General features: G+C 42.0%; 1 protein-coding gene across 1 annotated transcript; it reads left to right on the top strand.

Annotated features, from left to right (window-relative positions):
- Positions 1-22,739: 22,739 nt before the first annotated feature.
- Positions 22,740-56,446, top strand: BOD1L1 (biorientation of chromosomes in cell division 1 like 1). The gene is made up of 25 exons (XM_054172427.1): positions 22,740-23,258; positions 23,754-23,878; positions 25,178-25,368; positions 26,590-27,204; positions 27,682-27,831; positions 29,010-29,179; positions 30,257-30,380; positions 30,744-30,888; positions 31,539-31,614; positions 31,943-38,000; positions 38,652-38,719; positions 40,167-40,236; positions 42,929-42,972; positions 43,866-43,953; positions 44,844-44,923; positions 45,566-45,650; positions 46,594-46,667; positions 47,930-48,005; positions 48,089-48,123; positions 50,020-50,062; positions 52,061-52,095; positions 52,211-52,295; positions 52,888-53,041; positions 54,736-54,879; positions 56,061-56,446. The coding sequence occupies exons 1-25, from the start codon at positions 23,055-23,057 to the stop codon at positions 56,167-56,169; spliced, it is 9,048 nt and encodes a 3,015-aa protein (XP_054028402.1). The 5' UTR covers positions 22,740-23,054; the 3' UTR covers positions 56,170-56,446.
- Positions 56,447-72,089: the final 15,643 nt, after the last annotated feature.

The following is a 72,089-nucleotide window of genomic DNA, read 5'->3' as shown; positions in this document are numbered from 1 at the left end:
AAAGGAAACAGTCTGGGCTCCCACTGCTGCAGGATTTTGTCCAGAATAGCTGAGGACACTGTGTCTTTATCTTGACACCTTTTCAAGCATTAGCAGAATAGTAGAGGGAAGCAGAGTACCAGAAGTCCTGACACATCACATGTATGGTGATAGGATTTTTTAAATGCCTTTAGCCAGCAGGACTGCAACTGAGGGCATTTCTAATGTGCTTTATCAGATCATTCCCTTTAAACAGTAGCAGTTTTAGACGCTGGTGTGTTTCTTCAGATCCTTCAGCAACTGGCCTCTCCTGTGATAAAACATGGTATTTTCTGTCTTGTAACTGCTCTCCACCATAAAAGGTTTTTGCATTGGCCATGCTGAATAACATTTGTCCAGAGAAACAGGGATTGATATTTAAAAGTCTTAAGATACTAGCAACATGGCAAGCATCTAATTGCTGTATTTGGTCTAAAACCAGAAAGAATATCCAGTCTGAGCTGAATTAAAAGCCAGACAATGACAAAACCAAAAGCCTATGTGTGTGTGACAGTGCACTTGATTTATTGCCTCAGATTGCAAGCAGTAAAAGGTAGTGTCAGTACTCATTTTCAGGTGACAAAAGACATAAAGAGGTTATTATAAGGACTCCAACAGGTTTCTACAGGTCTGATCTGGGAGAAGATAGTAATGTTAGGTGTTACATAGGGATGGAACAGAGACACAAGAAACTAACTGGCCATGGAGGAACTTCCCAGAAAGCAGCTGAGGTCCTCAACCCTTGAGAGCTGTTACACTCAAAACACAGATTTTTTTTCAAAGCCTTTATCTAGTTCTGAGGCATTTCAGTGGCTAACAAATAGTTAAGTTCCCAAGGCATGTAATATTTTGCTTCTAGGGAGAAAAGCTATGCTCAGAAATGAAGAGCTCAGCACTGAGCTCATGCCTTATGTCCAGCAGGACTGGCACAGTAAGGTCCCTTGTCTCCACTCCCGGTTCAGCCCCACAAGGTCACACATCCTGGCAAGCTGTACGGCAAGCAGAGCAGACAGTGTACCCTTCAGGAGGGCTGTCAAGGGAAGCACACTCAAATCTCTGACACTGGCACAACTCATTTCTCCGAGCAGAACCCCAGCATGCAGCTCCAGAATACTCAGTGCTGAGGCACTGGCGATAAAAATCAATGGCAAAATCTCAGCAGTCACATTTTTTACACTTGTCTCTTTAATGCTTTCAGTGGGCCCCTGAAAAACACAGTTAGTCAGTTAGGGTGGGTTTCACCTTGTCTAATTTCAATTGTCTGAGAGTTAATCACCTGTTCGAGGTGCTTAAGTGCAGTGTTACTGTCTTCAACACAGCAGCAGATGTAAAACCTCTCTTATTTGCAATAATCATTGTGTGCATGCTACATGGCACATACACACACAGCCTTGCCTGTGAGAAAAAGAGAAATCCGCCTTCTGAGCTGAGATCCTTAGGAAATACTGACTATGAAACAACCAAGTAGGAAGGGAACTGATTCTAGGGCTTAAGGAAAGAAGCATATACTTTTTAGGGTGTCAGGTAATTATGGGACCAGGGGGAATGGGGAAAAAAATAGAAATGGGTAGATTCAGATTGGATCTTAGGAAGAAGTTCTTCACCATGAGGGTGGTGAGACACTGGCACAGGTTGCCCAGGGAGGTGGTAGAAGCTTCATCCCTGGAGGTTTTTAAGACTGGGCTGGATGTGGCTCTGAGCAACCTGATGTAGTGTGAGGGGTCCCTGCCCATGGCAGGGGGGTCGGAACTAGCTGATCCTTGAGGTCCCTTCCAACCCTAACAATTCTATGATTCTATAGGTGCATGTGCTGCCACTGCAGCTTTAAGAGAACATTTTCTCCTCTGGGGATGCAAACGGGACAGAGCCCTGCAGCCCGCAGCTGGACTGACCCCACAACCAGTTCATCTCTTTGCACCTTCGTCTGTTGGATGTTGTGTGAAACAAACCAGGTTTGTACCATCTCCCTAGAGCGTGTTCTAGGCTCACTAGAGCAGTTCTGATTTACTGTGTCTGGTCAGTGAATGGTGCACTGAGCCGGGCAAGTCTTTGCAGCCAGGCAAGAAGCAGGACAGACAGGAACCTGGTGAGGCAGATCATTCTCAACAATAGTCTCTAATGCAGAATGAAGTGGCAGAAACAGTACATTATGGATATTATGGTCATTATCTCTTGCTACCTCTAATAGGTTTTTATATCATTTTGCTCATTTTTATAGCTTGCTGGCTCAGAACTGACATTCTTCGTAATTCAGTGGAAGAAATGCTTGATTTCAGCTCCCCTTGTTCTAACCATCCACAGAATGGATGGAATAAGGATGTGACCACTGGGGTAGAACGACCCTTTCTTGCATGATTCAGACTAAGACATTTCTAAAGAATGGCTTTTTTTTTTTTTAACACACAAAGGGATAAAGGAAGCTTCCTTTTACATCTCTTTGGGGCTTTTTAAAGGGTTTTTTGTCATTTCTTTCTGCTGATGAAAAAAAATACAGAAAGGTGCAAAGTGGGCAAAGTATGATCCTCCTGAAGCTGCAAGGAGGGGCTCAGCAGTGGAAAAAAACAATGCAGAAGACTATACCAAATAGCTGCAGAGCCCCCTGAACCAATGGGTTTTCCCAGAAGCTACTGTCCTAGCTGCCTCAGGAGGTGGAACAGAATGATACTGCATTATGGAAATATAAATTATTCCAGCACCTTTTTGTCATGTGAAAAAGAAACCCCTTGTGTGAGAAAGCTAACAACAGGTTAGCAATCTGTGTTATGATAGGAACATAAATACAAAATAATTTCAAATCACCACTGTCCTGCCAGGATGTGCCAAGAGCTCGCAGCGGGGCACTGTGGGGAGCATGTGTGCTACATCCTACCTCTTCCTTCAGCAGTTTATTGTTCTTCTCATCTATTTGCTGATGTAAACAATGCCCTGAGCTTCTGTGTGCTCTGTAGGGACACGAACCCCGAGGAGGGGGCACAAGGAAAGCAGGGAAGTTCCAGTTTGGGGACATGAAGGGAAAAAGCACCAAGAAGCTATTGTAGAGCATGGGTAGGGGAAAGCAGAAGCCCTGGGGCTGCAGAGTGGGAACTGGATTGGGAGGAACATGAGAGCAGAGAGGACATGAGTGTGGAGTCCTGGGGGAGGAAAGTCAATCCTGGAAACATAGTGCAAACACAGGAGTTCAGTGGGAAAATGGGAATGTGCATTAAGTGCCTGAAGGGAATGAGGTCTGAGAACAGAGAGTATTTGCCACGGATACAGGAGAAAGCTGGGATACAGCCACCAGCAGCACACTGCAGTGCTAATGGACAGACAACTGCAGCCTGGGGATTAGCTGCTCGAAAAATTTTTACAAAATTTAGCTACCAAGTGTCATTACTGAAAGAGGCAGTTTCAGGTGTCACATCCACTGCTGTTTCACACTGCTAAGCCTTCATTAGCCTGCCCACACATGTGCCTTGTATACCCCACTCATGCTGTTATTCCTGAGTTTCTGCTGGCCCTGCACTTATTACATTCAATCAGTATGTTTCAAAATGGTGGGTGTTTGGTCTGCTGTGGGAAAGGAACCAAGAGCTCACCAGGGAGTGCAGGCACTGTATTCTTTTCCAGACCCCCTAATACCTTTTCTTATTTTTTCTTAAGGTAAGCACACTCAATTCCTTAGAGTCTCACTTCTTTAGAGATTTCTCTTATGCTGTTTATTACTGACAATGTTCTTTGCTAACTACTTCTAGCCCTACTTCCAGCTGGGCTGGGCCAGTATTGCTCCAGATGTTCTAGATGTGGTCCAACCAGAAGCATCCAGGGTGATGTGACATGACAGATGGCAGTCACACATGCCCTGACTGTACACACATACTGTGCACATACCCATGTATATGTGTTCAGTGTCCAGTTTTGGCAGGAGTTTATGTATCATCTCTAAATGTTATATGTCACTTACACAAACACAAAGACTTGCACTTGAGGAAGAAGAAAGTAGGTTTGGGATTATCCTTGTTTCTTGTGGGTGTTTGGTCTAATCTTAGACAGGCTGTCAAGAAACCTCTATTCCCAACACAGCCAAGTGTAACCTTTATCTGTAGAAGTCCTGTTGTGTCAGAGACATAGGAACCTTGAGCACAGTCTTTATCACAAAGCTTTAGCTAAGACTATATGTAAAATGAACCCCATCCATTGGAGGTCTGAAGCATGAGGTTCATAGCCTTGAATTTCCTTTTGGGCTCCACAGGTTGGTTTAGGGGAGAGAACAGATACAGGTTGTGTGGGCTCAAGTTGTTTTCTGCAGCTTGCTGGGATGGCCAGAGTGACAAGCCTTTCCATGCAGGTTTAGGGGACTGCCACTGCCTGGAGGCAGGTGGAGTCACAGAGAATGGGGTGATGTTTGTGAGATGGAGCAAGAGTCCCCAGGATAGCTGGAAACAGTAGAACATTCCCTACTTGTCCACTCATATGCAAGAGCTTGTTTGAAATCTATGTATATGGCTGGCACTTGGGTGCCTATTGTCTAACTTCTTGTTAATTAATTTAAATAAGGCAGAGGGGGACAAATATTTTATTTTTTTAAATCTCTAGAATACCTATGAAAATACTGATGAATCCTGTTAGTAAATCAGTCAGCTATAATTTTGAGCCTCAACAGTGGTACAGCATGATAGAGACAATATGTTGCCAGTCCAGTTTCTTGATCACAGTCGACTGCCTTGGACAAGGCTGTAAGAAAACAAAGCCTTCCTGTCTCACAATAAATGCCATGGTACTTTAATGCCAGTGAAGACTGTTGCTGAGAATCCTCCTTCTGAAACTGACTTCATACAGCTCCATCCTAGGATACGTTTTTCAAGTTATAATTATCTAATCATGCATTCATTCAACTTGAACTTTGTCTTCACATAAGAAGATACAATATTACACGGTTTAGAATAAAACGTGGAACTGTAACCATGTATTTTAGTTGTGCTCCCAATGCTAGAATACACACAGTCATGCTAGCTTGGGAGAGGAAGCACAGATTAAAAAAGCATGTTATGAAATGCATTTCATGTGAATAATTGTCAAAGTGGCACGGTTTCACCTCTTGACTAAGCTAAAGAATTAATTGAATACATTAAAATGAAGCTATGTAGATTACAGAGGGGAAAACATTAGCAGAGTATCAAATTCAGATTATTATTGCCTGCCAGCCTACAGAGACTCTCTAAAAATGAAGGCTTCCTTTTTCTTGTTTTTCTACTTCAACCCACCAGCCATCCTGCTCACTTGTAGAAATCATATAGTTTGAGAAAGCTCTACTGGGTGGTAGATAGAGCCTGCACTTGCCTATGGGTGAGCTAGTAATGCAGAGTTGTTAAATCAAGAGAGCAGATCTTAGGAGCTACACTGCGCATTACAACCTCTGCATCACACAGCCCAGCGCCGTGACTGCAGGGATACTGCAGGGTGAGAGAACACCAGAGGTACAGCCCTGTTCACAAGCCCTTCACAGTACTTCACTAATAAAAATTATGGTTAGATAGGGAAAAAAAAAATAGAGATTACCCTGTGCCATGTTAACAGAATTTCCTACAGCAGGGATAAGCAGAATCTAAAATCTGCTGTGCTTTTTAAAGACAAGGAGAAAGAGCTAAGGCATCTGCACACATACAGCAAGCAACTAATTTGGGAGTCTTTTCCCTGTCTGCATCTGGGAAAGACAAAAGTGTCCACAACAGTAGCCCCATTTTGGAAGCTTCTATCAGCAGAAAGATGTCCCAACACTATCTCATGGACACTAAAGGCACATATAAGATGTGAAGAAGCTAGATAAAATAGTTTGATTAATAGGAGGGAGAGCAGACCAAGTTTAGACATTCCCTTCATGATCCTGAATCCCATTCAATCCATTAGGCAAGGGCACAAATAGATAAATAATAGCACTTACTTAAGCCTCAGGTGCTCAGTTTGCTCAGGGGTGATACAGAAGAAACTATCTAGCCAACAGCCAATTTATGCCTTCCTCCTGATCTACATACTGAAATGCATTTCCCACTGATGTAGGCATTTAGGGATGATTTTCTGTGCACCTGCTTTGGGGATTTGCACAGCTCTGTAACCAGTTCATCCAGACAAGGGAAAGGCTATATGGAACTTGGGTTTCATTGTTTAAGTTTTTAAAGCATTCATTAAGGTTAGGTGAGATCAGATCTCATCTTAAGAGAGAGTAAGACCAAGCGATCATTGCTAAAAGCTACAAGTATTTTGGGGGGGGAGGGAGGAAGAGGCTTCTTCTTATAAAGAGCAAACAACAGAGACAGAAATTGTTTTCTGCTGGGGTAACAAAAAAATGTACCACATATGCAAAACTGGAAGATGCCTAGGGGAAAAGACAAAGTTGGTATCAGTGTGAGTGGCATCTTGGGGAAAACCCCAGCTGACAGAAGGAGGTTGCATAGAGGGAAGAGTGCTGGGAACTACTAGACGACTGACTGGCACATATGTGGTTTCTGGTGATTAAAATAAGCCATTTAAAAACAGACCTGCTTGAAAAGCAAAAAAACTAAATGACATTATACTGGATGGAACAGCTACCAGATGGTCCAGTTACCAGCAGCTACTAGATTTTGGGTTTGTTTTTTTAACTCCACACATGCACTTGCACGAGCAAACGCTCATGGGCCAAACTGGACTGTAAAAGCCATCTGGCACTGTCTGTGTAAGTTTACTACACTGCAAAACCTCATTCTGCCTGACATTATTTGTAGTTAGAGGACTAATTCCAGTTTCAGCCAGGCAACTAGGCTGCAATCTGGAGCACGAGAATCAGAGGGCACAGGAACAAAGCAGAGAGCCATAGGGTGGATTCTCAGCTGTGAAGAGACAACTTCCAAAAGGAAAATGTGCTCCACTTTTTCTGTTCTTGGGTAATGAGATGGTAAAAGGAAAATTCCCCTCATTCTTTGCTCTAAATCAAGACCTGTAAAAACCTCCCCTCACCCTTTACACACAGCAGAGCTCCAATAAGGATTTATATTTTTACAGTCATCCTCTGCTTTCTTCTGTCTTCTCCAACTCCTATCCATTATTAGAGCATTACAGTATGTGATGACTTCCTATTCTCTGTTCACTCATCTACTCCCAGTTCAGTTCCACTTCCCCGCTCTGGCACATTAAGGTGGTTGTGCCCAGGCAGGTGCTTGAGGCCCCTTTCCTGGAGATATCCAGGTGCCACCATGCAGAAATGATGTTTGATGTCAGCACAAAGCATTTCTAAAATATGCTTAGAGAGCTCATCATATTCATATCTCCTGTACATCTTTTTCTTAAATGTAAGGAAGATGTGTTTTCCTAAAGGATCTCATTCTGGTAGTATCTGGGCATTATTTTAATGAAATAATCAAAGCATTTAAAAAATAAATAAATTTTTAAAAAGTTGAATCCCTGTCTATCATTGTACTAGAATATAGGAAGTTTCATCTAAACATGAGGAGGAACTTCTTTACATTGAGGGTGGTAGAGCACTGGAACAGACTGCCCAGAGAAGCGGTGGAGTTTCCATCTCTGGAGTCATTCAGAACCCTTCTGGGTGCCATCCTGTGCAACCTGCTCTGGGCCAGCGTGCTCTGGGAGGGGGATTGGACTTGATGATCTCCAAGGGATCTCCAGAGGTCCCTTCCAACCCCTATCATTCTGTGATTCCGTGATTCTGTGATAGGTGAGGCTCTTCCTAAGGAGGACATAATCAGATGTGCCACAGCACTGTAGGCTCTGTTCCTGTGCTCCTAGGACCCGGGCTTACTTGATATGTCACCTCCTACTTAAAACTAAGTGCTTCCACTAAAACAAAATACATTCATGGTGACCCCTCACCATTCTGCAGGCATCTGCCTTGCCTTTTCTGCTTGCAGTAGCAGGGCATTTTCTGGAGGGAGAAAAAAGGGTTAAAAGAAAAACAGTCTAATCTCCACTCACACATTTGTCACCTTCCCCAAAATAGCTACAGAATTTGAGCCATTTTCCTCATTGACAGGTTAATCCCTTTATTATTCATCCATTTAATGAAAATACTGTGTCTCCATGCTAAGAACAAAACCAAACCTCCCCTTTAAATCATTTTCACAATATTGCACAATTTCATTTGTCTTTGAACCCAGCTTTATTTTTAACCATGAGTTGGAAGCAGGAAACCTATTTCTTCAGATTTCACATTGTTGCCTCTAGCCACATTTATGGAACGCTTTCTGGGTTTTGCAAAATTATCAGCATTTCATTACTGGCCTCTGCAACAGCCATGTACCTACTGTGAAAAGGTCACTCAGAAGTTAATGAACCTCATGCTTAGCCAAACTGCTCTTCTCCTGTGGGACAGAAATTTTCATGAAACTCTGCAAGGCTCATCTTGCAAACTTTCCTGAATGTACTCCAAAAAAAGAAGAGTTAGTAAGTCATGGAGCAAATATGTCCCCTTTTCACTGGCTCTCTTAACCTTTCTGCAAAAACATGGGGCTTGACTTCTCAATGGCATGTTTTCTAAAGGAAAACCACAGCAGTGTTTTGAACCAGTCACAGAAGTTACTACATCCATGTAGCTCTACAGAACAATCATATTCCCTTCCAGGCTTTAATTCTTCTAGAAGATTCCATATAGCCACTGGCAGCACCTCTTTTGATGCACCACATACAGGTTTTTTCACAGATTCATCACATTAGAAGACTGGATTCATGATCCATTCAAGTACTATGCCTAGATCTTTCTCCTCAGGCATTTCCTCAGGGTAACTATCTTGAATACAGAAGAATCATATAATATTGCATTTTGAACTACTGAATTTCAAGCCACTCCTCTTACTCCAGTCATCATTTCCATCTTATATTCCAGCCTTTTTCTCCATGAACAGTGCCTCCTAACTCCTGCCAGCATGCTCCCCTGAGTTTCAAAGATGATATTAATCAGAGAATGTTAGGGGTTGGAAGGGACCTTGAAAGATCATGTAGTCCAACCCCACTGCCAGAGCAGGATCATACAGAGTAGGTCACACAAGAATGTATGGAAAAGGAACAGGACTGTGAACAATGTGTGACTGTTTCTTCCTTGCGCAGCACTGAAAACAGTCATCATGTTCTCTGCCTTCCAGCTCCCTTATGTAGCCTCTACTCAGCAGCTTCCACGCTCTGGGACCATACCAAATATTTGCTTCTCTCAAGAAGTGACATCACAATAGTCCAGCAGAATGTTTTCTTCTCAGCCTGTTCTATTATACCCCAATTCACCTTTCTTAGGTTCAGGTATCAGAGAAGAATCTGTGGCCATTCAGTGCACTTTTAGCTGGAGGTCACAACATTCTTGAAACACCTTCGTGGAACCTGATGCTGTCTTGAAACGCCCGTTAGATTTTGAATCTGATCTACTGCTCAAACAGAGTAACTTCATGAACAAATTGCTGGAAAAAAGATGAGTAGATGGTTTATTTTTTTTATTTATTTATTTATTTCCTTTTTTGAGGGAATGTTTTTGCACCAAGGAGTACATCCAACATTAAAATATAATGGGCATTTGGTTTGGGGTTGTTCTGCTCTGCATTACAGGCAAATCACCCCAACAAGAAAAAAGATGCATTGCCTTTTACTCTTAGATGAAATTATTGCAGTATTAAATGCCTATAGGTGAACTAGAAACAGAGCAAAACCTGGGTATAACTGGACAAGAAATCGGGGTGGAAAACAGTTCCATCTCCAGCTGCATTACCAAAACCTGATCTCTCTCCTTGTGCAGACCTCCCTGGGGTTTCATCTAGGGTCATGCTCGTCATGGTTTACCCAATGCTAACATGAGATAACAGCTCACAGAACTACTGAAGGTTAACTGTTGTCTGCAGCACACCTTGGAAATGAATAGTATGTGCAGAGGTGCAACTCTTAGGGCCACAACTTGTAGATGCACAATGGGGCTTGACCATGTTCAAGCCTTGAGGCATTGCAGCAGTTCATCTGCATGACCACAACCACTCAAGATGGGAGTGACCTCCAGAGAACTCTGGTCCAACCTTCATAGCAAAGCTGGGTCACTTGCGAGATCACACCAGGTTGCTCAGGGCTTTATCTAGTTGAGTCATGAAAACCTCTGAGGATGGAGACTGCAGAACCTATCTAGCCAAAACATCTATTTTAAAACATCTGTTGTTCAAGTGCTGCCTCAGAACAGCAGTTTCTCCAGGCCTGAATATCCCACTGGTTTTAAGTCAGCAACCGTTCCTACTTATCTGTCTTGACAGAAGTCGTCACCATGGTATCCAAGCACCTGGAACGATCACCTAAGGGACAATATGGAAATTGCAAAGCAGCTCCCAGCACAGCTAAAAGGACTCAAGGGCAACACAATACCCAGTGCATCTGCAGGCTGCCAGAGGCTAACAGCGTGCTCTTGTTTCACCTAAACCTGGTGACGCTGCTCCAGCACAAAGCCTTCAGCTGCCCGCCTGTGGTGAAAGCATCAGGTGCTTCCCAGGCAGCCAGTGGACGCTCAGGTGTCATCACAAGCACCACACAGAGACACCCAGGCATAGGCAGAGAGAGACAAGGCAGGTCATAAATGAAGTAGATGAGGTTCTTAAAAATAGCAACTCTCTTTAAGAGGTTAGGCTTGAAAATGTAATGACCTGCACTTTTTTTCTTTATCTATTACTTGAACTAGACAAACTCCAGAGACCCATCACTGTGCTTCTTTAACTGAACAGAAATAAAGTTTCATACTCTGCTTTCAACCAGCAGACATCAGGAATCTGTGCAGGTTCATTTGTCCTGGTGGACTGCATGCCCTCAGCATAATTGTTTAATTTATCTGTAACTGCACTTAGTTTCCTAATAAGCCTCATCAAATTTCTTCAAGCTGTCAGAATACAGACTATACTTAAATAGCAGATTCTAGGCATTAACAGTCCAGGGTAAATAGCAGTTAGGCAATTAAAAACTATCATTTATATTTTTTCTTGCTAATGCCAACAGACAAGCAACCAGCAAGGCATTTTAGCTGGCTTGTGTCTCTCATAACAGCAAGGGTTAAATCAAAATACCTGCTGTGGAAAGACCTTCATATGTCTGTCAGTTTCACAGAGAAATCCAAATTACCCAAAAAGGTTAGGAAAAGGAAAAAAAAAAATATTCACTCATTTTCCTATGAAACTATGCACTGCTGCACATTTTGGTATGCAAAAGAGGTCTCAGAATGGGGCAGGGAGAGGGGATGCCAAGGCTGAAATAGCCTTAGAGCTGCTGTGCAAGACCTGGCATTTGCACAGCAGAGAGCTCAATGACTTGCTGACCTTGGGTGTGCTACTGGACAGTTGTTCCACAAGGAAAGGACATTAGATCGTTTGGACCTAATAAGCAAAGCAAAGACTTACCAACAGGCATGGAAATACCTGTATTTTGTATCTCATTCCATCATCTGCTCACAAGAGTCATTTGAAATATTAGTAAGTGACATTAAGTCCGGATGCTAAAAGATGCAAGTTTACGAGGTCTAAGAACTGGCACGGTGATTAATGCCTGTGGTGATCAGTCAAAGACTCGATACACACAACTCAGTTTCTGCAGATCCTTTTGGAGTTGTGGGAGTTCCTGTCTGCAACTGAGAGCCAGAGATGGGAACAACTCTGACTTGTAAAGCAATAGGATTTCCAAGCTCTGCTTTTAAAAATACTTTGATGACTAAGTAAGCGTTTAAATGTTAAGAGAGATTTGGAATGAGATCTCGCCCAGCTCCGAGGCAGAACACTAGATGAAAGCAGAAACAGCTAGTTGAACAGAGAATGTGTTGTGCACACACAACTTCCCCGAAGTTCAGACGAAAAGTAGAGATTGCCACCTGCTGCCCAAACGAAGAGTAGCGACTGGGACGGCAGGAAACCCGAGCTCTGCCAAAATTAACGGGGATTTCACCATTGACTTCAGCACAGCCTGGATCCCACCCTTGCTCTTAACATGCCTCGCCAGCCACACCAAGACGTGTGCTCATAACACCTCAAAGCTGTCTATCTGCAGAAGACAACAGCTGACAGAACACGACACATCCTCAGTTTCCTGGTTCTGTCATATTCAGCTGATCAGCTCATTTTTTCAGTCATAGAATCTTGTAGTGGTTTGGGTCAGAAGGGATCTTAAAGCTCACCTAGTCCCAACCCCTATACTATAGACAAGAACATCTTTCATTAGACCAGGTTAGTTTCATCCAACCAAACTTGGAACACTTCCAGGAAGAGAGCATCCACAGCTTCTCTGGACAACCTGCTCCAGTGCCTCACCACCCTCATCATAAAGAAAGTCTTCCTTAAATCCAATCTAAACCTACCCTCTTGCAGTTTAAAATCATTGGCCCTTGTGTCTTCCTCCCTCCCTTCCTTCCTTCCTTCCTTCCTTCCTTCCTTCCTTCCCTCCTTCCTTCCCTCCTTCCCTCCTTCCTTCCCTCCTTCTTCCTTCCTTCCCTCCTTCTTCCTTCCTTCCCTCCTTCTTCCTTCCTTCCCTCCTTCTTCCTTCCTTCCCTCCTTCTTCCTTCCTCCCTCCCTCCTTCCAAATTCCTTCCAAATTCCTTCCTTTCTCCCTCCCTCCCTTTCTCCTCCCCTCCTTTGCATTAGCACAGAAGCAAGCTAGGGAAATGTAAACAGTGCACTAAATGATCAGGGATTTTGGATAAATGAAAAATATTAATTTTATGCTATTTTGGATCCCTTTGCTCATGGGCAGACAAAGGAAGCTTACATTATGGCTACTAAAATTATTCCATATACTCATGTAGGTTTATTCTTCCATTCTTCAAACCAGCTCCCCACAGACACATTTATATAAACAGAAGCAAGCTAATTAAAATTGCCAGGGAGACAGCATCTATTTAAAGTCTCCAAGCACAATTTTACTTCTAGACTTCATATTGTGGTAGTGTAAAAGAGCAAAGTTTCTCTTCAAGGTTTAAATATAATGAAGTCTAAATTTTTGCTAAGTATGTGCTGTTTGGCTGCATGCTGCTCTTATCTCCTCTAACATGCACCTGATTTCCTTTTCTATCTTGCCTTTGTTCGTTGTTAAATCTCCAGCGGTCTTTCATGGGTTTTAAAGGACTGCAAAACTCATTAAAACTTTGCAATTGTTTATTCCCTTCTGCTTTCTCATTTAACCCTCCTTTCACAGTTCCCTGGGTGTGACATGAAGTTGCAAACTTTAAACAGTTTAGCTATGCCACTGTCTATGCTGACAGTATTTACAGGTCTATTTCTTGCTATTTTACTTCTTCTGCCAACAGATATGCATGCATTCAATTATTGTTTTTCCAATCTAGTATCTTAACTTTCCACACAAGGACCAGGTAATTACACATATTCTGGTCTGTAATAGTGGTCAGCACTCTTTTTTTTCCCCCCAGGATGACAGTTCCATTGCAGTTTTTCTTCTTATGTCTTCTCCAAGATGCTGTGCCTAAGTCCCACTTTGGGGACATTTGTGTAATTCAATAGCTAAGAATATTTGAACCTAATTTCTTGGGTCATCAGAGGAAGAAACTTAGCCATGCCAGGTGTGTTTGCAGCCCTCTTTCTGGAGAGACAAAGCAGCAACATGCCTCTGACTGTGATCCAGTGCTGTCTCTCTCCACCAGCCCCCTGGTATGGGGCTCTCATGGCAATATGGGATCCCAGTAATCAGATGTTTCCCCTCAATCAGTTGGTAGATTAAAATTTGAGCAGAAGCCATCAAGAAGCACTTGTGGCCCAAAAAGCCAACCATACCCAGAGCTTCATGAGAAGAAGCATGGCCAGCAGGTCAAGGGAATTTGGTTTTCCTCTCTACTTCACTCTCATGAAACCCCACCTGGAGGACTGCATCCAGCTCTAGGGTCCCCAGTAAAAGAAAGACATGGACCTGTTAGAAAAGTCCAGAGGACAGCCATGAAAATGGTCAGAGAGCTGGAACACCTCTTCTATGAAGAAAGGCTGACAGAGATGAAGATGAAGGGGAAGGGGAAGGGAAAGGGGAAGGGGAAGGGGAAGGGGAAGGGGAAGGGGAAGGGGAAGGGGAAGGGGAAGGGGAAGGGAATAGGGAAAGGGAAAGGGGAGGGGGAGGGGAGGGGGAAGGAGAGGGGAGGATATCCTTAGTCAAAAGATTCTCTTTTTGGTATTTTGATCAAAAGAGTCTGAGGAGATTTTGAGAATATGTAGAGAATTTGAGAAGAGAGGAAAAAGGTGTGGGACCCCACCCCTTCCCATGTAGTCTGACATCCCGGGAGAATCTAGAAATACTTTCACCTGCCCCAGAGATTTGAATTACTTGTCTAATAAATTATTTTAATCCATTCCTCAGGCAAAGTGAGAAAGTTGGCATATGGCAACTTTGCCCTTCCCTCCTCTGTGCTATATAAGGTAAGATCCCACTGTAATTCACACGCAATATTCTGCCACTACAATTAATGGAACTGCAGCAGGAAAAGTCAAGGCATAATCTAGTGCTATAGATGGTTTTCAGGAAGGGTAGATTTCATAAACTTCCACTATTACTTGCCTTTATTGAGTTCTGAAAGTTCGTGTACCTCTCTCCTGACTCTCTTCTGCTCTTGAGATATTTTATTGCAGGCTTGTAAAGAAAGTTCTGTTATTCTGTAGAGGATTTTTGTTTATGGGGATTGGGTGTACGTCGTATTTGCGATAACCTTGTCTCTTCAGACTCTTTCAAAGAAGCAGTAACTCACAAATTTGGCTGAAACAAGCAAGTACAGAAGGATATTTGAAGTGAAAACTTTAAAATCCCCCCAAACTTGCCAGGGAGACCTTTGGTTTGCTTTTCAAATAGGGCTGATTGTGACAATCACTTAGTAGTCAGAGCTGAAGAAAATACCTCCAACCTCATGCCAGGAGAGACACAGACCAGGTTACAGAGAGTTCCTCTGTTTGTATGGATAGACAGACAGTGGGACAATCTGACAGACGGGTTTGGAAGAAGGACTTTGTAGCACCACTCCTGAGAAGCTCCTTTCCCCTTTAAAATTCCAACAGCTACACAGCTTCATGGATTCCCTCCTTGTTACTTCAGAAAGCAAGAAAAAAGAGACTAAAGTATCTTTGTCCAGTGTGGGCAATTATTCATTCTGTCTCAACAGAGGGAGAGTTGGAAGCTGATGCTTTTCTCATTAATGGACAGAAGTAGATGCAATCAAAACTCTGGAAAATTTCAGGCTCTGTTTTCTCACAAGAGAAATCAAACAGTCCTGGGAAAGGACTTCAGACTTATGGAGAGCTAAAGAAATAAGTTCCCATCCACGCTCAACAGTCAGACTGAAAACTGTAACCACTCTAGATCATTTCCTTCGATGTCAGCAGCTTTGGCAGGACTGGAATACTTTGCTATCAGTGACAAACACTGCATGTGTCACTTGAGGGCAGCAGTCTGAGGGCCAAGGAGAGTTTTCATTGTTTCTCAAGCTAGATGCCCCAGCTACCAGCCTCTGAACCTGACTCACGTTTTCAGCGTGACAAAAAACATCCTGACACTTGCCACATGCAGAAGCACTTCCTTCCCTCTACATAAACATCAAGTGGACTAGCTGGAAACATAGATCTTACTGTAATGGTTACAGAGAGATGGTGAGTGGGATGTTGCTTAGAAGTCCTTAGAACAGAGCAAGTAGAGCTTAGGCTGTGGAGGAGAGCAGAAGGTTATTGGCATATAGTTTGTATTTCAGTTCTCTAAGCCTTTCATTGTTTTTCTAAGCCTGCTTTCTTGAAGTCTGAACTGCTAAGACATTTTGGAGAACCTGAGCAAGCAAGTACTTTAGATAATCAGGTTTCCTTTGGTTGATCCACCATCACACAATAGCATACAGGAGACAGGGGCATTGCCCACAATTTTGCCAGCACTTCACTGATAAAAGTGAGGAATATGGCTTTTAAGTCAGTGCATAAGGAGAAAGAAAGTAGCCCTGCCTTTATGTAAAGTGAATCATACAGCTGGTTAAGAGAGCCAGCAGCAAACAGAGAGAACTTTTAAGATGTTTCTAACCACAAAAATAAATCCACTGAAGTGGGATGCTGCTTTCTTAAGAATTGCTTTTAAAAAACAAGCTGTATGGCATTAAGAAAGCCAGTCAGGGGATGAGCATTAACACACAGCAACCAAGACCATGAGGCAGGTTTGTGATACCTGAGGCAGAGTCTGCAGAAGAGGCAGTAGGCAAAGCAGTTCTGCCCTCTGTGCTTTGAAGGCACTGCAGACAAGCTGGCTGGATCCAGCAGCTTTTTGACAGTGGTGCTGAGCTTCAGCTGCCTGACCTCCTTCCAGCCAGCATACTCTTAAAACAGGACAAAAAGTCTCTTGCAAAGTGGGTTTGTTGGTGGGGTTTTTGTTTGCTTTTTTTTTTTTTTCTCCAGCTCTGTTTTTTCTGAGCATAAGAAAATTTTCAGTATTTTCTTACTAATCCTATTGCTGGAGCAAATATCATACTTGTCCATTTCAGGAAGGTTTCAAACCTTGCTAGGAGCAAGTAACAGCTACAAGACCCAGCAGATTCAGGTTTCTTACTCTCATATGCATTCATGAGAATTAATTTTTAAAAAGCTCTCTTCCTACTGCAAGATCAAACTCAGGATGCTCCAATGTTCAGCGTGAGCATTGGTAATATTGTTCGCACTTTTCCCTGGCTTTCCATTTTCCCCTGGTTAAACAAATGAAATAGAAAACCTTGCATTTCTCACACTCCCCAGCACGAGTGAGCTAGCACACTCATCTGGGATTGTTTCCCCTTGTCTGACTCCTACATCAGTTCCTATTCAGAAGGCAGCTGGTCTCTGAATATATTTAGAGCTGGTTATCTCCATATACAATATATCCTAGCAGAACTAGGCTTCTACTCTTTTTTCTTCTTTTTTTTTCCCCAGGAAACAATTATTTTGCTATTTATCAGTCTTTCTTCAACCCCTGTCCCATAACTTTTGAAATGGTTGGCCAATTTTAATGAAATCTGGCAGAAAAGCAAGGCTCTTAAAGACATTAAATTTCTATCATCTTTGTGCAAATCAATAGGTGAGGAGGAAAGATTTGGAGCTAGCATTATTATTTCTGCTGTTTCACTGAAGGTTTTTTTTCCCCTCTCATGTTCTATCTTCTTTAAAATGAGTCTCAAGGGCTGCCCTTGGCCTTGAAGTGCAATAGTCTGGGGTCCTCCTCTGGGTAGATAGGAAATCTCCAGGGTCCAGTTCAGGCATACCACCTGAATTTACAGTGGGAGCAGCCTCAGGTAGGCAACAGTTTCCTACTCTCTCTCCACTCAATGGACAGCCAGGAAAAGATGCTAGGCATGCTGCTGGAGTATCCAGTGGGATCTGCTGCAGGCTAGGAATGGGGGAACTGCACCCAAACCACAGCCTTGGTTCGAAGCCAGACCCAGCATGTGGTGTGTTTTACCTGTGCCTCCTTCACACCAGCCCTTGCTCTGCACGCTCCTGCCTTACCAATGACTTCAGAAAGAGCTCTCTTAATTGCCCTCTGTACAGGGAACCAAGCATGGAAAGTAGGTCAACAGCAACAAAATGACCCACCTCAGTCCCACCCTCCACCCTACCTCTCCCGAAAGAATGCTGTTGAAAGGTGACTCATCATTCCACTTCCTCTGAAGGTGTGGCACTCCCAACACAAAAGAAGAAGTCAAAAGTTCAAATAATTTCTTCTCTTTTTTTATTATTTTCCTAAACATTTTCAAATTTTCCCCAGAAAATACTTTTTTTTTTTTGCTAGATAAAATAACTCTGATTTTGACTTGAGGATTACAACCAAGGTTGCAAAAAAATGACAGCATGAGCAATTTTGAGCACCCTCTTATTTAGTGGCAAAGTCCTGCTTTGATCCATCTCCCTGCTGACTTCAATGGAACTACACAAGGTATAAATTAAAGCAGAATTCAGTCCATCAGCTCTACTTTAGGCTTCCTGCGTCCCATTTAAGCAATGCCTCCACCTTGATTTCACCTTGCTGCACTCAGCAAAGAATGCTGATATATAAGGTGTCATGCTCTTGTGTATCCACTCGTTCTGCTTTCATGTTTAAGCTGTACCATTTTACCTTACCATTAAAATCACATTTAGGCAAAAGTGAGAGAGGGTAGGAAGTGTATAGTCTCTTGTGCTCTCTCCAGAGAACAAGCCTCCATTAAGTTTTTCTCTGTCTCCCTGTACACGAATAGCAGAAACATGCATTTCCCAGTCAAAAACAAACATCAAAGTAAAAAGTCTATTAAAGAGAGCACAGTCACTCACTCTAGCATTTTTCAACTGAATGGAGAAATAAAATGGTATTCCTCCAGCAGACAGGAACCTACCTTTCAAGAAAAACCAACAAAAGTTATGGTGAGATCATCAATCACGTCAGCAGAAATTAGATGTCCAGTCCCTTAGATGCCAATAACAATCTCAGCCATATTGCATCAATTAGCCATTGATTGCTTGTGATGAGGTAAAAAAGCTTCTGTGCTTCGCTCCCTTCTTTCATTAGCATGGAAGAGTGCAGCACCAAGTACTGTACCGGGAGTTGTGCAGTCATAGCCACATGGGTGGCCTTTCTTCTCACTGGCATGTCAAGGCTCCATCTGCCATTGAAGATTTCCTCCTGGTTACAGAAAAAAAAACAACAACTGAAAAATAAGTAAGTCTGTGGATTAAAGTTATTTGTGGTCATAATCTTTGTTGTTGTTGTTCTCAAGTGTCATCCTCTAAGCAGGCTCTACTCATCTTCTTGCAAAACTCGAGGGTCCAGGAACTTATTCCTTGGCTTTCAGAGACATAGAATGAGGAAAAGAGAAAAGAGGTGTAGCTATGCCTTCAAAATAATGTATTTTAAAAGCATCATGTGTAAACTGGAAAAAGTAACCTTTCAGCTAAAGGTACACTCAGAAGCATAACTTTACATCGATTTTACACGTTAAAGCTAGGAACATAAAGATGGGTTCATTTCCCTGCACATCAATGAAAAAGCACTTAGAAGATTTTACAAGGTTATTTTTCAATCCTTAACCAATCTTCCCAGCAAACACAACCAGTAGAATTAGCTACTGAACATGAAAACCTCAGCATTTTTAAACAGCACCCTAGTCTGTCTATTTGATCAGACACTTTGAGCAGCCACCACATGCTGTCTCCATTGAAGACAAGTGTCAGAGACAACAATCGCCCTGCTCAGATCCAGTGGGAGAACCAGGATCTTACACTCACTTTCTTTTTGCTCAAGGAATCTCTTAAGAAGTGACCAAAAAGTTCTAGAGGTGTCAGCACAAGGTCTTGACTGGCCAGTTTAAATAAAAGCTTTCCTTTCATCATTTTAAAATGTGTTGTCCAGTCACTGTTTTCATTTCTGCCAAGTCTTTTCCTTGCCGAAGACTTGCCCATGGAAAACACTCAGGACAGGCAGCCTCCTACTGAAAGGGAACATATTTGCAATCCCACTGGATAATACCCTTAAGCCATCAAGCATGACCTTTTATACAGGGCCTATTTGCCACTCCCAGATAAAAAACCTGTGTGCTTCAACAAATACAGCTGGAAAAAAACATGGTTATAAAGACAGAGAGAGCACTTCATGCAGGCTTCATTAAACAGCAAATAGTTTGTTCACCAAAGGGAAAAAGAAATGACAAAATCATATCCTTCAGTCTTGGAGATCCAAGAGCTTTTCACCCACCATGGCCATTACCATGTAAGGATACAGACATCACTCTGATCACATCACAGCTGAAAGTATATTCTATGCCTTGGCTACATTTTAGCCTTGCAACTAGAGCATTTCATGCCACAGCTCAGCCGAAGCCACATCTGTTGTTATCGACAAAGCATAAAACCTCAGCAATGTTGGCACCATTTCTCTGCTGTTTCAAAACAGCGTGGACTAGATTGTGATTACTGATGATGCTCCCAGGAATAATAATTTTGCCTTTTTTGGAAAACTCATATCAGCAAGCATCAGAAAATTTGAGAATTTCTTTAACTAGAGACAATCATAAAGTATACTGTTCGTGCACATGGGGAAGCAAATGTGAAGCATGCATCAGGAAGCGCACACTTACACAACAGATCATCCCATCAATAATGGTTCTGAGTTTTATGGTGCAACAATAAACAACACATAAGCTGCACACCAGAAGAAAATAAGCCTCAGAGAATGCAGCAACAGTGGTAACAGATGGTGCATGGCACAGACGTGTTACCACATATGCAGAGGAAGAAGTGAGCAATGCACCCAGGACAGATCTCTAGCTGGTGCTGGGCAGCTTCAGATGTTTTACTATCCATGAATCTGCTCAGGCATTTCATTGAAACCACAGAACCATAAAGGTTGGAAAAGACCTCTAAGATCATCAAGTCCAACCATCAGCCCACCACTACCATGACCACTAAACCATTTCCTGAAGTGTCACATCTACACACTTTCTGAACACCTCCAGCAATGGTACTTCATTTCAGTCATCCCTGGTGAAAAGCCATTCTTTTTCCTAGACAACTTGAATTGCTTCTGAACAATTTTCTATGTACTTTTTATGAACTTTTCTATGTACTCTCATTAGAAAAGGTCCACAGAGATTGCATAGGAACATTATCCTAGTGAGCTATTCAGCCCTCTTAACACTGACAGCAACATTTTATCTTTAGAGACCACAGAACTCCAGAAGAGTGATGCAGACAGAACTCCAGAAGACCACAGAACTCCAGAAGAGTGCAAATTCAAGCAATAACAGAAATACAGGTTAGGAAAATCAACTGGGACTATGAAAGTAAACAAAACTCATCACAGAACAACAAAATACTGGGGGAAAAATTAAAATATTTTGTATTCACTCCAAATTGCTTCTGTTAATTACCATTTTTTCCCAAACTTCCCTCACAAATAAAACCATTTTACTAGCACAGGATATCAGGCATTACTGACTACATCAAATGACAGTAATAACTACAGTACACTACAAAGGTAAATACTGAGTACACAGTAAAAAAGGACTGAATAGTCCTGGAACAATTGAAATGATCGCACTTAAATATGTACACTCATTTGTGAACTCACTGCAAACAGCAAGATGGCTAAACACTGAGTTGCACATTCATGATTCTTTGCATGGCTGTAGTATAGTGCAACCAACAAATCACATGTCCTCTCATTGGCATACAAGACTTCATGTATTGTATCTCAACTGGTGTAAGACTGCAAGTCATCTTTACATCAGATTAAAAAAGGGCTGATTTCATATTGATTCAAATTCATGCTTTATTTTCATAAGGACTCCAGTTTCCCTTAGAGCATCTCCCTGTAGGATAACCTACAGTTAGACCCAGACAACAAAAATGCCATCTTCAGACAACCTGTAGGGTAAAGATATTTGATAAATAACGTGTCTGGTGATCCTGCAACACTGAGTTGCATGACATATGGGATGGTAGATAATTTAGAACACAGAACAATCTTCTACATTCAGCTGTTGAACCAGAGTATGGAGTGCTTGTTGCAGTAGTTTCAGTTCGCTGGGCGTAACTGACTCCTGGTAGCCCTTAAATTTCCAAATCTCATTAAAGGATTCCCACTCCCTGCTATGCGTCCTTGACACTGCATTCATTCAAGGCCACAGATGTTCTAGGTCGTTCCTGACATCTTATATGGGTATTAATCTGTAAGGCCATGCCGTTGAAAGTATTATTTTTAATCCTTTTCTTCACAACCCTTGATCTGGGGACACGTCCCAAACTAACATTTTGAAATCCAAAACCCAGTTACTTGCAGTGCCTTTTACTAACACAAAATTCTGAAAATATTAACTTCCTAGTAAAATCTGGGGGGTTTGGTTACCACAGTAAGTCACACACTATTTCTAGAATTAGTAGATGCATTTATTAATGTGACAACCTTCAATTATGCCCTCTCTTGCTTACTGACACACGATCTTTAATTTGCAGTGAAGAAACTTCCAACAGTCAGCTTGGACACCTTTGGATGTACCAGCAGGGGCTGTACCAGGCTACGAGCAGCACGTCCCCGGCTCTTCTTACACTTAACACATCTGGGTCCTGCTGAGGGCCATGGCTTAGCACCAGACTCGGCAGAGTTAAGTAATGGTTGGAATGTATTATCTTAAAGGTCTCTTCCGATCAAAATGATTCTACGGGATTCCACACAAAAGCCTAAGCCTGCACTTGGGCTCACGGCAGCAGCGACCACTGAAGCTGACAAGGGAAGACCAAGCGGGAAAGAGGTGTGCGTGCAGTGTTCGTTAGCAGCAAGTAACAATTCCTGGGCACCCCGAGGGGTCCGCGCGGCCCGTCAAAGCCCTCCTGCCACGCACCCACCAGCACCGGCCGCGGCGCATCAACAGGCCTCGACCCTGCCGCCAGGCGGCCCCGCCCGCCGCCGCGGCCCCGCCCCGCGCCTCAGGGAGGAAGCGCGCGGCGCTGCCCCCATCGTGATGGCGGCCAGCGCAGGAAGGGGCGGGCCGCGGGGCGGAGCTGCGGGGGCACCGCCGGGGAGTGCGGCAGCGGCGCCGCGCCGCGCCGGGCGGCCGGGGCGGCCGCGAGCCTCTGGGAGCCTCCGGCGCTGCCCGCAGCGCCCAGCTGGGGCCGCGCCGCGCGGAGGAAAGGAGGGGGGGGCGGGCTGCCGGTGAGGCGGGTAGGGGCCAAGGGGTCGCGGCGGTTGCCCCTTGCCGCGCCGCGCTCCCCCACCCCCCCTCCCTTTCCATTACCTTTCCCTCCCCCCCCTTCGCCGCCGCCGGGTCGGGGCCCCACTGAAGCGGGCCGCGAGCGGCTCCACCCCCTCCGTGTCCTTAAAGGGCCCGCGGCTGCTGCGCGCGGCTCCGCCAGTGCCCGCCTGGCGCCGATGGCGCCGCTCTCGGCGGCGGCGTCCCTGCTTCCCTTCTGGCCGCCCGCCGCTTCCTCCCTCCGTTCCCTTTCGCTTCCGGGGTCAGTGCTGCCGCCGCTGCTGCTCGGTAACAAGCCCTGTCCCGGGGTCCGGCCGGGAGAGCCGGCAGCCGCGCGCAGCGCAGGCTGCGCCGTCCCGCTGCCCCCATGGCCAGCAACCCCCAGCAGCAACCACCGCCGCCGCCCCCGCCGCCGCCCCCTCAGCAGCCTCCGCCGCTGCCGGGTGCTGGGGCCGCCGTGGGGGGCGGTGCGGCCGAGCCCGAGCTAGTCTCCATGATCGTCAACCACCTCAAGAGCCAGGGGCTTTTCGACCAGTTCCGGCGCGACTGCCTGGCCGACGTGGACACCAAGGTGGGGGCGGGCGGGCTCGGCGGCCGGCGCCTCAGGGGAGTCCCGGCGACCCGCCGGTGGCTCTCTGCGGGCTCCGGGGCGTCGGGGCAGGCTGGGCCTGCCCGAGAGCGACGAGGCCCGGCCCGGGCTCAGGAGCGGCGGTCTGCTGCGGGGGAGCGCGTCCCGCGTTCGGGGGCTGGAAGCGGCCGGCTGGGCCCGCGCAGGGCTCCGTCAGGGCCCGCGGTCCGAGGACGTTTCTCGGCGTCCCCGGGGGCAAAGCTGGAGCCCCTGTTTTCAGAGGGAAGTGTGGGCTGGCTGGCGGTACAAACATGCCTGGTTTTGTGAAGTGATTCTAGCGACACAGGCGTGTTTAAAACGCTGTGATCTCTGCAAGCGAGAGGGAGCAGCTGCGCCTTCAGTGAGTTACGGGGTGCAACGGGTCCTTTAGCTCGGCCTCCGGGAGGATAACTGCTTATGGAAACCCTCCTGTCCAACCTTTCCGTTGTTGCTTTGTAGCCCGCCTACCAGAATCTGAGACAACGCGTTGACAACTTTGTTTCCAATCATTTGGCCACTCATACCTGGAGTCCTCATCTCAACAAGAACCAGCTGAGAAATAACATTAGGCAGCAGGTTCTCAAGTAAGTGACAGTTCTGGGGTTTCTCTGAACGTTGTCACATACCACAACAGGTGATGGAGGCTTTTTAGGTCAGTTGTAAAGTGTATGTTTTCTTCAAAGAAAAATTTTGAGGAAGCTTGCTTGATTGTTTTTTTTAGAGTTTTAAACATGGTATTATTTCAGATTGCAAGCTGCCATCAGCATTTGACAGCAAGTAATATTTTATCTGATCCAAGCTTATGCAGGATTTGAAAGCTCATTTCTTACTTGGGATGTAACACCCTAGCTGAAGTCTGTCTTTGCAGTTTCTTTTACGGGAGATACTAATAAAATTGCACTTATCATCAATTTTTGAACTAAGGAAAATTGAAAGAATTTGACAAGCAAAGCTCTGCAGTGTTGGAAGCCAAATTCACAAACTGATAGTCCACCTAGCTAGGCAAAAAAGACATTTTTCATAACTGCTGTTACATCAAAATTGCGTCAGACACTTACCTGATGTTACATTATTTCATGAGGATTTTCCTAGTTTTTTCCCTTTCAAAACTTGAGTCATAAGAAATACTAGAAAGTTTTGTTGAAGTAGCATAAGTTTGATCTCTAAACTGGGTCAAATAAGACATTCAGGAGCAAACTTACTCATGCTGTAGTGGTACCATTAACTGAGGAGTTACTTTGTTTTGGATGAGGGGACTGGTTGTTCTTCAGGGGTTTTTTAGTTCTTTCTAAAGAAGCAGTAAGGTCAAGAGGCAGTGTGTGTTCCACAAAAGATGACAAAGGTCTATGAGAGAGCCTGTAGGTCAAAAGCTCTTTATTGCTGTTTATTTGACTTGACTTTGGTGTTCTGTACAGTCGCAGAACTCTGAGCTGTATTGGCCAGTAAGTAACTTAGGGTAGTAATGACTGGCCAAGTAGTCATTTGTCCCTCGTGCCTTCTGCAGTTCACCTGTTTTATGCCATGGGAATTGATATCATCAAGTTGTTTAATTTTTTCAACAAGTGTTGCTTTTGCAGTTAGATAACACTTGTAGGCATAACCAATAATGACATAACAGGCTGTTTGTTGTGTTAATTGCATGTGATTGGATTGCTTTCTTACTCTGGCATGGCTTTTTTTTTTCCTTAGCTGATAAGCATAGAGAGAGCTGTTGATATACAGGCAGCTGGTTAAATTTGTTGCAGCAGTGATGCCCAGAAAATGCCAATGGTTTCACTGATGGTTCTTAAGACTGTTTATGTCACACCTAAATGAGCATGTTTCATTAAGATGTTCTTGAAAAGTGGTCTTTCTTATTAAATACACATATAACTTTGTTCCAGGTCTGGAATGTTGGAATCTGGAATTGACAGAATAATTTCTCAGGTTGTGGACCCAAAGATCAACCACACATTTCGACCTCAGGTGGAAAAAGCTGTCCATGAATTTTTAGCCACGTTGAATCACAAAGAGGTGGCAGGCCCCAGTACAGCTTCAAGTGAGGAGAAAACAGATGCTTCTATTACAGTGCAAGGTATTCTACCATTTCTCTGAGCAGTCTATTAACAAAAATTTGGTTTTAGGGAGAGCAGAAACGTTGAGTAGATTTGCCACTGGCACATAATTGTTAGCACTGGTATGAACAAGCTGAGTGCAGACCAGCATGCCATGATACTTGTCTGTTGCTGTAGGTATTAAGGTAGAAAGCAAGAGAAACCATGTCACTTTTGCTTGAGATTACAAGGGATTGGTTTACTGTAGGAAAAAAGTTGGTCTCAGGGTTTCACCCTTTAAGTATTAGAAGATCAGATAAGACATAGCTGCAAAATAAGCATGATTCAATTTTTTTTTATGAATTAGTAGATCAGAAGGAAAATTCCCTATGAGACAGACAGTTACCTGTTCTAATGCATCTGCTGTGTGCCATAAAATTTGAATGGCTACAGTCCTCTCAGGAGCTTAAGCTGTGCTGTCCATCGGCTGTCTTTGGTTTGTTTACAAACACAGCATTTTTTCTTTATGGTTTTCATTTTTGCCTGATAACTTCTAAACACTCCTGCAGGTGACAGTCCATTCTTTCTCTTCCTGAGAAACTCCACAGCAGTCCATCTATTTGTAACCAGACCCTTTATTTAAATTCTAGCCCTTTTCCTGTGAGGCCCACTTCCTTTAAAGTAAGTGGGTTAACAAGCCAGCTGCAGTTCTTAGTGCTAGTCCAGTTAACCCTTTCTCATCCCCCTTGAGAGCTTCTTCTAAGAGGATGGTGAACTGATAAGATATTTCTGATGGTCCTATTGTTATATAATTAATATGCTGAGTTCATTTTCTGTGTCATTTATGGGGATGCCAGAGGTGTGAAATACAGACTTTCTGCTGTAGTCATTTGTATTGTGATTCTTCACATTTGTCATTTTGCTTGGGATAATGGTGAAGTTAAACAAAGATTGTGTTCAGAACCGCCTTTCCATAAGCAATCCCTGTTTTTCCCAAGTTGATCTCAGGAGTAGCAGTGGTATGTGGCAGAGCAAAATGCATCCCCAGAAATGAGATTGGAGTTACTGCAGGAATGCAACTTCTTGGCTTTTTTTGGTTTTGTTTTGTTTTTTAATTAACTCTTAAACTACAAAATTAGTTTATCTTCCTGATTTTTAAATAGAGCAATTATTCTTTTTCCTTTCACTTGCTTAACATTCTGTCTGAACAGAATTACAGAAACTAAGATAAAATAAAACTGTTTTCTTCCTTACTATTCAAGGTGTCTCTGGTACAGCTCCTAGTGGGAATGTAGCTAATGATGCGATGTCCATTTTGGAAACAATAACATCGCTTAACCAAGAAGCAAGTGCTGCCAGGGCTTCAACAGAGAACTCAAATCCCAAGAACAGTGACAGAGTTGCAAAAAGACTTTCATCTCAGCACAGTGTGGATGGTAGCACTGATAGAGAGAAAAGTGCAGAGGACTTGTCAGACAGAGAGCGAGCAATGTATGACCCTTCTGGAGAAGGGGCTGAAACATTTGCAAGGTGTGAAGATTTAAATGAACTTTCCTGCCAAAGTGAAGAAATAAAAAATTCAGCAAAGGATGCTAATAATTTGACTTTTACAAGTAAAGAAAATCACCAGGAAAGTGACGATCAAAAGAGTAAGTTGTTATTAGATAAATGGGACAAGAAAACAGACAGCAGTGAAAAAGGCGAAAGAAGAAAAGAAAAGAAGGAAAAACTTGACAGGAAGTCTGACCATTCAAAGAAAAGTGAGGATACTACAAAGTCAAAAGAAGAAAAGCAGTCAAGAGAGTTGGAACCAGTGAAGCAGTCAGCTCCAGAGAGAAACAGCAATAAACATAAAACAACTGAAAGCACTAAAGAAGGTATGGTGTGGGCAATGCTCTTCCTTAAAGTACTGATTTGGGGTGTTTAAGTGTATTCATGTGTTGAATCAGGAGTATATTTGGAATGTAGATTCTCTCCTTATTCTCACAAATGTTGGTAAAATCTGTTCAGCTAGCCAGAGCTAGGTCTTGGTTTGTCTCCCTGCGCTGAAGCACTCACGCTGGGATTTGGTGTGCTTTGGTTCTTCAAGTGTCATTGATCATCTGCCTTACTCTGGCAAGTTCTGTTAATGATCCCAGTTTGCATTTAAAGTTTCTGGTTGTACTTCAGGGTGGGGGGTTTTATTGAGTAAACCAAAACTAGCCTAAGAACATTTCATTAATGTTACTTTTTCCATATTTCTTGTTCTTATTTTTGGGTTTGAGTGGCAAAATGACTGTTTGGGGTTTTTTTAAGAAAAGATTTTCAAATTCAGTATGTTGCATTACAGCTTTTTCTTTTTTCCCCTTTGCAAGAAAACACATCAATAGATTCAGATATGGATGTACTCAGTGACATCACTGTCAGCTCTGTCCATACCAGTGACCTTTCTTCCTTTGAAGAGGAGAGTGAAGAGGAGACTGTAATTTCTGACAGTACTGAAGAGGGGGAGATCACATCAGATGGTAAAATAATTGGATTAAGTAGCAAGAAAGACTTCGCAACACTTTTGGGTGCATCAAATCATGAATTTGAGGTTTTCCAGTGTGTTCTGTTGTATTATTGTAATAGTTTATGCTCTAAACGTTTTATTTTGTACTACATTATTTCATAGGTGAAAAAAACACCTGTGTGTGAAGAATATGTCGCTTTTCTATGTTTGGGGTTTTTTTTCCCTTCTGCTATGAATTTGGTGTAACATTGGAGTGCTTTGTGACCCCAGGGTAGTGGTTGTAGTTGAGTTTGCAAATGAGTTTGGTTTTGTTGCTTGCAGGGGTTTCCAACTTCTACCTAGCCGTGGTAGAAGGAGCAGGAATGGATTTAGCTTTAAGTTTGGAAACCCCAATCTCTTTACTGGCTGGATTACCTTTTTGTGTTCTTCTGACAGCAAACTTTGGATAATGTGGCTTTTGCAGTTAATAAGACTTTCCACTTCATAATGCACAGAGCCTTAGTACCCAAATGAGTTATCTCTGATGTGCTGTGATCTTTACTGCTCTAAGAGTATTATTTAGAAGCACTGAATTAAATGTGTATTCTATCTTTGGTGTTACCTCTAAGCAGGACAAATTGTATTCAGTTATGACTAAGTATTTGTGAAGTGAAAAGGAGCTTTAAGTATATTTCAGAGCTACAAGTGATTTGTATAGTATGAAGCACAAGTGGCTTTGCTTTTTTTCTAATAACATTGATAAAACTGGAATATTTACTCTTACTTGAACAAGACATGAGTATAAACATTGTGTTTTATGTGTGTATTTCAGTAAGCCTGTCTAGTTATTACTTACTCAAATGTTGTATAAAAGCTTTTGGTCTAGGGAAAAAGCTTAATTAATACATAGCAGAAATTAGACTCTGACTTCTTACATGATGGTAACTACCAAGCACTATATGTAAAAAAGGCAGTGTGATTACAGGCAACATTTGTGTCCCACTTTACTCTGGGGTTTATATCATGTTTGGCTGAAGGATGTCTAGTGATATTTTGATCTTAAAAGGTTTGATTTTGGTTTTTAACTGTACATGTTTTGGTTTTAGAGTAAATAGTAATCCATTTTGAGTTGCTTTGCTTTCTCAAAACTTGCGTTGAAAGCACTGCCCAAATTTCTCAACACATCTCTACTCTTCTCTAACCTTTCTGCAGATGAGGAGGAGAACAGCAGTCACAGTAAGACAAAGCCCCATGTTAGTGAGCTGAGTGATGGGAAAGCCAAGCCCGTTCGTCATGCGTACGTTCGCAAGCCTTTCCTGTACTCCAAATACTTCAGTGATTCTGATGATGAGCGAACTGTGGAGCAGCGCCGACAGTCCATTGTAAGTGTGGAGTTTGTTACTGCTCACATTCTTGCGTCTTACAACTTTTCAGCACAGAAATTCCACTTCTTATTTGGTGCTGTTTTGTGAGGGGGAGTGTTGTGTTTCTTCTAGCTTCATTTGCTGTATTTTGTATTTCTTTTCCTTTGTGTTGCATCTGCCCTTTCCTCACACTTCCACCAAAATTGCATGATCTGCTCTCCAGCAAAGCACTTGGCTCGTGGTGAAACAGCACACTTTTCCATCTTTTTCCCCTCAGTCTAAAATGAACAATCTTTTGGTATTGACAGAGCATTCACAAATCACATGCAGTGTCTTCACAGAATCACAGCAATAAGCAGATTATTTCCCAAATGAGTGATTTGACAAGGAAATTAAGAACTATTGCATGTACCAAAAAACTGGTCTTCAGTGGATTTCAAGTACCTAATGACAATTTGGGTGGAAAAAGTAGTGCCTGTCTACTTGCAGCTTGCCTTCAATGGGCTTTTGTGTATTTCAGGCTTGCCTTGGCTGCTGCAGGCTGCTTCATCAGATCATATCTTTACAGATGTAGTTCATGCTGCCCATGCTGTCAGTTTGTAGTATGTCTGCAGCCACTGAGAATGGAAAGAGTTTTAAGTATATTCCCTGTGTTCTGTGGAAGAAGGACCAGCACACAGAAGAGGGAGCAGCAGTTCTTTCCTATCTTCTTTCTTTGGTTAAATATATGGGGGGGTTATATTTTTACATGTGTGTGTATATAAAAAAGAAAAATATGAATGTAGTCGATATGCAGTGTGTGTATATTATGTAAATTTATCTTGTTTTTCTGTATAAAATATGTATGTTCTATGAGAAGGTCTCATAGCCTCAATCTGCGGTGGTAAGGGGCAATGGAACTCTGAAATTCAGCTAGCTTCACCTCATGGAAGTTTTAGAAGATTCCATTAACCTTCATAAAATGATGTCTGGGGACTATTTATTTCTTAGTTTCCTTCAAGCTACAATGTTTTGTTTTCTGTGGGTTTTAGACATACACTTGTAGTCAAAGAATACTCTTTGTCCTAATTGTTTTCTTTATTGTTGTATCTCCAGGCCAAAGAAAAAGAAGAGAGACTCCTAAGAAGACAAATTAACAGAGAGAGACTTGAAGAAAAACGTAAACAGAAGGCTGCAGAAAAAACAAAATCCCTAAAAAATGGAAATCAGAATGCTAAAGGTATGTGAAGTTTAACATCAGCCCCCAGTGTCCTGCTCTTGCTTGCTCACTCTGGGAGAGGAAAAAAAAAATTCAGCTTAAAATACTGGTAATAGACCTCTAGTCATTTCCCTTAAAACCTCAACATTTCAACAGTGAAGTAACAAAAAACTATAATGCAAATTATTAATACAAAATTCCTTATCTTCACTTTTTTTATACATCCTTTTGTATATCCTTACATTGCTTAAATGCAGTGAATACCTATACACACTGGTATTCTGTGCCATACATTGGTATTCTTTGTACTGCTTCCAGTCATGTTTATACCTGAAACAGTGATAAAATGACATGCTTATGTATTTCACCATTTATGTATTTTAGGAAAGAGCAGCTTGAACTTAGAAGAACCTTCATCAAGAAGCCTTGAGTCAAAAGCTACTGGCACCAGCATTAAGGATGTACTCAAAGAACAGAAATTTTTAGAAAAAAAAGTAGCCTTGAGCAGAAAAAGAAAAAGAGATTCAAGGTATTACTGGTTGCTCAAAAGGAATTCAGCTTTTGAATATTAATCTTTGCAGACTGAAAAGGTTCCCTTCAACTTTGCATTTGCCTTGTACTTTTTAACAATTTCCTCTTAAAATATTCCTGTAATTTTTACCACTAATAAGCATGAAGTTCAGGCAGAAAATCAAATTATAGCTGCTTAAATTATTGCAGCTCAGACTGCAGCAGCAGCTTTTATGTGGCTTTTCACACACAGAATGCTAATAAATGCACGAGGAAGAAAGCTTTCAGATGTTTGTGCATCTAATACATAAGTCAGCTTGGATTAGTCTTTAAATTATTTTACACTGATACCCACACATGTACATGTATGTCTACACATGGAGATATATATGGAGTAAGGAGATCTCCTACCCATTTTATTGGGACAGCTACCTACTCATATTCTCTGCTTTAAAGAACTAATGTCCAGAGGATAGCCTAGAAGCCAGTATAGTTTTCAAAGAGAAAAAAGCTTGGTCAGATTGGCTAGTCAAAAGTTTTGTGCTGATGTTCAGTTTCGGTGTTTTTAGTGTACACTTCTCTCAGTTCTTTAGCTTTACAAGCAGAAAGTTTACAAACTAATGTCAGGCTAATGTTTTCTTTTTTTAAATGTCAAAATACCTGTTTCAGGCATGCTGAAGACAGCTGCAAAAAGAAATATGAGCCATCTGAAGAAGATTCTAAAGAAATTAAAAAGGCAAATGAGGTATGTGTCTTGCAAATAGAAATCTTATGCTCTTCCCCTTGAATTGTAATAGTACTTTGTTCACATGTCCATACCAACCAGTTCAAACATAACTGCTTGAGGTTAGCTTCCCAGGTTCTTTTTGTTTTTATTTTCCCACAGTAGCAGATGACATGAAAATAGCAAGTCTAATTTTCTTGCTGACTATTTTAAGTCAATCTTGATTACACTGTTAAGTGTATTTTCTGATGTATTTTTTCATGGAGAGTTTGTCCGTTAACCATTTTCTTCAGTCGTGTTGTGAAGGAACTGTGCAACATTTGCTTATATATAAAACTTTCTTTTGCAGGCTTGTGAGAAAAATTCTTCCAAAGAACTCAAGCATAATCATGGCAAAAGTGAAATCTCCAAACAGCTTAGAAGGCTTTCAGAGTCGGTACATTCAACAGAGGAAAGCAAAAGTGATTTGAAGGCAGAAAAAGAACATAAAAGAAAAACATCCACCTCCCTTCAGAGTGAAGGAGCCCAGCAGGACAGTGAAACAAGAGATCCAAAAAGGCAACTGGATAGAGTGGAAGTCAATAGTGAAGAGCTACAGAAGCAGAAATCCATATTTAAAAGTGAAAAACACCCCAAAAAAGATAGTGATGCAGAAATTCAACATGTGAGAAATGCTGCCAAAAAAGAATCCAAGTCTTACAGAGATAAAAATGAAAAGGAAAGAACTGCTTCAGAAGATAAACTTTCTTTAAAGCACAAATATAAAGGAGACAGTCTTCATAAATCAAGTGAAGATGCTGAACTCCATTCATTTGAGAGAAGTTTGAAAGGAGAGGATGGTGGTCAGAAGCATCAACAAATAAAGGTTTCAGATGACAAATCTGAAAGAAAAAGTAAACACCGAAGTGAAAGGAAAATATCGATAACAGGAAAAGATGGAAAAAATACTTCTGAATCAGCCTTTAAAGCTGAAGAATTGCTGCGTAAGGATACAAAAAAAGACAGACACCTCTCAACAGAAAAATCAAGAGCAGAATACAAGTCCAAAAGATCCCTGAGTGATTCTAGGCCTCAAAAGGATTCCCTAAGTGCCTCAAAGCAGCTTGCTTCTGCATCACACAGAAGAAGCGAAAGCTACTCAGAAGATAAACATGAAATAGAATCCACCAACTCTGATAGCAATTTGAAACAAGAAGATGGTGTTCACAAAGATAGACGAAGATCTAAGAGCCTTATAGAAGACAAGGTTTTGTTGAAGTCTAAGTCGAAGAGTCATAGTAAACAATTCAAAGCATCTGAAACAGAATTGCAGGAAAAATTAACTAAACAAGAGACTGGTCAGAAACTAGACAAAGATAAGAGTGCGGAGGAGAATGATTCAGATAAGCAACACAAATCCAAGAATGAAGACAAAGTTGTTGAGGAGAGTAGTGCTGAGTTTGAGATTGTAAGTGGCACACAGTCAACTCAGGGATCACAGAAAGACTTCAGTCACAAAGTTAAGTTACATTCTGGTGAAAAAGGATCTGTAAAAGAGAAATATAGAGGAGATAGAGATTCAAGTAATTCCAAACTAGAAAGAAGGTTCTCTGCTGAAGGCCACAAAAGCAGAAACTTAAAGCACAGCAACAAGGAAATCAAGAAGAAGGAAGAGCATATCAAATCAGAAAATAAAGGTATTAAAGAAAATGACAGCGGCCATGAAAAAGCGTTGAGCATTCCAGTGGCAGTGGATAAAAAACAAAGTAAGAGGATACCCTGTGAAAACAGAAAAGGCAGTATGTCACACCAAGGTTTACTTGGAGAGGAAAAGCAATCAGCTAGCACAGCTACTAACAGTCGTGCTTCAGCCCCTCCAAGGTCAAGTATGAATAACGATGACTTGCATTCTGGTCATGAGGAAGAGCTGATGGAGCTTGATGTGAAACGAACAAAAGTCCAGGTAGCACCTAACACTGAAAGGAAAAACATTCAAAACTCACTCCCAGCCACAGATGCCAAGTTTGCAGCAAATAAGAAACTGAAACACAGCTTGGCAGACGCTGAAGGTTGTGAATCACAATTTCCACCTACAGCTAAAAAAACTGTTAAACAAGAAGATATCTCTTATAAACAAGTTGGTGCCTTAAACACTTTGTCCAAGCAAGCTTCCATGGATCAAGGATCCAATAAACAAGGGACTTATAAAACGAGCGTTGCATATGAAACAAATGATAGACTCTTACGGAATGTTCCCAGTAAGGATCAAGCTTCTGAAAATAGCAGAAGACCAAAGAATTTTAAAACTGTGATTAATTCTAATTCAGATAATGTTCCTTTAGCAATTAATTCTTCCAGAGAAGATGCTGCTGATGCAAAGTCCATGAATATGGATATCTCAGATTTTACGGATTCTTTTGATAGTACATCTAAAGAATACCACAATTCAGATGGGACTTCTTCATTGGAAGATACTTGCATTTTGAAGAATGCTGCAGCACAGGTTGCATACATGGGACGGCAAGATAGTGTGGTGCTGAATTCTGTCACGAAAGATGATGGTGGCAGCACCGCTATGACAAACAGTAATGAGGTGCCCCGACCTGATGAACAAGCAATGGAAGACAGTCAAGACGATTACAGTGAAGCAGCAAGGTTAGAAAACACTCAGGGAAGAGATTTGAAAATGAAAGACTTGATGACTGATGTAACTGAAGATTGTGGAGATGTAACAACAAAAGAATTTCTGAAAAAAAAAGAAGGAGCATACTTGAGTACAGAGCCTTCCACAAAGGAAGAAAAGTGCACAATGGTGGATAATGTGGAAAAGAGTGAGGGGCATGATCTTGATGATATGATACAGTCTTCCTCTGTCTTAGTGCCTGAAAGAATTCCTGAGGAAACAGTTGAAGGCTCTTTTATAGCCAGTGGGCAAGAAGGGAATGCTGTGCTTGGTATGGACGATAAAAATGAAAGCAATGCAGTAGGCACCAGTGCAGGAAGTAGTAAGCCTAGTTTGTCATGCAGTAGCCTGCAAACAACTCCAGCTACTATGATAGGAACTAGCATGGAAAAGATCATTGAGAGCCCTGTAATAGCCACTAGCACAGGAGAAGAAAGAGCTGAGGGTGCTTCACATTCTGAAAAGGACATTGACGCTACAACCACATGCTCAGAAGAGGTGACTGTATTCTGCACAAGCATAGAAGCTGATGAAGGTTACACAACAGGCATATGGGTAAAAAGCAGCGAGGGTGGCAGTTGCACCACAGGTACAGATGTTGGTGAATGTACTGTTGCTGCAGCTGAAGAAAGTGGTGGTGGTGTCGTCACTGAAGGATTAGCAGAAAGTGAAAGCTTCCTAACAAGTACAGAAGAAGAAAATGGTGACTGTGCCAGCGTCAATGCAGAAGAAAGTGGTAAGGATTCAGTCAATGCAAGTGGAGTAGAAACTGAAGACAGTGTCAACAGTGCTGGGGCAGAAGAAAAAGATGATGCTGTGACTAGTGCAGGCTCTGAAGAAAAGCGAAAGACCTCAACTTGTGTAGAAGCAGGCAAATATGGAAGTTCTGTATCCTGCTTAGGTGAAGTGGAGAGCGATGGAGCTGTAACTAGTGCGGGGACAGAAACAGGTGAAGGGTCAACAAGTGGTGACAGTCGAGGTGACTTCAGGGGCCGTGTGAGAGCTGGCCAGGTTAAGGAACATGAAAGTACTGTGACTTGCACAGGTGCAGAAGAAAGAGGTCATAACTTCATCATCTGCTCAGTGACTGGTACAGATGCCCAAGGAGAAAGCACTGTAACTGGTGCATGTATTGCAATGGTAGCAAACAATAGTGCCACAACTGGAACTAGTGGTGACAAATCTGAGGATACTGTCAATGGTGAAAGTGCGGTGACCAGCACAGGCATAACCCCAGAAGATGATGCTGAAATTTCAGTTGTCTGCACAGGTCTAGAAGACAGCAATGAGGGGTTTGCAGTTTGTTTAGAAGCTGAAAAATGTGAAAGTCTAATGGACAGTACAAGGGCAGAAGAAGCCAGTATCACTACAGTCAGTGTAGGTCTGTGTGATGATGAAGGTTTTGTGACTAGTACAGGCTCAAAAGAAGAGGATGAAGAAGGTGAGGGCATTGTGACCAGCACAGGAAGAGGAAATGAAGAAAATGAGCATGCTTCTACTTGTACAGCAGTGGAAAGTGAAAATGCACTGATTTGTATAGGTGCAGAAGACAGTGAAAGTTCCATTATCTGCATAGTTGCTGAACAAATGGAAGCTGAGTCAGGAGTGGCTGGCACAAACCCAAATAAGCTTACTGTGGACAGCATGACGAGTGCAGAGCAAGAAGCTAATTGTGGCACCAACCACAAAGGTGATAAAGGGATTGTTGAAAGCAGCGTAACCAGTGCAAGTGCTGCAGATGAGGGTGCCTTGACTGCCCATGTAGGAACACATAAAGGTACCTTGATTGCCTTAGATGCCGAGGAATACGAGGGTCCCATGACTAGTGCTATGGCTTTGCAAGAGAAGAGTCTGTCTGGTGCTCAGGGTGAACATGAGAACTCCATGACTTCATTTGACAGCAGAGAATCTGATGCCTCTATAAGCAGTGCAATTCCAAAGGAAAATGAAGATTCCCTTATTCCTGCTGATGGGGAAGAAAAAGTAAAAGGTGATATCATCTCCACCAGCACAGCAGAAGAAAGTGATGCTCCTCTGCATTCAGCCATGGATGCTGAAGAAAGTACCCTTGCTGTTGCGAGAGCAAATGAAAGTGGTGAAAGCTCTAAGATTTTAATGGATGCTGAAGACACAGAGGTGCCTATGCCCAGTACAGCCACAGAGTTCAAAGAGTGTGTGCATACTTTCAGCAGTAAGCAGGAGAAAGATGAGTGCACTGTGATTTCCACCAGTATTGTGGAAGAATTTGAGGCTCCTATGTCAAGTGCAGCTCTTGAATATGGTGGTCAGCTCCGCTCTGTGAAAGCAGAAGAAATGAATGAGAATGCTATGGTTTCTATAGATATGGAGGTGTATGAGGTCCCCATGCCTAGTGAATCCAGTGCAGGAGGAGATGATAATGATGATGAAAGTCACCCAACTGCTAGTGGTAAGGAAGAAAAAGATGAGTGTACTATGATTTCCACAAGTGTTACAGAAGAACAAGTAATCTTAATGGCAGGAGGAGTCACAGAGGAGGCAATTCAACATGTGTCAGACACGGAGTCAAAAAATGAAACAGTAATGATCTCCACAAGTACAGCAGAATGTTTTGAAGCTCCAATGTCCAGTGTAGCTGTGCAAGATCAAAACAAACTTGCTGCTTCAGAAACGGAAGGAAGATACGAAGCTGCTATGATCACCACAAGCATGACAGAAGAATGTGAGATAGTTTTGATCAGTGCAGAACCACAAGCTGAAAGTCAGCTCCTTGTAGCAGGAGATGAAGCTGCTATTGTCTCTCCAAATGCATCAGAGGAATGTAAGATTGTAGAGACCACTGCATCTGTAGATGAACAGTTTGGACTAGCTGCTTTTGATGCAGATGCAAAAAGCAAAGGTTCTGTGATTTTTGTGGGAGAATGTGAAGCTCCTGTGCTGAGAGTTGCCACCAACAGTGAAGATCAACACGCTGCTTCGAGTATAGGAGAGAAGGAGGGAGCAGTGATCACTCTGAGTACAATGGAAGAATGTGATAGTCTCTTCACCTTTACAGTCATAGAAGAAAGTCAGCTTGCTGCTGAGAGTACAGAAGTAAAAGACAAAAGTGAGGAAATGTTTGATACTGCTGACCAGGTTGAATGTACCCTATCAACTACAGGCCCAGAAAAAAACAGTAATTCTTTGGTTGTCATCGATGGAGAGAGTGAGACCCATGGCGGTGGTGTGAGGGAAGAGCCAGCGGCATCTCAGCCCACAGCAGACAGTGAAATCACAGAAACAGATGGAAATTCAGTGAACCTCGTGAGTGTAGATGAAGCCCTTTGTGTGGAGATTAGTACAGAGACTGCTATGAGTCCAGGTCCTTCCTCAGAGGCCAGTGAGGATGACGAGCAAGCTGAAGATGTTTTGCCTGAGGATGTTACATCAGAACTCTCTTCTGTGGTTTCAGAAGCAGCAGTGGAGAGCGAAACTCTAAGGAATGTAAACCATAAATTCAACTCAGACTTGCTTTTAGAAGGTGACCTTTCTGAACGAAGGACTCCCTTGCCTAGCACACAGGCTCTTTCCTTAGTTTCTGCAAGTGAAGGGACTGTAAATACCAACCATGGTGAAGTGACAACAGAGGCAGAATTAGGGGAGAAAAGTGACTTGCCTTTGCATGCAGAAGAGCTGTATGGCAGCAATGACAAAACGAACTTGGTCACAGTAGATGATAGTGGAGTTAAAGTTACTTTTCAAAAAAGTAACACAGCCTTGAATTCAGGTGAGGATTTCTTTTTGTTAACTTTTCAGTTTATAACCTGTCATAATTTCCTTGGTTACCATGGAATCATAGAACAGTGTGGGCTGGAAGGGACCTTAAAGTAATGTAGTTCCAACCCCCTGCCGTGGGCAGGGACACTTTGCGCTAGACTGGGTTTTTCAAGACCCTGTCCAACCTGGCCTTGAACACCTCCAGGAGAGGGGTTATGAATCTAGAGCTTATGGATTGAGATCTGATATTAGCTTAAATAAAAATATTAACCTTAGTATGAACTGTTAGCTCAGCATTTGTTAATATAGAGGTAATTTGTGGTTAGGAGTTTGGTCTGGAAATCTGTCGGTGGCTTTTGTTGTGTTTGTTTTGTTTTGAAATTGCAAGCAAGGAAAGCCAAAGTCAGAATTCATAAATGAGCTGTGGTAAGTCCTGATAGCCTATATTTTTCAATCTGTTTGTCTTTAAGGAAGGCACAGAAGTACTCGTAGGTGCCAGGTGGGGGTTTCTGAGCTGGTTTGCTGCAGACAGACTTCTTGTTTCCTTTGCCTACAGGAAGGGATTACATTCATGTGCTGTGTTCACAAGGTGGTACTAAGAGCATGAGATAAATACAGCATAATGGAATCTAATCATTTTAACATATTTGTATTTCATTAGGCAATAATGCAGCTTTACCAAAGTTGGCAGAAGAACTAGAATTTGAAAGTAACTTGAGACCCAACGAGGTATTTATGGCGTTTTGAACTTTTTGGACTCTACTGTTTCTTGTGTAATTACACATCCTGTGGGGTTTCTTACTCTACAGTTTGATTTTTGTTCAGCAAAAATGGCATTTGAACTTCAGCAATTTTGAAGGGTGGTTTTTCACAATTTTCAGCTGTACTTTTCTAAGCAGCTGGCACTTAAATCGTGGGCTGTCCATGTTGTTCTGTGGTAGAACCAATTCCCTCCCTCAGCCATGCTTCTTCTGTTACCATGACATCCAGGTTTGCTTTTTTCTTAGGCTTGGTCATACTGTATGCCTGTTGCTCATGATAGTACTTGTAAAATAGTCACAGGAACCTTAGCTCTCACAGCTGGCAATTGTTGGTTTAGTACTTAGAAACAGTAAACATGCATTGCTGCTCCTTTCATTGTACCGCTGCCTTGCCAGGCTTCAGGCTCACCCATTCTCCATGTGTTTGAGGAACATTTGCTGCTAATCTATCCTGAGATGACTGCAGTTCATTATCTGCTGCAACAGAGGCATAGGGCATCCTTGGATAATCCAGGGTATTTGGCTTCATGGTCACCTATAGCCCATGAAAGACCAAAGCAGAGCCTTCCTGTTTGTGCTGTGATCCATACAAGCCAAGATTCAAGATGAGTTAATTCTTCATTCATATGTGGGAATAGATCTATCTATTCATATCTTGCTAAACTCTGAGGGGGAACATGGCATTTATAAAAGCATGGATCTGCCAGGACTTCTGGTTGCAGCTTCAGAGCAAACCAGATGGTTTTGGTGCCTGGGATGCATGTCAGAAAAATCCAAGGCAACTTCAGTCTGGTGGGATGTGTTGAGTTCCACCTGCAAACAGCTGTAATGTTTGCCAGCATAAGATGATGCTAGAGTCAGTATAACCATATGGCATATATCTTGAGTTTACAATGTCCAGGTCTGACTTAAGTACACTTAGCTCCACAGAGCATTATCTCTGCATCAGTAACTTAGAGTTGAGCCACAGCTTGAATTAACAAAAAACAAAAACAAAACACCAAACCCACAGGAGTTAAAAAGATTCCTGTACTACTTTGTACATTGCAGATACACCTTTTTCTGTGTATATGAACAGTTCTAGACTGTTGCTCATACTTGGAGCTCCTAGTAGACATTGCACCTTCACTTTCTGAGATTTCTCTTTTTCAAAACAGCTAATCTCTAGTCCCATCTCTAGGTACCAGTGTTAACTCTGAGGTCAAAGCTGGGCACTGCACTGTTTAACAGTAGTGTGATTTAGCTCTGCTGGTGTTCTTTAGTGATGTCTCTACTGCTGGCTTAATAATAATCCACAGAAGTCTTCAAAAGTTTTCTTATAAGACAATGTTCATCATGACCTGAGGGAGGGGAGTGAGACATACTTGTTCTAGATGTCTGCAATATTTTTTTGTTTCTTCTGATTTTGTGTTTAGCCACAGCAGCCTGAAAGTCCAAGAAATGAAGAGGGATATGTGGATCTTCATACTAAAGAGTTTCAAAAAGGTGATTTTTATACTGATAGCAACTTCATTTTCATACTGATTGGACCATTACTTTTGATGGAAAGGTTGTAGGTCTGATACAGACTATGTTCTATGTTTAATTCAGATTTTTTAAAGTAATGGGCAAGGGTAGTCAGAACTAGATAATTTTTAAGATCTCTTCCAACACAAACCATTCTGTGATCATGTGTAGAGGGACTGAAGCAAAGCATTCAGAAATCTTGAATGCTATTGAAGAGCTCCTGTGGCTCAGCATTTGGTTTGTGGGAAAGAAAAGGAGTGTTCCAATATGACATATTGAAAGAGAGGTGGAAAGCATTTAGGTTTTTCTATTTAAAATTGATAAAGAAGTGGATGTGTCCAGGAAAGATACAGAAGCTTCCCAAAGAATGGTTTGCTTTCTCAGAAACCTAGAGCCATCCTGGTTTCAGGTCTTGTGACAGCCTCTGTGAGGATATGACAAGAATGAGAACTATTTGACTGAAGTCACAGAGGTTTTACAGAAAGTGGGGGGCTTCAGTTTTTTGTTGGTTTGGTTTGGTTTTGTTGGTTGTGGTTTGGTTTTTGGTTGGTTGGTTGGTTTTGGGGTTGTTTTTTTTTGGGGGGAAAGGGGGTAGACTAGTGCTATTTGGTTTTTTTTTTCTTGCTTTCTGTCCAGAAAATTAAAGTATTTCTGGCCTTCCACTGAAATTGGAAGAGCATTTATAAGTAGGTAACCACTTAACTAGAAATCTCAATTGACTTGGCTCTGTGCTCAGTAATTCCTTTTTCATATATTAAATTTATCTCAACTGGGACCCCCAAAAATAAAGAAAAACCCCTGTTTCCCAAAACCCCATTATTTTAAAATGTGTTGCAATTGTTCGGCTTTCCTACTAAAGCAGAAACAAAGCCCTGCTTTGTTCCCATCTTGTTTGATTTTGTGCACCAGATGCATTACAAAGATGTTTACAATATTGCCAGATGAGAGCTAAACCTCAGTTAATGGAGTAACAAGGAAAACTCAAGTGAATTCTAAGAGGTCCCAGCACTACTGCGGCATGTAGAGCCCAGAGAGGTTAAAGATGCATTTCCTCTTATGGACAGTTGCAGCTGAAAGCCTGTATGCTATGAAAGGACACACTGTTAAGCTCACTCCTTAGACATGCATGGGAGTGAAGTGAGAAATGAGCATTGTCTTAAAATCTTGCATTCCTTTTTACTGTTGGGTTAGGACAAACTTACATACCTGGTCTAATGTTGGTGTATATCCATCTAAATGGTAAGAGACAAGCTCAGCTTACAAGCAAGAAAATGTAAATCCTGAGAACTGTGATCTTCAGGACAGCAGATCCAAAACTTGAACCAGTTTTTCCTCTGCTGTGAGGTTTCTTTTTAAGTGTGTGAAAAACTCTGCCACTTCACATCACTCAGTCACCCAGACAGACAGTGCTTAACATACAAAATGTGCAGATTGAGCTGGCTGTGATAATCTTGTTCCCTGAGAAATGTTTAACAAAAACCCATTTCTTGTGTAAATCATGTTAGATATGACATGCACTGAAGAGTAATGCTTTGTAGCTCTTGGTGGAGAGGGGTTTTTTTCCTCCCTCCCACCACACAATTATGTCTCTTATATACATACACATACATCTAGACATATAGCTCAGCGTACGTAAAAGGAAGTTGTTTAAAAGACAGATGTGTGTCCTGTCATGAGTATGAACAGCAGACACAGTAGTTTAGTAGTCCAAGATTCCTTGGAATGTAAACAAATCATTGCTGGTTGAGTGGGTAGGATCTAGCTCTTCATTTGACACTGCTTTAAAAATTGAAAGATGCTGTGCGACTGACCGGTGGAGCTGTGGAAGAATTGCTGTTAAAACATGTAGATTTAAGAAATGAGCTACAAGTTCCTTAAAATTGGGTGTAGAATGGAGTGGGTTTATTGGATTATAGGTTTATGTTCTTACTGTAGCTGAAAGGAAAATTTGCTTGGAATGTTTCAGCAGCTTCTTTTTTTTTTTTCCTAATTAAAATACTAATTCAGTGCCTTTATGAATCAGACCTCAGGGAGTTCATAGAGCACCCAGTGGAGCAGCTTTTCCATGATTCTTTAATTGCATCTATATGATGTGGCTCTGGAAGCTACAGATTTCTTTCAAAAGTGCAAAGTGCTCATCAGATCCCATAATTCATAATGATTTTCCACATTTTTGTGATATGGAAGATGTAGGCTCTACTTTATCAGAGTTAGAGTGCAGTATGGTGTAGCAATTGAACAGTTTCCTTATGCGTGCCGCATCAGCTGCAGGTCTCACTCGTATAGTTATGCAAAGTTCAATGTCACAGCATAGTTTTCATGACATTTTGCTTCATCCCATGATCTAGGGTTGCAATGGATACAACTCTAATTCATTCAAATGCTAGAACTATCTTTGAAATGTCAGAGCTACCATAGAGTACAAAGATGACAGCCTCCTGCCTCTAGTTTAGCCATGAATTGATTCTCAGAAAGACACATTCTCTATTACTTACTCATTTATTGAATATTGTTAAATAGATGATTGGTTGCCTCTTACTTCCGCCATCAAAAGTAAGTTTTACATAGTTTCAGGCACTCTGGAATCCTTTGAGGGAGGTGGAGTAGATGCTGTGATACTTTGTTCTTGCTTACCTTTTTTCTAATTATTCTTGTGATTATATTTTGGTAGATTTGCTGCAGAAGAATGCTGCTTCAGAAAAAGAAACTTTACATGTAAGTTCTTGGATTTTATATTTACTCTCTCTCTGTGCTGCCTTTTTTTGCCCTTACTTGAATTTGCTTCTATTTACATTAAATATTCTCTGAAGGAAAATAGTACTTTCTATTGTATACTCAGTTTGTGTATATTGAGACTGTGCAGCTGTGTAGGTTGATGTCTGATTATTCTTTCAAATTTGCCAGTATAAAATTTCTTGCATTGTTGTTCCACACTCTATGACTATTTCAAGACTGTTGTTAACTGACAGAAGGGAGAAGCTTGGTTGTCCTCTTTGAGAACGGAGGGCAAAAGTAGTGATTGTTCTTGGGGTGCTTTGATCAGGACTACAAACCTTAGTGTAGTCTGCTGTGATGTCACAAGAACTTGCTCCTTAGAGGTATAAAAGGGGTGACTGGGAAAGTTGCAATGTAAAGTGTTTCTTAAGGAGCAGAAGCAAGTCATATAACAGATGAGAAGTTTAAGAAACCTCCAACTTTCTAGCTTGAGTAGTAAACTCATTTATTAATACAGTGTGGTTGGTCACATTTCTAGTGCTAGTGAGACATGTAAGAGTGTGTCTTTCTAAATCCAGAAACAGTTTGTGTGAATTGCTGTAAGCTGCTTTTAAAGCACATAGTAGGTGCTTAATTAGAACTGAGACTGTTTTCATTCAAAATATTAATCAAAAATTGTGAAAATACTATGAGTCAGAAGTTCTTTCATGGTGCTATCCGATAGTAGTAAATACTACTTGAGCTCTAGGAATAAATTGCTTTGGTAATGCTGCTGCTTTCCATTTTATTGCATGTTGTACTTAACAAGCAGCAAAAGCTTTCTCCCTTCTCTGTTGGTAAACTTTATGGGGGAAAAAGGAGGTAAAGAGTTACCTTTTGTGTTTTATGTGTAGGGGGAAGACATGGATCCCCAGATAACTGAAGAACATAGATCTAGAGCAATACAGTGTAAGTCTTCAGGAACAGTGGATAAAGACACATGTAAGTGACACAAGTGACACACAACTACATGGATTTGTGTAAAGCTGTTCTGCTGCAATTAGGCCATAAAATGGTATTTCAGAGAAAAGAATGGAACATGGGGAATTCCAAACTCCAAAGCAATTGCTCTTCCCAAAACAACTTTTAATACTACTTTTAATGTGCTTGATTAAAAGATGGTAATTAATTTTATACTACTCGGAAGAGTATTAGGGTAGCTATTGGATTGGATAGAAATAAGTTTTAGTTATGAGCTTTTATCTCTCTAGAAGCAGAAAGTGCAAAGTCAGTCCATTGATAGGCATAAACATTTCTAAGTTAAAGCTGGATGAAGTTAACTTATTTCTAAGATAGATATTTTATTGATACAATTAAGAATATGACTATGTAATAGCTCTTCAAGCTCTACACTTAACTGCCTTTGTCCTTTTAGCATAAAAACAGTTTAAAAGCAATACATTAGGATACTTAATGTCCAATTTTAATAACAGTTTTTATCCTGCTTCTATGAAGTTTGATTTGATGAAGAGTAATTATAAGCTATACATTGTAGTGACCCACAGCACTTCTTTCTGTGTCTCTGGATGAGTTGAATTTAAGGTTGATGTTTTATTTCTTGATCTACCTGTCAAATTTTAACTTCGAGATTATCTTTGAAACCAACCAAACCAACCCTACCTGTCTCATAGAAGAGACTTCTAATTCTTTTTTGTAATTGTTTTGCCTTTCCTAAGGAAGTCATGACTGTCTGTTCATAGCTTTTACGTGAGATGCTGCTTTTTAGAACCTTCCAGATGGCACTAACGATGAGCTGGTATGAAAGTGGCATCAAAATCTGACAAATGCAGAAGGCACGTTTTTAACACTTGAACTGTTGTTTGGTTTTGCAGGCAACCAGCTGATTGCTCAGGATGTGAGAAAAGATGATGAACAAAGTCAGTGTTCCAAAACAAAACCTGATAACATCAAGGTATTTTCAAGAACACTTTTTTTAACGTTATGCCATTGTAAGTTAAGATGGAAGTCTTAAGCTTTTCTTTCCATAGCAATTTGTCATGGGAGGTGTTTTCATTATGAACAGCAAACTACTTTTGCAGTGTCTTGGATACAAAATAACTGACTGTAGAATGATACTTAACTTTTCAAAGGGAAGACAAATTAAAAAGAAGGGGCAGGAGTCTGTGTTTGTTGTTCACAGCACTTGAATCTCTTTGGGTTGTGGTGGCTGATGTGCACAGCTTTTAGGGGCCTGGGATCACTTAGAGCGTGGTTGGATCCCAGCTGCCCAGTCAGTTCAGCATCCTCATGGTCATACTGATCTGGGATCTGAAAGAGGGTATCAGATTTGTTCAGTTCTGGGGGGGTTCCCCGATCCCTTCCAAGGCAAAACAGGAATTCTGGACAAAATAGATGCTGCTTTTATGAGTACATACAGAATATTTGGGACTATTTTAAGAGACATTCCAAAATCTTCATGAATAAAATAATTCCTCCTATATTGAGGTCTGCAGTTGGTTAGTGGTTTGGGGCTTTTTTTTCCATATAAATAGCTGACAGTGGTCTTTAATTTGTAGTAAGAGTCTCTTTTCTTTGTTGTTTCAAAATAATATAGGAAGTCGTTTCAGACAGTAGAGCAGAAGTGTCCAAGGAAATGGATGTAAAGCATACACCTCCTAAAAGGACTCTGGAAGAAAAAGGTAATGAAATTGCCAATTCTGGACCATTTTTCTGTACCCGTACTGAGTGCTAATTTCATATGAATGATTCTGAGAAAAATTTAGAACTTGGTCTCACTTTGATACCAGCAATATCTTGCATGTGTTCTCTAGTTGCTGTCTGTTCTATTTCTGCTATCAAATAGTGCATTAATCCTAATTCCTTTAATGGTGAGAGCAGACTGATGTTTCCACTGTGCCACCACCTATCCACTCCATGATTGCTTCATTCTGTATCTCAGGTAGGAAAGCTAATTGCAAATAAAGTGTTGGATAGGGAATACACGTGAGGTGTGTGCCAGGAAGAACTTCTAACTGACCACAAATAAGAGATGTCCTTCCATTAAGGAAAAAATAGCATATTCACCATCAGAATCAGTCCTGGTTGTTTCTGTAGATAAACCAGACAGGAAAGAGTGCACAAAGGAGCACTGTCATAATTAACTAACTGCAGTAAAATTAATAATGAAAGGTGGTAGGTTCAGTGTTCATACTGGCTTTATAACTTCAGTCTGTGTGCGTGAATGGTATCGTTCCTGTTGTTAGTTTGACCTATTCGTAGTTCTGTCTCTCCAGTGAGCATGTTGACAAGTCTGAAACTGTTCTGAAATAATCCTCAGCTTCCTGTTCCATGGAATGTGGGAGAAAATTGACTAATGGCTTGTATTTACGTTACCGTTTTACACTGGGTCACACTCTTGAGCTTTTGTTGGTTTGAATTAGAAGACCTGTCTCGGACATCTGGTGTCAGGGAAGAATCCTGGCAAAACAATATGTTGTTGCTACAAGGCAATTAATTTCTGACTAATGTTGGGCTACAGAATGAAGTAATGCTTTTAGTGCAGAGGTAGTGGCTTGTACCTTTTTCTTTGTCTAATAAAACGGAGGTGTACAGGTTCTCTCTTTTCTTTTTTTCTCCGTTAAGATGAACTTACCATCGACCAGGAAACGTCAGAAAAGGACAGGCATGGTGTAGAATCCAATGAAAATTCACCAGAGGTGAGTGATCTTACTTATGTTAATTCACTAAGATAATGCAGCTTCATGCTCAAAATAAGTACTTTGCATTTTGTTGACAGCAATACTAAAAATCGCCAGCGCAGAAATAGCTGTGAAAACTTGGTTCACTCATGTTTGACTCCTTGTAGTTCAGTGTCACAAAGTATAAACTTGCCATAACACATCAGTGGCTGATTACTGAAGTACCAGTAACTCACTTCCTGCATTGAATACTACTACTGAAGTGTCTAGAAAGCGATTCTGTAGCATTGTGTTGTACACAAATCATGTTTTCTGAAAACTTTGGGATGTGGACAGTGTGGTCACTAGCCAGCATGACTTGGGTTTACAAAAATATTATCACAACAGTCTTGGAATATGCTTGTGATATTCTGCAGTGGTAGTTATAAACAGATGTCTGAACCCTAGAGAGTAGAATAGTTGCCAGCCCCTAGAAATGGACCCAGTTCCCATAAAGATGTTGGGGATTTGTCATTTACTTTTTTTTTTTTACCCTCTGATTTGGAGGTGGATGAAAACTTAAAGAATGTTAATGTTTGTTCACATGGCTTGAGTCACTAAGATCCATTGCTAGGGGTACATGACTAGACTTCAGTAGATGCTGAATGAGGCACTTAACCTTCTTTCCTTGTAAGTAGGAAAAAGGGGGGGGGGGTTCATCTGAGGCTGGAGATCCTTATGATCTGAACTTCTGACCATATTCATTACTTAAAATTGTGTGTCAAACCTTACACTTCCAAGTAAGGGGCCTTTTTCAGTAAAGGCCCTGTGTGTGTAGAGAACATCACCCATATGTATATTGGGATAACTAGGAAACTGACTTGTTTAGTAACACCTGCTCAGCTGTTGCAAGATACAGCCTCTGCCATATGGCATTGAGAAAAGGGGCTGCCATGGTACCAAGTCTGTAGTTCTTGTAAGACTGAAAAGGTGTAGCTGGATATTTAGGGTGGGCCAGCAGTATTTATGAGACCAAGTGGTAGAGTTTTTGGGGGGAAGGGGTAGAAGACACTCTTCTCAGGCATGCTTTGTGCCCTAATTCTTTTTAGCCGTATCAATGGATTTCATAGTAGGCAGTGTCTCTTACTACGGAATCTTCCTTCTCTGTGGTTTTTAACCTAAGAACACTATTTCTGTCACTAGCACGTTGTGGAGCTAGCAGCAGTCCTTGTATTACATTGCTCAAATGCCAAAAGTCAATTATAGTAACTAAATTATCTTTTCCCTTTCCTATGAAATAGGAAAACCAGCCTGTAATAGTGAAACGGAAAAGGGGAAGGCCTCGTAAATACCCTCTCGAAGCTGTACAGCCTGGTGGTAAGTAGCTCTTAATACCTGTATGGAAAAAACAAGGAAAAACCAGTGACATTCAAGTTCTGAATTCGTATTTCTTCCCTCAGGTGGGGAGTCAAAAGCTGATATCAGCACTGGGAATGTAAGTGCCTTTATTTTGTTTGGGTGCATTTAAAGACGGTAATTTGAGAGCCATTTATCTGTTTAATACTATTTCAGGAACATCTTGTGGAAAACTTGATCATTGACTTCTGTCTAAGCAAACAAAAGCTATTCATAGAGCCTCCTAATAACAACTGAACTTAGTAAGCAAAATAGGCTATTAAATCAGAACACAGCAAATATCCTAGTAAGATCAAGCTCAGTACAACCATACAAGTCTGTTGCACTGCCTAGAAGCATTACTTGTACACAGGGTGAAATTCTGTTTGTGTGTACATGGGACTTACAGCTTGTGCTGAGAGTAATTTTGGCCTGAAGGTCAAGGATGGCTTTGTTTTGAAAACTTCATATTAGTTTTCCTCTACTGAACCTATCAGAATTTTAGCTCATAATAATTCTTAATATCTGTGCAATAGTGTTTAATGCAATTACATTCTCTATATTACAATGTGTACAGTTCATTCCAATGTTAGGGGCATGCTGGTTAGTAACTTAAGAGCTCATGAAGCATACTTCTGTCTTTTAAAGCTCAGCAATATCTTAATTTCATAACCCTTGTGAAGTATATTCCTGCTAAGAAAATATTGTTGAGATCGCTTCTGCAGTCCAGTGGATTACAGCACAGGGTGTAATGGATCAGGGGTATTTGTGAAGTACAGCTAGCTGGCCTTCTGGTAGAAGGCTTCTCTCTTGGAAATTCCTATCTGCCATAATCAGTGTTACTGCATAGAAAAGAGGCGATTTTAAAAGCCAGATTGTACTGCAACTTCAGCTTTCTGCCTGTTTGCCTGGTGAAACACCAGCTGACATAGGTGTCAGAAGCCTTAGGAATTTCTCTAGGCTATAGACAGGAGTTCTTGCCCCTGCTTGTTCTGTGCTTTTGCAGCGTTTCAGGTAGCCCTTTGAGTCCTGTCCCTTCCACAGGCCTGGTGGAGCTTTGTTTTGCAATTTCTAGTCTTAATCTTAACTTTCTTTTTCCAAATATTAATTTATTAATTGAATTTGAACTGGTGTGATTTGTGGGGAAGAGGTGTTTATCTTGATGGGTTTGGTGTTGGGTGGATTATTTTTTTTCCCCATCAAGTCAGAATTTAATTCAAATCCCCTGCAGAAACAGATATAGTTTGCAAGGCTCGGTACTGGAACAGATTCATCATGTTTTAGTTGGCTGTTATAAAGATCTTGTACCTCTTAGTGATGATTAATTGGTGTGTCAGTCAGGTACAGGCTGACTGGCTCCAGAAGGAGCAATATCTGCCCTCCATCTGAGATAAGGATTCTGCAAGGTGAGATAGAACCTTGGCATGAGTTTCCCCTAGGCTGCTTGAGAACATGCTGCTAGTTCAAAGGAAGCATAGACCACCCTAGTGTAGTCATTCAGTGATGAAAGCAACTGCATTTTCTGGGTAGCCTTCATAAGAGATTGTGTAATTATATTAGCTTTTCTACATTCTGTGCAAATACAAAATCCTGGTGATCTCTAAATCTGCAGCTCTCTCTGTGTGTGATTGCATAGAGTCACTGCACTCAACTGTTTTGTATTACTGATAAATTCAGGTTTCAGAAATGTATTTGAAACTGCTTTTAACTTTGTCTTATTGTGATGACTTTGTCAATTAGGTTACTGAAACTGCTGTTTTCTTTAGTTTGTGGGCTGATTTGACCCATTTCCAATATCCAGTGGAGAAATGCATGCTGCTGTGAAACTGTAAACTTCCTGTATGCTCCTTATTATTCACGCTTTCTAGATTGGCAGATATGTTCTGCTATGAATGAGAGCAAGTTGTTGTGTTTGTATAATACAATCCTGGATTTTTCTGATTTTCTTGAAATTAGAAGACCCACCCTTTTTTAAATTTTATTTCTTTCATTTCAGCTGCAGTTTCCTGTCTTTGCAAGTAGGAAAACACCTCAAGCAAGTAAGTAAATAATGTACTTTTAGTAAGTAATGTAAACTTAGATCCTTTTCTCTTTCTTTCTCCTGTTCAAACATCTGGGGTTGAAAACTTCTTGGTAGCGAAAAGAAAAAGTGGAATCCCTCTGTGCAGTTCACTTATTCTGGTAATATTGGGATGTTTCTCACAAGGGTTTACAATAGGGACAGATTTGCACATAGTGTGGGGAGCAGAAAGTTTCCTTTCACTCCATACGAACTCATGCAGTTAGAATAGAATTAACCAGGTTGGAAGAGACCTTTGAGATCGAGTCCAGCTTATCATCTAACACTATCTAATCAACTAAACCATGGCACCAAGAACCCTATCCAGTCTCTTCCTAAACACCTCCAGTGATGGTGACTCCACCACTTCCCTGGGCAGCCCATTCCAAAGGGCAATCACTCTTTCTCTGAAGAACTTCTTCCCAACATCCAGCCTAAACCTCTCCTGGCACAGCTTGAGACTCTGTCCTCTTGTTCTGGTGCTGGTTTCCTGGGAGAAGAGACCAATCCCCACCTGTCTACAACCTCCCTTCAGGCAGTTGTAGACAGCAGTAAGGTCTGCCCTGAGCCTCCTCCAGACTAAGCAACCCCAGCTCCCTCAGTGGTTGCTGCTGTAAAGTTGGTAAAGTTTTTAAATACTTACTTATTTTTATACTTACCTTGAGGAAAAAGTGCTACATTTCCACATTCTAACTAGAGGATTGGTGTATTTTAAGTCCTGCCTTGTGCTTACATAGAACGTTCTTCTGTCAAGACCCACATTGCCACAAATTTGCCAGAAACATACCAAGATTTTGAAGTGTCTGTCTTTTGAACACAGCAGAACTAGGAAACGTTGGTTGTGAGAATTATTTTGTGTAAAATACTTCATGCTGTGGACAGTCCTAGGTGTCGCTGCGGGTCGTAACTCAATAGTTAAATGTCTTTGTGTGTCGTTTGCCCCAGAACCTTAACAAAGGAACTGCAAAAAAAAGTATGTGAATTCTAGAGTAGGTTTGTGCTTCTTGAGATCTATTTTTCATCAGTTGCATTAACATTCTTCTGCTTGTTCTGTCAGCCTAATGGCGATGGGTTTAGAATTTGCATCATCTTCTGTGCTCCTTTCAGAAAACAAAAAAAAAAGGAGCAATTTTATGGGAGGGAGAAAAGGTACAAAAACTTCCTTTTGTTTAGCTTGCTTTGCTCCCTTTATTGCTAAGGATCTTTGTCTTTGCAGTGTTGCAGTTAATTCCATTGGCCAAGGCTCAAAAGCTTTATAAAATCTCAGAGTTGGTCAGGGTAGAAGTGGTAAGCATCTGCGGTGGGGTGAGGCCTTGTTGGAAGATGGGTTGTTGGGTAATGAGTGTACTTCAAAATACAGTGGCCAGCCTGTAAGAAGGACTGACCTAAAAGTAAGAATTCCTTCACATCATTTGCATACCAGATATTAGACAGATTTTAAGTACTGTCTTTTTGAGCTACAGCCATTTGATGCTTCATCATTGACAGCTAAGCACTGGAACAGACTGCTTAGGGGGACCACATTTTTTGGAGACTTGAAAAATCAGATTGAACAAGAGCTTGAACAGTATGAATTAATATAGCCATGCTCTGAACAAGAGGTTGGTCTAGATGACCTCCAGAGGCCTCTTCCAAGCTAATTTTTTCTGTGATTCTGCAATTGGTTGACAGTAGTTAAAAAGGATAAGTCACTTTGCTTTTCCATTAAAACAAAATAGCATATGCAAAAAGCAATAAATAACATCAGTCATACAAATCCTTACTACTTAAAAAAGGCAAATTAATAATTGCCTCCATCTCTGTATATAACAAAATACAACAGAGGCATATTGTAAATTAGGTAGAGACTTTAAATGTTTTCTGAGTTTCTGTGATGTTTATGCAAAGTTGCCAGAGTTGGAAAGAACGCCTTTGTAAACTGGCAAAAGATTTGAAGTTCAGGATTAAATTGGTGGGCTGTGTTGTTTTTTCTTTCTAGGTACAGACGCATCTAATAAGAAAGAAACAACAAATGTAAGTGCAGTCCTTTTTCATTTGGAAGTCTATAAGCAGTATATAATGAAAAATGTCTGTCTTCTATTTAAATTAAATTGTTCTTGCCTTCCTTTCTTGCAATTTTGTTTTTCAGGAAGATGATGCTGAGAAGGCGGAAATGGTTGTGCGTAAAAGGGGAAGGAAGCCCAGGCGTGCTCTGCTTCAGTCAGAGGAAACTGGTAAAAACATGAAAAACTCTGCTTTGTCACCATCATTGGAGGTGTTCAGGAGGAGACTTGATGGGGTCCTTGGTTGCATGCTTTAGTTGATTAGATGGTGTTGGATGATGGGTTGGACGCGATGATCTTGAAGGTCTCTTCCAACCTGGTTTATTCTGTTCTCTTCTATTCCCAGCAGAATGTGGAGATACTACTGTGCCTTTCTGTTTACTAATAGCAGCAAGATCAGCTTTAATCTATTTTCCTTTCTTGAGGAAAAATCATTGAGTTCCAGCTAGTGTAAATATTATGCAAATATGCATGAATTGCTGTAATCTCATGTCAGAATTACTGCATCCCAGATGCTTCTATACAGCCTCATGAATTCTCTCTGATTCTGGCTACAAGCTGCATAAGTAAACTATGGTGAATGTGTTTAGGGAAAATAAATCAAACAAGTGTGAATTAAAAATGTTGAAGCATAATGGAGATGGAAAATGACTGACTTGCAATGGGATTTGTGGTTAGAATACCTTTTCTAAACTAAGTGTCCATATCCTTTTGGAGGGCTTTTGGAAAGTTATAGCACATGTGTAAAATTTTACATGGGCAGAAACACTGGAGCCAGAAAGAAAACGGCAGAAATTAACATCTTCTGAAGATGAACTAAAAGAGCAGGAGGAAGGCGAGGAAGAAGATGGTGAGGAAGACGATGAAGCACATTCTGGAGCCACAACAAGATCAGCCACAAGATTAGAGGCTCAGAGGTAACTCTTTGTGGAGACATCAGTAGCAGGACTTTCTCCTACGTTGTTCTCAGCTGGTGTGGGGTTTGTTGTGTGTGGGCTTTTGGGGTGGTTGGTTTTAAACCGATGAGAACTTCAGAAATCATTTTGGTTCTAATTCTAGTACCACTCTTCTAGAGATGGAGACAAAAGGGGAGAATAGGGAAACTGTTAGAGTTTCAAAAGACATTTTTGAATGTCAGAACCTGTCCTGTTGGCAGTCTTCACCCTAGTCCTATCTCAGAAGCTGAGTCTAAGAGCACTTAGTGCTGAGGTAAGAAGTGAACGCTGACTTGACTGTGCAGTCTGCCGTTTGAAACTTGGGATTAGATCAAGGTGAAAATACCATTTTTCCCTGTTTAGTTTTCCAAATATTATTTTCAAGTTAACTATGTGAATCTGCAGCACTGGAGGACTTAGGTCTGGTCCGGTGATCTGCAAGCTCAGAAAGCAATCTTCCTGCAGAAGACTACTGTGGTAGCAAGAGATCTGTTTTCAAGAGGTCTTCCTTAGCCTTAGGCCTGCTTTTTGGTAGGCAAACTGAATGATAACAGAGCTTCTCCTCTTGACTTTGTTGTGGAAACATTGTTTTCATTTCTGTTGCTGCCTATCCAGAACAGAGTGGGTGTCCAGGCTTTGTGGTGATGTTCATGGTGAGATTTCTGTAAATTCACTGGATTTGCTTCCTTCCTAGGGATATATTATATGTTAGTCTTTGGGGCTTATTCACAGTGTGCTCTTGAATTCTGATTCACCTCTGAAATTATGAAAGTAGTTCTTTAGTCTTCATTTAAATGAAAACTCTGAAGGTTTACCACACTGCTTTGCAAACAGCGGTTTTGTTTTGGTAAAGGCTAGGGGACTTCCTTTAGTCTTGCATAATTGTTAACTCTGAAATTGTAATGAAAGTTTAGATATCAGTGTTTCCATTCTGATTGCTTGTGGGAGCATTTACTTTTTGTTTGTGTTTATAGATGTGTGTGTTTGGGTTTGTATCTCAGATTTCCAGTGCTATCTTCCTAGCGCAGGCTGTAACACAGCATCTCTATCCTACAGTGCTGCAAGGAGTGTAAACCAGCATTTTAGAAGTAGCCTTTGGAAATAATTCTATGGAAGGAGCTGCTGCTTCAGCATTGTAGGATTATCAGGTTTTATGATTTAAGTAACCTGTCTTCCAAAGTGTGAAACAGATCACCAGTAAGCAGTTCCTCATGTTTCTGAACTGGTGGATATTGAAGCTACTAAGAGCTTCTCCTTCATACTGGATAAGCAAATTCTCCTTCCTGCTGCAGTCCACTCTCCTCTGCTTATTTTGGTTTTCTGCTGGTACTCCAAGCTATTTTGTTAATCATGGACATTTATCATGAGAATGACTGCAGATTTGGAACCAGGATTTTTATTTACTTAAATGCTAAATGCTGTCAGTGAAGTAGCCTTTTGACTCTACATTTGATATGGAAACACTGGGCCTGACATTGCAGTTTGTGTCCCAAAACATGCAAGTGGTTTCTGTTTTGGTTTAGTCGGGGTTTTTTTGCTGTTTCTTTTGGCAGCTTTGGTTTACTTGCTGCAAATACTCTGCAGTCTTAATTTTCTGCTTGTGGAATCCAAGAAGAAAGTCACTTGGTAAAAGCATTTTGTTGTGTATATACATTCATCATTCTTTTGTATTACAGAAAGCAGCCCAGCAAACCAACCACACGTGCAACTTCTAAAGGCAGCAGTCCAAGTTCAGTTTCTCCCAGAAAGCGACAGAACCTGGCAGCAAAAAAGAGATCTCCAAGTGATACAAAAATGAATAAATCTCCTCCATTGACACAGTAAGTATTAAAGTTGAATCCACTTCTCCTATTTGTTTTGGAAGCCACTACATTGGTCCTTTCCTTACATGTAATACAGTGCTTCAGAATCTGAACAGCAGTCTAGCTTTGCTCTGTTCTGTTCTCTTGTGATACATAAAAGCTTTTAAAGGATTTTCTTCTGTTTACTTTTTTTTTCCCCTTCTTTTACATTTGGAAGTCTAGATTGTTGGGTTTTTTCTTGATGTCCTCAGAAAGCTCTTGGGAGAATCTGAAAATGCTGTTATGAAGTATTTTAACTTGAGCTGTGATTTCTTCCTGAACGAGGGGAAGAGCAGCTGTAGTTCAGGTTAAAGCAACATAGGATTACACAACCCTAATGCTTGAAGTTCTGAGTTCAGCTGATAGAGGAGAAGCTCCCAGTGTCCTTCTGTCAAGTTCTGAAAATATTTCCCTTTCCCTCCTTCCCTTTACACTTTCTAGTATTTAAAGTTGAGATCAGAGTGTAAAATCCTGAGGGAAAAATAGATGTGATATGCAGTTGCTATATGTCTCGTAGTTTACTTGTGAAATAGGTTATATGCCAGACAAACTTAGTTGTCCTCTGCTCTGAAATGCGGCAGTGTCTTCAGACTGAGCCTTGGGAATGTGACAGTTCACCTCCTCTTAATTGCTTTGTATGCTTCTGAGTGGCCAAGAGTTTAAGCCACACTTATGACTGATTGGAGCTAAAATGCAATGGGCTTATATGTGATTACTTAAATGAGAGAAGTAGGTACACAATGCCTGCACTTCACTCCCTCTTGTGCATGTGAGATACAAGCCACTTAGCTGCTGTTCTAATGTCTTTGTGAGACAGGGTACAAAACAATGCAGTTTGTTATATTCTATTACAATACACAAAGCTTCTCAAAAGGAGGAAGGATAACTGCTCTAGCCCCAAATTCTACATCTGGAGCATTCTCCAACGTACAAAATTAGCGCACAGCACACCCTGCTAAGATGCAGTGGGAGCGTGCAGGGTTTCCCTGTGGTCTGTGCTGGCATACAATGTCTGAGCAGTGAACTTTTAAGTAACACCCTGGTAATTCATTAGAAATGGGCAATTAAGCTTCATCCTCTAAACAGGATTGTGCCTGCCCAACCCTTTTTGTTTTACAGGTCCTACCATTATTAACATGATGATTAATACTGCTTTTCAGGTTAAAGGTGCAGTCTCTCAAGCGTAAAAGGGAAGAGAGTCCAACAGTGGTGCGGAGAAAAGGCCAGCAGAAGACAGAGGAGACACCGGTGAAGAAAGCAAAACGATAATCTCTACCAGCTGGTACTGTTCATGGAAGAGTCAAAAGAGTCAAACAGCAGCAACAACAAACATCTGTGCTTCTATTTTATTTCATTTTGTAAAGCAAAGGGACCTGCACGTGCTTGTTTCAGAGCTCTACGTTTAAGCGATGCAGTACTTTTAAGTTACATTTTAAACAGCTTTATAAACTATTGTTTATACAGAATATTATGTACATTTATTTCAGATGAAAAAATAAGTTTACTTTGTATCAGAATGAAAAGAAGAAGAAGAAAAAAAAGAAAAGGAGAAAAAAAAAAGAAAGTAATTCTATATTTTATCACTGACTTGGAAAGTTGGGGGTTTCCCAATTGACAGTGCTAATGCAGATGCTTCCAACCCATGAGGCCACCCTGCAGGGCCTCCTAATACACTTTGTACATAAACTTGTAAAAATAGGTTGTATTTTACTCTGTGTATGAATCTAATCAATGATGGACATTTTATTTATTATATGGAAGGCATTGGTCTGTAAACTTTAGTATATACCTTAGGTTTTTTTAATTATATATTTTACATTCTATGCAGATGTCAGTAGGAAACTTCCCCTCTGCTCCCCCAGGGCATCTAAAACCTGAAGTTCTCTAAAAGATTCTCAGACAGTTGGTATTTTTCTCGCATGCGTTGAAGTAGTTTAGCATAGTGAAAGGGACTTGGCTCCTTTCTGGTCACGTTTGTGACAGAGTATATAAAAAGAAACAAATTCAAATGTAATCTTAGTAAATTCTCTTTTCACTTGGGAATTTACTACCAACCTGAAGAAATACATAGTGTTAGGGTTAGATTTATTCACAGTGAGCCAACACCACCCGGAACTGAAGCAGGTTCATTTTGCAACTGAACACTTGTTCCTTCAGTATTTGTTTTCAACAAAGAGGGACCGATGGAAATCAAATGTCACTTCTCCTAGCTCTAGAGCTTCAGCATTTTATGTTACATTTTATACACAGGTATTACAAAAGAAACAAACCAGAAACCTGGCATTACTGCCAGACTCCTTTTTTTAATGTAGATTAACTCTGGTCAGAGCAAATGTTCAAGTGAAGTTGTATATAAAGTTAAACTTTTCTTATGATCAAATGTGTCTCTTGTTATGTGATGAGTTGCCAAACAGTCTGAGATTATTTTAAGTGTTTTGTTGATATTCTGGTTTATAATAATAATTTAAAAAAACAAAAAAAAATACAAAAAAAGAGAGAGAGAGAGACTCTGGGGGGTTGGAATTTAACCCTGTTTTGGTTTTGGTTTGGGTTTTGTTTTGGTTTTTTTTTCTTTTGTGAGTTTGTTTTTGTTTTTTTTACCTTGTTGTAAGGCAGATGTTTCCGTCAGATATTCTGCTTGGTTTCTTACTGAGATTTTTTTATATAAAAACTATAAAATGTTTGCCAAAACTCTTGAGTTGCCATATTGTTGTTATTCTTGAATTGTATTGCTGTGGAACTTTGTCTTCAGATCAAAATCACTGAGGCTGGAAACAATCTTTAACATCGAGTCCAGCCGTGACTCGGCTACCCTGACTGCTAACCTGCATCCTGCAGCACCTACTGCAGCACTGCATCCTACAGCTTCTTGAACACCTCCAGGGAGGGTGCCTGTCGCCCCTCTGGGCAGCCTGTTCCAATGCTTCACTACTCTCTGAGGAAAGAAGTTTTTCCTACAACCTGCCCTGACACAACTTAAACCCATTTCCTCTCGTCCTGTCTCTGGTTATTTGAGAGAAGAGACTAACACCAGCCTCACTCCAATGTACTTTCAGATAGCTGTAGAGAGCAGTAAATCTGCCCTTAGCCTTCTCTTCTCTGGGCTAAACAACCCTAGCTCCCTCAGCTGCTCCTTGTAGGACATGCCCTCCAAAACCATCACCAGTCTCCTTGTTCTATGTGGTTGGAGTCATACCTACAAGTTTTACCTGATTGATGTCTTACATTAGGCGCATAAACGAGGGATAGGGCCTAACTCTTTGCCAGGCTTAAAATACACCATAAAAGCAGGTGCCTGCTGTTACACTTTACAGGTGCAGTACTGGTCTGCTGTGTTTAAGCATAACTTAGTGAATGTTTGCAGTGCCCAGCTTCTTCATACACTCTCTCCCAGAGAGAGGTCTGGTTTCTGTTGGGCGCAGCAGGAGACACATCCGTCTTACTCAGAAGTTAGGTTTGTGGTACCAGCTTGAACCTTGACATGCAAAGCAACTATACTTTCCTATTCTGGGCAAATACAGAGTTCAGGGGGAAAGCAGTGTTCCACACCATGACAAAACAGTGTCCTGAAAGCTTCATGGAGACATTTGCTCAAGGCAGTTTGTTGCTACCTGTACTGCAAGACCATGGCTACCCTGCAGCTGAAATAAAGTCAGTGGCTGGGTTTTCTTCTAGGTCTTCTCTTGGAACTGCTTCATTTCTCCCAATATTAAAACTCTGAGTGAACCAGCAATGTTCTGGTGGAAGGAGCTCAAGCCCTGCTTACCATACCTTAGCTGCCTGGTTAACCAGTTGACTGTTGACTGATTGTCAGTACCTCTGCATGTTTTCTACTGCATTACGCCTAAAGGTCCTTTTTATCTCTGCCGTCTTCAACCAAAAATACTGTATCCTACTCTACAGATTTGAAGTCATGCAAATGTATTAGGTTCAGTTTGAAGGGTTTTTTGTTAAATCAACTGAAAGGTCATCCCAAGACCTCATGAGTACTAAACCATGGCACCAAGTGCCACATCCAATCCCCTCTTGAACACCTCTAGGGACGGTGACTCCACCACCTCCCTGTGCAGCACATTCCAACAGCCAACAGCTCTCTGAAGAACTTCTCACTTCGAGCCTAAGCTTAATACTGCATTGGGAAAAGATCTTTGGTCACCACAGATTCTTGCCACTTCTTGCTACTGGAAAAGGCAGTGAGACCTCTGTGATGCTGACAGTCATGGCTGACCTGAAGCTGGGACACAGAGTGAATACTCCATGTCCTTCCAAAGCAGCATTTGATTTCCTTGGAATTGTACCTGTTTATGTTGCAAAGAGTGAATTGAACTGGTAGATTTTTGTTCTCTTCCCATTAAAGTCATTCCATTTGAAGTGTTTCCAGTTCCAAGATTTAATGTGAACATCTGAGCAAAGGTGACTCAGGTTCATGTAGCAGACACCTACTCCCAGCTCTGGGTAACTTAAGTATTCTCAACATTGCCTGCCTGGTCATTTCATGTACCAGCTCAGAAGACTCTTATCTTCACAATTTCAACAATCTTCCATTGATTTAATTTGCCTCTAGCTCCAGCTCAGAGGAAATTGCCCATGTCAGCCTTCTGCAGGTTTTGGCAACTTCTGAAAGATACTGTGCTTGCTTCTTCCAGTAGATTCCTTGTCCCAGCTATGTATGTCACACTCCATTACTTCCATCAGTTTCTCAAAAGTCCTGGGTCTGTTGCAAGCAGGGTGGGTTTTTTCTACTAAAATATGAATGTCTAAACACCAAGGAAATTCTATCTCCATTTCAGTCTTTGTTTCCAGATCCTGATGTTTAACCAAAATTCCTTGAAAAGCAATTTGTGATTTAAGCCTCCTTCCTCTTTCAAAAGTCAGCTTTTTCGCTCTTTTCCTTGTTGGCTTTGTGAATGAAGTCCAAAAGAAAAGCATAATAAAAATAAATGTTTCTCTGGGAGTCCCTAGATAGCTGTATTTAAAGCTAGGAACATAACACTCTTGCCAAACAACCAGGGAAGAAAAATATGGTTTGAAATGGCTGTAACTGAGTAAGGCAAGAATAGATTTTTGGCACTGGCTGTGCAATTAATTAGCCCAGGGTGGGGTTTCATGGTCAGGCTGTGACAGCAAGGCACCCTCCACCTTTCCTCTTCTGCCTCTTGGTCAGTGCCTTCCTCCATGCCAGTGCTGATTTGAATAGTCACAGACTGATGGACCAGGAAGCCTTAAGTTTCCTCTACAAAACAAAGCTTCAGGTCAGTTTTTAATGTGGTCAGTGTATTAAAGCAACTGCTGCAGTGCAAATACAGCTGCCCATGCTAAGAATGGCCTCATGGTAGAGGGGGGATGTGGAACTACCCTTCCTTTATACCAGGGATTTGGGTACACCGAAGTTGGTACTCTGGATGCACCATGAGCTCTCACATACATTTAGGGTACCTCTGTACCAAGTAGTTGGTGTATAAATGGACAGTCAGCTAATCTGTGGGGTTTATCTTTTCCTAGTGACAAAACAAGGTTTCTTGCAAAAAGCATGAATTATCCAAACAGTCAGGGACCCTTGCTTGTCTACTATGTGCCAAGAAGAGAAGATGCAGTTTTAGAAAGCAGATAAATTTAGATTAGATATGACATGCTGGCTCACTTCTCAGCAGTGCAGGCAGTTCAACAGTGAAGTGACTTGCAGGGGTTCTCCCCTAGTGGGATGCTTTCATTTCTGACACAGGACAAGATTTTTCAGAGCTCTTTAGGAACTGAAGCCTCATATCTGAAACTGATGTAAATTTTGGGGTTGTGTTTGAAGATTGAACTGAGTCTAATGTTGAACCACTTGAATTTAAGCTAGTTGTCTCCCTGGAGAAGTTAGGAATCCAAAGAAAGCATCAAAACTTCCTGTATTAGGAGATTTAGATCCTCAGATGCAATCCACAAAGCTGAGCAAGCTGTCCTGGAATCTGACAGCACTGACCTGTAGGATTCACTACTCAAGAACAAGCATGTAGAGCTGGAAGAAGATATCTATCCTCTGCTTAGGTCTTCCCAAGAATGGACCTTTGTTGGCCTTTCTTCCAAAGACACAAAAGAAAGAAGAGTGGTTGTATGCTGTGGTTAGACCATGGTGGGACTTGAATCCACACCTCTGGGCGGGGTATCCAAAGGTGAGTACTAATTTCTCTCCTGTTAGGATATTTCACATGCCATGGCACGTCCTACTTGCTGAAGCAGAAGCTAGGTCCTGGGTCTCATTGAATGCCAGATGACTCTTCTGCTCCATAGCATACTGAGGAAATGGATGCTAGAGGCATGCATGTTCCACCACTTTATTCAGAGTTTGTCCAAAAGAAATGTTTAGGCTTTTAATTTCCATGTCTGTGGCTCCTTATCAGGACAAGGCATCTCCTTCCACCCCAAGCTAGGTGCTAAATCAAGGCTGTCAGTCTTATTGTCAGCTGGACAGCTTAATCCTCTAGCAATGTCCCTTCCTTGTCTAGATTTTATTGTAATGTCACACATGCACTGCAATGGTTTATATAAGTCAACATAAATTAAGATGAATGGAGGGCCACATAAGAGGAAAACGCTCAGTGATCACATTCATGATACTCCAGCACCAGTTCCAGTATATAAATACCAAAATGTTAAAATTAAATAGTCATTCCTGCTTCTGTGCCCAAAACAAACTGAGATCTGGAATGTGACTTTCCTTTCAGACAATGGTAGGTTCACTCTGCACTTTTTATATAAACAAGAGCTAAGAACTGCTGGGTAATATACTGCTTATTTAACTCTCTTCAACCAGGACTTTTCAGGCTAAGTAAATAGGCAATATAAAGCCACTTTAAAAAAAATTAAACCAATGATAAAACTTCTTTCAACTAATTTTGAACTTAGAACTGTATTGGCCCTCAAGCCCAGAAAATAGCCTTTTGGGGAAGCTTTAAGCAAAGTTAACATGGGACTTCTGCACTCCTGGGCACACTCCCAGTGAACTGCTGTTCTAGATCAGAGCAGGACTGGGCGATGCTGAGCCCAAGGGTGGAAGCTTGTAGCTTTCTCTGCTTCATGCAGCAGTAGGTGTGAAGGGTCTGCCAAACTGAGGACTGGAAGTTATAATTAGTAGATCATTTCTCTATGAAGGTCCAGCACTGCCACCTCTGGAAGTCAGCTGGCTGGTAGCTGCTGTCTTGAGAGCAGGCAAAGACTGACTGATGCAGTGGGCAGGTTGATCCAGGCTGTTCCAAACATGTGCAATATCTAACCAGACCCTATAGATCTCCAGCAATGGCAGTCCTCCATGTCACTTAACCCTTGTTGCTGAGTAGATGTGAAACATTTTCTCTACCCCAAAATTCTCTGTGGCAGTTTATGCTTTTTATTTCCTCTGTGACTCTCTCTCTGTTACAGCAGGTGCCACCCCCTTGAAGACTTCCCTTCTGCTGCTTCTTGTGCTGTTACTTTTCTGTTCTCAAAAATCAAGAATGTTTTTGTTCTCAGCTTTTAGTGCCTCATGTGTTTTGTTTCCCTACTGAAAAAGAAGAAAAGAAGAAAGGGAGGAGCAGCGTGAGAGCCTCCATTTAGAGAGCAGCATAAAGCAAAGTTTTCTATTGCTTTGAAATAAACATAGAAAATGAGGGAAACGTTCTGCATTGGTGCCATGGTCTAGTCGTGAGGTCTACCGAGACAGGTTGGACTCGATGATCCTTGGGGTCTCTTCCAACCTTAGTTATACTGTGATACTGTGAAAACATGAAAATAGAGGCTGCTTTTTTTTTTCCACTCTTAAGACATACATGATTTTATTTTTGTGCTGGGTTTTGGGTTTTCTTGGCCTTTTCTTCTTCATATGAAAGATTCAGGGTTTTGCCCTGCAGTCAGGCTTTGAGGTATACATTGGTTTGCCCTAGCCTGGAGCTAACAGACCTAGGAGCCTCTTTGAGTGTAGCCAAGAAAGGAGAGAAAGGCAGCTGTGCCATATAAGACATTCACAAAGCTTTCCTCTTACAGATGTACTGCTGCCTTCATTTTTCTTGCATGGACAAAACACTGTCCAGTTACCATTATAACTTCATAATAGATGTTTACACAGTTGTATTGTATTTTCAGAACTGGATAAGTTTTGCTTTTGAAAGCAGCAATGGGATCATGGTGCAAGTACTAAGTACTTAAAGTACAACTGGATAATATTTGCTGCTCTGATGATGTACCACAATGGCAATAATCCGAGATGGAATAATCCATCATGAGTGAAATGCTGCCACAGTGCTGGATGTGGGGATGTGTTTTGCCAAGGCATTCTATGAGGCACAGAAGGAAAAGCAAATGCACCAAACTCTTCTCTTGGGATTTGTCCATTTGATTTCTTGAGATAATTGGATTGCTGAGAGGCACAAGTAAATACAGGGCATCCTTCCCACATCTCACTCCTGCATGCTGTTCCTTCTTTCCCCACTTTTCTCAAATTTTCTCACTTTTTATGACCTACTTTTCCTGCAAAATAAATAAATTAATTATTAATAAGAAAGTGACTGGCAGCCTTTTAAAAATGGGAAGGTCTAATCGGTTTTGTTTTCACTCAAGGGTATCAGACTTGAAACAGTCTGTCTGCACTTCAGTTTTCATTGACCAGGGGAGAGAGATGGTGTGGGGCCAAAGTGCACCTTATCCATTGGACCCATATGGGCTCTGTGCTTATCCAACACCCAGAATATCTTGGTCTGGTTGAGAGCTGGCAAGAGTGAATATACTAAAATAAAATGAGAAAAACTTTCATCATATTCCAGTAATCTGTATGGGGCCAGAATCATTACAAGCAAGAGGTGACAATCCTGGTGTTGCTGAATTGGGAAGCATTGCTATTTTGCCCGTAAGGGAGCCAGCCTTCTCCCAGCAGGGCTGGGGTCTCACTTGGTTGGTTTTGAGACTTGCAAAATCCTGTGCCTAGAAAGCACAGGAGTAACTTGCCTGGTGGCAAAGCATGGCCGGGCTCCCCGTGCTGCAGAACGGGAAGCCCATTCGGACCCCTTGTTTCTGTGCAAGTCGCTCAGGAAGTTTTGAGAGGGCGAATCCTGCAAACTTTGTCCAGAGAGGTGATTGCTAGGCTGCAGGTTGGTTTAAAAGAAAGAAAATTTCCGCTCACAGATAGTCGGAAAACAGCCACTAGATGGCAACTGGTGCCTGCCAGGTAGCGCAGCCCGACGCTGCGCACCGCGCAAGTCGCGGCAGTGTGCCCAGAGCCGGAGCAGGGGCACCTCACACCACATCCTTAATGGCATGACAGGAGCGAGCAGAGGCTGGCATGCCATGGGCCAGGGGCCACCGCTGCCTGGACATACTGACCTGCCCGTCCACTAGCTCCTCCTGAGCTGCTGCACTGCACAGGACCACACAGGCAGGGTGTCACCAATTTCATCCAGAACACCTATCTCCTGCTCTGTATTCGTGGATATCATAGAGTCATTTAGGTTGGAAAGGACCTTCAAGATCATCAAGTCCAACCATCAACCCTACTTTACCGAGTCCACCACTAAGCCATATCCCCAAGCACCGTATCTACACTGCTCAACATCCATTTGTTCCTATCCCATGCACTCCAGTTTCTTTAGAGGGTCCCTCTCAGCTCTCAATTGTCCCTTCCTTTCCCTTTACCTCATCAGTTTGTTGCATATTCTTGGCTCATGCAGACCTGACCTTTCTTTCTGTCCTTGCCTTCCTTTCATTTCTTCAAAAGGCTTTTCTTCAGCTCCATTTTCACCCTCCTCTTAATCTTCTTGCCATGACCAAGAACTTCTGTGGGTGGCAAAAGTACATGGATGTACTGACATCCAAATAGGTTAGACACAGGCAAAGGGGCCTTTACATTTACTGGCCACTGAGATGATACCAGAAGTTGTGAAAATATTAATTAGAGCAATTATAATCTTTATTCCTCTCTTTTTGTTTCCCTTCCAGTTAATTTTAATGTGATTAGAATCACCTTTCAGGCTCCCAGGACCCAGTAAGCAAGAACTAGGACAGAGTCAACAACCAAACACCAGCTGAATCAGCAGGTAGGAAGATAAAGCTAAATCTTGAAGAAAATCATCAGAGTATCTTGGAGTAAATACACACATTTCTCTGTGTCACCTGGGGCTCAGATGCTAGGGCACGTGATAAAGGATGTGTATCAAAGGTAGCTACAACCAACAACATCCCAACGTTTTCATAAGCTGGTCTTATCATGGGGCTTAGAATCAACACTTTTTTGAATAGGATTTTATTAAGTGCAAGAGTATGGCACTGTGATGTTCTTGAGACTCACCACTGCTACGTTCCATGTCCAAAGGGCTATTGGAGTGAAACAACCCACAGATTCCTGCAGGACATTGATTTGTAGATGCCATGCCACCTTTCAGCTCCACAGCTGGTAGTCTTGTCTTCTCCTCCCCGAAAGGAACTCACTACCTCATTATCCAGGTGTTTTGACATTTAAGACACTCTCAGTAAAAGCAGATGTTACCTTACACCAAAGCAGTTACATGAGCTGACCAGGCCTGCCTCTGAAGTCGTCATGTATTAGAAAGTAGCTCTAGCAGCCATGGTAGTGCAGCTGGCCATATGCAGACCAAGGAGCAAGGCATTTGGGGTTGAAGGCTCTTTCACAGCGCCCATAGACTTCAGGGATGTCATTTTTTAATCTCCAGCATGCTTCTGTGCTTCCAGACTGCCAGCAGTTCTCAGGGCTTTGGAGTCAACACACATTTTGTCTGCAGAGGTTTCTTACAGGTAGCTCTTGAGGAGTCAATAAAATAGCTAAATTAAACCCTGTGACCAAAATGTTATTGTATATGAAGGATCCAAAAGATCAGAATAAGAAGACACAGTCTCAAACTGCACCAGGGGAAGTTTAACCTTGAGGTGAGGAGAAAGTTCTTCACAGAGAGAGTTGTTAGCCATTAGAATGGGCTGCCCAGGGAGGTGGTGGAGTCACCATCCCTGAAGGTGTTCAGAAAGGAATTAGACATGGCACTTCAAGCCATGGTTTAGTAGTCATGAGGTCTTGGGTGACAGAGGTTGAACTTGATGATCTTTAAGGTCTTTTCCAACCTTATTGATTCTATGATTCTATGATTGTAGTCCCCTTCATGATAACTATGGGTAATGTCAGAGATACAAATATCAACATGGGCAGAGCTGATCAATGCACATATGCACCACTGGTGTTTAGAATGTTCAGGCAATCATCCCAACAATACTAGGAGGTGAGACTACAAAGGCTTTGTTGCGTATTTTGCAGAAGACTAATCTGCTATGAAACATAACATTTTGGTTTATTAAGAGTTGTGTTTCCTTATGAAGAAGCATATCAAATGGAAAACAGCACGTTGCCCTGCACAACCTTTCTCAAAAGTTACAAGTGGTAGGATGAGAGGAAATGGCCTCAAGTTGCACCAAGGGAGATTTAGGTTGGATAAATTTAGGACAAACTTCTTCCCTAAAAGGGTTATCAGGCATTGAGGTTGGAACACTGAGAAAACCATGAGGCTTTTAATTAACTCTTATAAAATACAGGCAATATTATAAAGGACCAGAAGGCCATACCACACACTAGTCTCTTCCCAAAGCAGGGAGAGCAGAAAGCTCTCCCTCCTTCTGCCAGAAATAACCTCATCCATAGTACTGGAAATCCCAACTTGCCATCTTGAAACTATTACCAAAATGTCCTTCCAGCCAGCACTCCTCTGCCTTCCTTCTTTCACTCACAGGCAGATTTCTGCATCCTTTTGTTGCGAAAAACTTCCTGGAGAAGTAAAAGTATGTCTTAGTTTTCCAGAGGGTCCATAACTGACCTTTTGTCTACCCAGATGCCTGGTCCTTCTCAAGTTGTATGTTTTCCACTGAATTATGGGAGTTCTTTAGTACCAGAGACTTCTTCAACCATCCCATTTACTCTCATTCATGTAACAAGCAGGGTTCAACTGCTTTTGTCACAGTACACATTTTTTATTCTTTGCCATCTATCACTTGCCTTAGTACTTTTTTTTTTCCCCTCTTAGGTATATCCCAAAGTGTGCCTGGCTAATAAATTACAGAAATAGCTATTTCTGTGACAGAAATATCCTGAGAATCTGCTCAGGCTGTGCTCCGCTCAACGCCATAAAAATGCTCAGAAGGAGATAACCTATAAGTCAACATCTCTAAATTTACACAAAGACAACACTAATGAAGATAGAAATTCTGAGGGGACTGAACGTCACAAGGACAAGCAGGGTGCATATTTGCAGTCATCCATAACTGACATGCTCAGAGCCTCTACTCTCTAAGATACACACAGAGAATATGAACCATATCTGCATCGCCTGCGGACAGTTTGTGTCATGTTTGCTGATTTTCAGGCAGTCAGCTCAATCTGTGTGTGAACTCAACGAGACAGAGTCACTAAGTCCCTTGTGAAGTTTATGGAAGTATTTGTATTCTCACTGAGCAAGCCAAAAGAATTAATGATTTAACGTAGAAGCTGTGTTCAGATGAAATGTGCAGTCACTGTACATACAAAATTATTGCCAGTGGAAACAACTCACACAGTGAACTTGCTAATTGCCCTAACTTCATAAACCCAATGCTGGATCCAAGGTCTCTGTGCTGAAACAGCTTGGCTTGGTTGCTCCAGCAACGAGTGATTGGGCAAAGATAGCAGCAAGGCCAACACCATGGCTGTGTAATGCAGCTGCAGGCATGGACACCGCCATCACACAGCACATAGCACTGCGGGAGCCTTGTTTTCCACCAAAGGCGTCAAGAAAACCTCTGAGAGGCTGAGATCCCATCAGAGAATTGAGCTGCCATGGAGTGAGATAGAGTATCTGAACTGCATGGTTTCACTCTCTGAGCAGCATAGGGATGGGAGTTGCGAGAAACCCAGACCAACCACTTGTGCAATCACCTAGTGAATTCACATCTTTGCTTTCTCCTCAGACATATGAAGTCAGTCACATGGGCCTGGATCCAAAAAAAGGATGGACATACAATGATTCTCACCTCTACAACACATCATGTTTGAGGCACCCGAGTCCAACACTGGAGCTCCTGCATCAGATCTGCTTCTCTGAGCAGGCATCTCAACAGCCAGCAGTGCACACAACAGACTGCCCAAGACATGCACAGAAATGCCATGTCCTATCTCCATGACTTAGGCTTCCTATTCGGTGTGAGGAGGGTGTGAAAGGAGTGAGTCCTTGATCTCATATTCTGACATTTTTAACTAATTGCTGATCTGTGTCAATGTATAACAGATAAGACCCAAACACTCCCAGATACTACCTCTAATGGGTGTCTGCTCCTGACATGCATAATAAAGAGATAGCAAATTTAATACAAAATTACTGTGGACTTGCTATCAATAAAGATGTGACTCTTAGACAAAGATGAGAAATCACTTTATAGATGTAAACAGTTCCAGTACCTGAGAGGCTGGCAAGCTTGCTTGATTTACCTAAATGTCAGAAGGAATAAAAATATTTAAATATTACTCCAATGGAGCCATTGACTTAGGCCATCACATGTGAAAAGTGAGCTCAACATTTTCAAACAAAAAGTAGGACAGGTTATTACTTTATTTATAGATTGAGGAGCAACAGTAAAGGAAACCTGGACTTCATATGATGTTGTACACATTAAATGATTAATCTGTGCTATGAGTGCTCTTAAGAGCCTGGAGACTTGCACACAGCAAATACACCTACTGTAATATGGTGAATATTCATTAAAATGCTCTAGTAAATAATGAGGAGACAGTCAGAACAAGTAGAGAGACCAGATATTCTATGGATGGCTCACCCACATATGACTTTGGCATAAGTTCATCTGTTTCTGCTAGGTAAAAAGCTAAATACAAGGGCTCCCTGTCACAATATTTATTTCACAGAAAAATTCAAAAGCTTTAATTAAGAACTGTGAGATGCATCTGGTCATTTGGGCATGCTGGTCTGCTTTTTATTAGTAAATCAAGTTAACCTTGGCCAGGTTGCATTTCTGTTCTACAGATAAATAACATCAGAAGATGAGGAATGCATAGCCATTCACTGGAGCAGGATGAATCCTAGCATTAAAACAGGAGCCAAAGAGAAGAGTTATTTCAAAAGAAGGCCTCTCCTGAGCTCAGGTGTGCAACAGGGCTCTCCACACGCACACAGCTCGTGTGGCCTCCTGGCACCAGGTGGCAGAAGCGACCATACAGCTTCACTCTTTGTTAGGAGCATGATGATTAGGGAGACCGTGTGTCTTTTCCTTTTCAGGGTCTTGCAAGGAGTGATAATCCAGGACAAAAACAGCCCTGCAGTGAAATAAAACATCAGTACTTTTTTTTTTCCCTGTGCTTGGTACTCTTCATGCCAAACCTTGACTTTTTATTGTAAGGATGAAGCAACAAGAAGGAGATTTGTGTTGGGTTCTCCAAAAACAGTAGCCCTGAGCAATAAAACCGGGCCAAATTGTGTCACTGTATATATGCACCCAGCAAGAGTCAAGCATTCCTTTTGGTTTGGTTGTAAACTCCTATAGGAGTGTTTGTGTTTGAGCCTCCCAGCCTTCAAGGGAATGGGCTTTTCCCCATATAAGGAATATGCACAGAGAAGATATTACAACCTGCTGAGCTAATTTGCAAAGAAGTTGTCAAATTCATAAGATTAAAGTTTTCATTGTCAGCGTTACATCTGCTCGTTCTCCAAGTTTAATATTCAGCTGGATTCTAGAAATCATTCAGATTCTTCTCTTCACTATAGGCAGTGTATCTTTTTGTCACTAAAGTCCAGAAACATCTTTATAGCTGACATCTCAGCATCAACACAGCATCCTCGCATCAACTGCCAAAAAAAAAAAGGCAATTAGAAGGCTGTGTGGAGCAGTTACTTCTGTGAGGTCCCTCACAAAATGCATGGAGAAATCCTGCTACAAACTTGATTTAAAGATGCGGAACTCTACACCTGCTGTGCAGCTACGGTTACATTTGCTGGGAAATAAATTGTTATTATGTAAGTAATAAGAGTCTAAACCTGATCAAAAGCAGATGACCTGATGGTTTTTTTGTGCAAACCCAGCAAGTTGTCCACAACATGTTGATGTGCGTTTGCTGCACAGACAGCAAGGAGTACAGCTAGAGTGAAAACCACGAATCAAATATTCACCAACAGAGCCACAGAGGATTACACTTTCCTTGTAAGAGGAAGTACTGTTTGTGCTTCCCTGGAAGACCCAGTAGAGACTGGAGAGATCTGCATTGCTCTGTGTATATCAGGAGGCAAGCTAAGAACAAATCTGAGTAGACAGGTTCTTTCTAGGGAAAAAAAAAAATCCCACTTCCAGTTATATATGATATTACCTACCACTATGCAGCACTCCCAAGAGGGCTACTGCGTGGGGCAGCCCTGGGCCGTGAAGCTCTTTGGCCTGTCTCAGAGCTAAGAAGGGCTCAGGGGGCAGGTAACTGGGACAGAAGGGGGGTTGAAGAGCTCTGCCTGAGAGTTGGAGCATGGAGGCTACATCACTAAACAGTTTCCCATATAGGGCAAATCCTACTCTGAAGGAAAGGTGATAACATCCCCTTTTCCCAGTGCAAGCTACTCCCACACAGGGGACCATATGGATCTTTAATATACAGCATTGTATATTGTTTGAAAAGCATGTGCTCTTTACAAAGGTTTTATGCTGCCACTCTCAGGTAGGTGTGCACTGTCTTTCGCATGTTTATCTGATGCTTTCACAAAACATCCATGAGCAGAACGCAGCCTTCCAATTCCATCCATGCTGGCACTATATGCATGTCATGCTGTAGCCCGGCAGGCTCTGCTCCCGGCTTTTCCCAGCCCGCAGCATCATTTGACACCGGATCCTGGGAGAGGGCACTGGAGATGAGACTTTACATCCCTTTCCCCACCTGAGTTGGCCTTAATCTGGCCCAGTCCGGCCCCGGGGAGTCACCACGGCCCCGTGACCGAACGCCTCCTCCCCGAAGCCCAGGGCAGTGCGGCAGGGACGCCTCTAGATGGGGCCGCCCGTCTGCTGGCAGAGCCGGGAGGGCGAAGAGGGGCGAGACGGGGTCCTCCGGTTTGGGATTAAGAGCCGGAGGGCTCCGGTGGCCGAAAGAAGAGGCAGTTAACGGGGCACGGCGGGGTTTGGGGTTTCCTTGCTGCAGTGTAATGAATACACGTCTGTAAAACGGCTGATCCAACACAATAGATACTTTTTGGCTGCTTCCAAACGGCCCTACTCGCTCGGCTGCCCATCCCACTACCCTTCTCTCCCCCCTGAGTCTTTTCCTAACAGGAGGAAGCCTTGAGCCCAGTTTCTCCTACACAGGCTCAGGGGGAGGGGGCTGCGCCCGCCATCGCCGAAGAGCCCTTGCCCTCTGGTGCTGTCCCAGCTGAGGGCAGCCGGGAGCCGGCTGTGAGGCTTGCACTCGGGCGGCCAGTGCGGAGCAGCAATGCCGGGCCGCTGCTCTTCCCCCCATACCATTCTCCCTCCCTTCCTCCCGCTGCCCGTCTTCCCCGGCGGGGCTGGAGGGCGGGTGCGGCGAGACCACCCAGCTGGCCCCCGGCCGCCGCAGTCCCGGCACCACCGGACCTGCCTGGCTTCCCTCGGCCGCTCTCCTGCGCCTTACCCTCACTGCTGCTCGCTCTGCTCCCGGCCTCCTCCCCGGGCATTTCTTCCAAACAGTAATTTTATGCTGGGGAAGAGGGCGCAGAGACCGTCCCAGGAGGAGGCAGAGAAGGGAGAGAATATAAAAAAGAAATAATAAAAAAGAAATTTAAAAAAAAAAAAAAAAAAAAAGGAAAGAAAGAAGGGAGGTGGCTGGGTAAATTAACAAAGAATTACAGCCATTGTAAACTAACCGCAGGTATTTCCAAGAGCTTGAACGCGAAACCTTGTAAATCAGAGTTCGCGGGCTAGAAACTGCCTGTGCCGGAGCTCGGAGGGAGGCTGCGGCGGGGAAAGCGTCTTTGCTTCTTCCTCCTCGCCGCTCCCCTGGCTCCAAAGCAGCCGCCTGCTCTGCCTCCTGCTCGGTGGTCTGCCGCACCTGGCCAAAGCCCGAGAACAGAAGCGCAAAGATGCGGAAAGGTGCCCAGGACGGTTCTGCCTGCACTCCCCGTCTCCGCCGTGCCCAGAGCTCCGCTCCAACCCCTCTACCCAAACCACAGCTCTCCCGACCCGCACCTCCAGCC

Source organism: Dryobates pubescens, chromosome 23, assembly GCF_014839835.1.
Source record: "Dryobates pubescens isolate bDryPub1 chromosome 23, bDryPub1.pri, whole genome shotgun sequence".
NCBI lineage: Eukaryota > Metazoa > Chordata > Aves > Piciformes > Picidae > Dryobates > Dryobates pubescens.
Note: the sequence above shows the minus strand (reverse complement) of the source record. Positions and strands in the feature narration are given on the sequence as shown.

Coding starts and splice junctions, on each gene's coding strand:
- BOD1L1 (XM_054172427.1), top strand. CDS start 23,055: ATGGCCAGCAACCCCCAGCAGCAACCACCGCCGCCGCCCCCGCCGCCG. Junction 23,259..23,753: donor TGGCCGACGTGGACACCAAG/GTGGGGGCGGGC, acceptor GTTGCTTTGTAG/CCCGCCTACCAGAATCTGAG. Junction 30,381..30,743: donor TGGAAATCAGAATGCTAAAG/GTATGTGAAGTT, acceptor TATGTATTTTAG/GAAAGAGCAGCTTGAACTTA.